This window comes from Platalea leucorodia (assembly GCF_965183815.1).
Source record: "Platalea leucorodia genome assembly, chromosome: 10".
In the NCBI taxonomy this organism is placed as follows: Eukaryota; Metazoa; Chordata; class Aves; order Pelecaniformes; family Threskiornithidae; genus Platalea; species Platalea leucorodia.
Genome location: NC_138832.1, coordinates 2309316 through 2380458, shown reverse-complemented (window position 1 = coordinate 2380458; position 71143 = coordinate 2309316). Strand labels below are relative to the sequence as shown.

The 71143-nt window shown below is 47.9% G+C and overlaps 3 protein-coding genes across 4 annotated transcripts in view; 1 reads left to right on the top strand and 2 right to left on the bottom strand.

The window, feature by feature from the left end:
* Positions 1 to 10784: 10784 nt before the first annotated feature.
* On the bottom strand, positions 10785 to 11772 carry LOC309595816 (TLR adapter interacting with SLC15A4 on the lysosome-like). The gene has a single exon (XM_082323179.1). It carries the CDS (start codon positions 11755 to 11757, stop codon positions 10834 to 10836), a length of 924 nt encoding a protein of 307 aa, XP_082179305.1. The 5' UTR covers positions 11758 to 11772; the 3' UTR covers positions 10785 to 10833.
* Positions 11773 to 18773: 7001 nt separating this feature from the next.
* SH3BGRL (SH3 domain binding glutamate rich protein like) lies at positions 18774 to 56576 on the bottom strand. The gene is made up of 4 exons (XM_082323404.1): positions 56411 to 56576; positions 29943 to 30128; positions 26631 to 26711; positions 18774 to 22437 (listed from the first exon to the last, which is right to left on the bottom strand). Exons 1-4 carry the CDS (start codon positions 56453 to 56455, stop codon positions 22405 to 22407), a joined length of 345 nt encoding a protein of 114 aa, XP_082179530.1. The 5' UTR covers positions 56456 to 56576; the 3' UTR covers positions 18774 to 22404.
* A 12815-nt stretch (positions 56577 to 69391) lies between these two features.
* HMGN5 (high mobility group nucleosome binding domain 5) overlaps positions 69392 to 71143 on the top strand; it is a 13694-nt gene continuing 11942 nt past the window's right edge. The window contains exons 1-2 of one of the 2 annotated variants that reach the window (XM_082323176.1): positions 69392 to 69615; positions 70755 to 70784. In XM_082323176.1, coding sequence (XP_082179302.1) covers positions 69601 to 69615; positions 70755 to 70784 — 45 coding nt within the window. In that variant the 5' untranslated portion in view covers positions 69392 to 69600. The remainder of the gene's footprint in view (positions 69616 to 70754; positions 70785 to 71143) is intronic. The other variant, XM_082323175.1, reaches the window with a different exon arrangement.

The following is a 71143-nucleotide window of genomic DNA, read 5'->3' as shown; positions in this document are numbered from 1 at the left end:
TGCAGCCGCCGCAGGAGCTCAGCAGGCACCGCGAATGCTCTCCGCATTCCTCCTGGCCACGCGCCCCTCACCCAACCCCAGGCACCACCGCTCACCCCGCGGCCACCAAGCCCCGGCAGCGCGGCAGGGACGCTCTCCCCTGCACTAGCAGTCCTTCCAACGTAAACTGCCCTTCCACCCCTTCTTTCCAAAAGTTATTTTGGCTCTGTGCTACCACTCCTGGTAGACCTGGGACAAGTCTAGTTCTGTCAATCCCCCACTCTTCAAAAGCCATGAGTAGGTCCTAATCCCTTACCTACCCTACGCCCGCTTCCACGACTTTTTGACTGTGATGCTATGGGCGTGATACAGCAATCAATTTTTCACCTCACATAGTTCTCAGGAGACAAATGATTTCTGGCACTTACCGTCTGACCGCAGGCGGCCCCAGGAGCAACGCGCTGGATTAGCCCCGTGGGAGCCCTTGGCTTCCTCCGGGGCAACCCGTCGGTCTGCCACGCTGAATTCCATGAACTTTGTTTAGGGATCACCCAGATGATGTTTGGGATCACCCAGATGATGTCTTAGTGTTATCACCCCCACCCCCCCTTTTTGAAGTGAACCTTTTTTCCAGCTTACCCTAAAAACCTCCCTTTTTGCACAAAGCAGCCAACAGATTTCATTAAAAGCATTCTGCTCCGCAAGCAAATTAATATCCAGGAGCCTCTCCAAAAGAGCTAAACCAGGGTGGCAGTTTGGTTCCTTCTCCACCACCCACCCCAAGCAAAAATTCTGATATCCATCCTCATTTGAGCTGGTTCTGCGCTGTAACCAACACAGCTCTGCGAGAAAAGCTGGGGGGGACATCTAGAAAAGCTCCAAAAGGTCACCCATACACTCCATCTAATCAGCTTGTTGTGAAAAGATAAAATGTAAGTGTTAATGATATCTACATTTGGTACGTAAATATGATTTTTCCCACTAAGAGCAGAAGAACAGCCACCTGTTTACATGCGTTGTCTAAAATTTGAAGGAGAAAGCCGTTCTCATTTATGAACGTGCAAAATCTCTTTTTCCCCCACCAGAACGGAAACTGCTCATATTTTCACATATAATCACCTTATTTTTCAGCTTCTCCTCCTCATTGCCTGCATTTTCTGTTACATTTTAATATGCACAGTGAAGACTGCACATAAAATACCGATTTTCTTTCTGAAGAGGCCGGGACAGAAGAGTACATATTTCCATCCATATGCAAGCCTGCGAGCAAACACAGAACACATGCAAAGCAGCCAAGCAGTTTAGCAAGAAGATTTAATCGGAACTGAAATTAAGACCGAGGCCCTCGTCACACTTCCCTTGCTGGGAGGCATCGCGCTTGCAGCTTTTCTGGACAGCAGGAATGGAAAACCCCTTAAAATTCAAAGCCATAGCATGGGTTTTTCTCAGTGTATCATAGGCCGTGCATATATTGAGAAACTTTGCGTTGCAGCGAGCTGGATGAACTGATGTGCTGCTTAACTCATGCGCACCCCACAGAGCCCAGGCAAGAAGGCATTTTTGATTTAACATCAGGGACTTCATTCAAAAATCTGGTTTCAACAAGAATTCGAACGAAATTACAGCGAGGAAATTCAGGATTCATCAGAAACGAGTAAAGAAGAATAAATCAAAAGACGACAACATTCTCCGTACCCACGCTCGCTCTCATCATCAGGAAGCTGCGGAAAACGTATACAACGCTAGATGCAAATTCTGTGGTTTATTGCTTAACATTTCGCCAACTTGAAAAATCACAGATTTATCACTGATACCTTGCCTAAATGGAGAGAGTTCAACAAATCAGTAGTAGGAAGACCCAAAAGATCCATATTCTTGCCTTGCACCCACTCTTTTTCCATACGGTCTCCACACTGCCCTCACTGCAGGCACTGCGACCCGGTTACGCTCCCCGCCAGCAGCACGCGGGCAGCAGACTTGCAAACCGACTGCATTACAGCTTTACATTTAATAACTGCCCAATTAGCACGGCCTTAAAGAATGGCTACAGGGCAATCGCAGGCTGAGTACCACCTTAACCATTTTGGCACTGACTTCTGTTTGGATTCTGCTTTTGTCAAGAACAGCTCGAGCGCTTTGCTTAAACGACTCGTAAACTAAATGGCCCTTAATATTTTTCTTCATCATTATAATCAGAGAAGCCCATAACTGTGGCCTCGATAAAACAACTAATACTTGTCCTTTTTGGTAATCTAAAAACTATTTTTCTAATTTAAAGTCCAAACTTCTAATTCCCAGAGACACATCCAGAACTCACACAATTGCAAAGCAGATTCATATTCAAGTGGTGGCATGAGATTTTTTCCCACTAAATAACACTTTTAGTACTCGTTACTTTTTAGATGATCAAATTAGAGTGAAGTCCTTAAATCTGGGCAGCGAACGGCCAGCTGACGGTGCTGCACAGTGGGTCGGTCTAAGACGCGGAGGCTGAGTCCAACCAGAGGAAGCACAGTCCCCTCGAATCAACCACGACATGGGAGTTGTTTCTCATTAATTAGGAGCCCAGCCCAACAGGACTTCCGAGGATCCTTCAAACCCTCCCGAGGAGGGGACAGCCAAAGATTTTTCCTGCTCTGGCCTCGAGCATTACACATAACAAGCCTGGAAGGTATTCCAATGTGCGAGGAACAAACTCCTGCAGGAACCGGTAGGATGAGCATGGGTCGTGCCCATGGGTCACATCAACATTTTTGCAGAGCTCCATCCTTTCTTCAGCTGCAGTCTGGCTGCTGGCAAGGGCGAGGGATCTCAGCTGCTTCCTCTCCATTGCTGCTCTTGGTGCTTCCCCTCACGCTCGCACACAGCCTCAGCCGCAGGGGAGGATGGAAGAAATTCTTCTCATTCACCATTTTCTGCCAGTTTACTTAACTCTTCCTGTCCCCTGACCAAACTGCTCGCCACCCACTGGGAAAATACACAAGCCTGGACAAACCCAACGCTGAATATTACTGTCGTCATGGTGCCTGGTCATGACAGCTCTGTAATCCCACAATAAAGCAAGAGCCAGAGAGGAAAACGAACCCTGGGCATCAGCATAAGCGACTGCGGCAGGCAAACTGCAGTGCCATCTGCATGAAACTTCTGACTGTAAACGTCTTGTAATAAAGTTGTAGTGGATCCAATATCCACGCACACAGTATTTCTTCACCTCAGACAGGGGTGCGAGCACACCCTGCCTCCTGAAGATCGTATATTCACTAGTGATATCATGGCTACTTTAATTCAGGGACTTCGGCTCAGTGTGGAGCTCAGTGCCCCTCCGTTGGCTTCCCGAGCCCCGCGCCGCTCTGGCCGGACACACGGCGACGCGCCCCAGGGCAGGCTGGCGACTTCTGCTGAAGGCCTTTATCTGCTGAATGCAGCCTTTGGTTTCTTTTTGTGGAATAAACATAAGCAGGTGGCTACTGCCTAGGATGTATTTGTTATATAAAAATAGTCAATAAATCTGTCCGACAGCCATCGCAATGCAGCGGCACTGCCTGTGATCAGTGACCTATGCTTCACGTTTAACAGCTGGTCAGGAATGCTCAGCAAAGGGAAACGGAGTTGTGTCGGCTTCTTTCTCAGCAGCCACCACCAGAGCAAATATCCAGGCATATTATTTTACAGTTCAACTTGCAGAAGTTTTGCATATGCGACGTTAAAATTTTCATTTTCTGTTCCAGAAAAGGTTTTCTTGTAATTCAACTCCCAGGAAGGAGGAATAAGAACGAACAAAATCTGTTAATTTAAAACTTCAAGCCAAGATTTTTTGGAAGTTAGTTTGCAGTTATGTTCCATTAAGTTCACAAATGTTATTCATTTGCAATAATAGCAATAATATAGTTTTGCAATGTCATTTGCAATAAAAGCAATAATATAGTTTATGTACACAAAGAGAGCGAGAGCGGGCGTGAGTCTGGGCTTTCTCTCACTCTGTTAACTTTGTCACGTCTCAGAGTAGTAATCAATTATTGAATCACCAACTCTACAGGGTTGAGCAATGGACAGAGCAAGTAGATAAATGGTCAGTGTGTTTTACAAATTTGGCACTGGAAAGCAGAAGTGCGTAGTTGCTACAGACGGGGAATGAGAACAAAAAATAGCAACACGGCATATTAAGAAATGGTATTATTGCACAAAACAAGAATTTTTGGGAGGACCATCGAGGACTCCTGAACCGTAAGTCAGAGCCCACACGTCAGCAACGTTCGGTGGGTGCGTTTCTCCCACAGGGAACTCTGAGCTTGTGCTGTGCTTGGAACCCGGGAAACCTCCGCGGGCTGCCGACAGCTGGGTACGGCAGGACCTGAGAGTTTGCAGAAAAGCCTAATACAAAAGCATGAGAAGCGAGTTAGAGCCATGCCACGTGTTTAACGTAAAGCGAAGACCTTCAGCTTCGATGAATAAAACTCCACATTCACAGCAAAGCCAGGGTTTCCAGTCCCAGGCAAACAGCAGAGAGAAATTAAAGCTAACAGCCCTCTCTGGGGTTAATTCAGCTGCAGAGGTGCTACCAAAATAAACACGCAAGCCAGCCCCGGCTCACTTGCCAGCACTGCTGACGGACGGAGCAAACCGAGGTTCAGAGCCACACGTTTCAATTTGACATAACTGGCGCTATATTTAGGAAAGATGCTGTTTCCACTTACCCTCAAGGAGAAGCAGCATTAATGAGACGTGGAAAACGCCTGCGAGTGCTTCTTCTGTGGTTGCTTTTAAAGACACGGCTCTTCTGGTCGGCGGCAGTTGCCGTTCACCAGGTGAAGTTCCTCTGCCCCTTGCTCACCTGTCTTTCAGCCCTTAAACAAACATCAATAAATCAAGCCCCAGAAAAAGCGACAAGAGGGCAGGCTGTTTCCAAGAAACGGCAATTTAGCAAGATCGTAACAGCAGTGCCGTATTTTCTCCCTGAAAAAGAGCCCCAACCAAGCATCCCAAGCCAAATAAAGTCCTGATAGCCACAGTCCCCGAAAGAGCCCCAGCACATTTTGGGCAGGATTCGGGAGTTTGGCTCCGGACAGCCCCGCTGCTGCTTGAGGCACAAATCCCCCCGGCTGGCTCCCCTGCACCAGGTATCCCTCCGGCCCTCTCGCCTGCCCCGGCACGGCCCTCCGGCGACGGGGGAATAGCTGCGGTCCCTGCCTGGGACAGGACGGAAGAGGAAGGAACATCTTCGGCCTCTTGGGGTTCGCAGGTCAATACTAAACGCCTTGTTTCCACTCAGAAACCCGCAGGCAGGCCGTGGTGTGCGGCAGTCTGTCAGCGGCTGGGCACTCATTTGCCCAGCGGCTGCTGCCCCGCACAGGTGATTTGCGTTCCCAATAGATTGATGGGGTTCTCACAAATTAACTCAAAGGAGATGCAGGCAGGAATTAAGTGGTGAGGCTCTTCTGGTAAAGAAAAAGAAAATTAGGTTAATTAAAATCAAATAGCAAAATTTTTGGAAACCTGTATGTAAAACAGAAGCAAAACAGAAAAAAAAATCAGAATTGCAATTTCATATATAAACTAGTGGAGAGATTTTTCCATCTTTCTAGATTTTAACCTGCGGAATATAATATATAAATAAATAATATATAACATATAATATATAACATATAATATATAACATATAATATATAACATATAATATATAACATATAATATATAACATATAATATATAACATATAATATATAACATATAATATATAACATATAATATATAACATATAATATATAACATATAATATATAACATATAATATATAACATCAGTTGGCGGGAGCTGTTATTCTGCACACCTGGGCATCTTTTTTGTGGGAAATAATCCTCCCTCCAAAGAGAGGTGGACTTTGAGATTTATTTGCAAAACAGTTTTAAGCCCCTGGAAATCCTGAACTAGAAGGTACTAAAGGAAACCACCACTAGATACCATCATCTGACTATTTAATAGATAGAAAGAAAAAATTAATGTTGATCTGGCATGTAAAAATCCCTATCACACACCCAGGAAGACTAGGTCACCTTCCATAGGGGTTTATATCCACAAGAGAGAACAGGCTGGGGAGTGACATCCTAGCTATAGGTCTCGGTTAATTGGGTAGATTTAACTTAAGAGCCCAGCTTACACCAGGGTCCTGGTCCCAGTACCCGATGAACATTTCCCTGTGGGAACGTGGAATGAGAACTGGAAATGAAAGCAAAAATTCCCTGCCAGTATTTCTCCTTCGATTTCAGATTTTCTGGCATGCGGATAAACCTAATCGCCAGCCAGAATCTGGCCTCGTGTGCCTGACCTGTAAAGTACGGCACTGCTTTCATTTGCAATAAAACACATCTGCTGTCCTTCCGCAGTCTGGAAAAGCACACCTTTTAAGTGATTTTCCCTATGTAATTTGAGTTCACTGAGCCATTTTTCCTGCTAGTGAAAATGGGCACGGCTCCAGGGCAGCTGACGGAGTTTCGCTCACTTAAATTCAGAATGGGACTCGGTATCTTTCAAACATAAATAAAGCCAAAGCACGTCATGGATCGAAACGTCAATTAAAATAAAATTGAACTAAAAATAGTATCTGAGTGAATAATAAACGTATTTGTCTCATCTTTCCTGAAATTACCAGATTTTGCTCCTAAAATGTATTCTGCAGCAACACTGTAGATATCTTTCCTCCTACAAAGAGAAGTGAATTTTGAGAAGGTATTTAAATTTTGGATTAAACCAGAGTAACAAATGCTGGGTGGAAAAAGTACATAGACAATACTTTACCATGGGCAAAACTGCAGAGCATCAGTAACAAAATATACTCTGTGCTACACTACCTTAACAATGTGCATTTATCTGCATCTTCATTTGCACTGCTAAAGCATGCATTATTGGGCTAAGCAGCCACATAAATTAGCTGAAAATTCATTTTCCCTTTCCCTCCTCCAAACCGTTCAGTTATTAAAATTCTAAAAACTAAGTCATCGTATGTTTTCCTATTAGAAAAACAAACCCCAAAAGCATGCCTGCAATAAAGTCATGTATTATCCTCGCAGGTGCCAGGCGCATCCTTGCTCCATCTGCATCCGTAATACGGCTGGTTTCAGTATAGCTGCTACCGCGAACCATGCCACAGGCTCCTCGCCTCCATCAGGTTGTAATACAGGCTGCAATTAGAGCAAAGGCTACGGATAACAAGCTTTTCTCATCACACTCCTTGTTGTGTTGCATTTTCATTCTGACATTTACATTATAGCTAGAATTGTCCACAGATTTGATAAAACTCACTCAAAAATGGGCTCTGAAACCAGTCCTGAAAAGGTATGGGATGGACACGGCTCCACAGCAACCTCAGGTGCCGCCAAATACAGAGTATTCCTTTCCGTATTCTCTTCTGCCGCTCCAGGTCTTTAACGGCGATGGGAGAAGCAGGTCCACCAGAGTTTCTCCCGCTGCAGCAGCTGACGACGCTCAGCAGCTTCTGCTGCTTAACATCAGTGTTGAAACCGCAGCTGACTTTAATGTCTGGGGCTAGGATCCTGAGGTTAGCAGGAGAGAGGAACAAGCCTCCTCTAACATATTTCTCAGGGCTGGGAAGGACAGAAAAACGACCACAGTCTGGACCTCAGCTTTAAACTCTGACTTCTGCATTTCCTGAGGAAGAACCTGGTGCAATTAACTTCTTTCAGGACTTTGGTTTGGACTATAAATACATCCCGGGGAAATCAAAGGCAGCACAAATGCCACAGAGCACTTTTTTCTACGGTTAATTGCAAACCCTTTGGTTACCGATGCCCTTCGGAATATTTTTCCTCTCGCCCTCAGTGAACTTATTCTCTGCACCTCTACCGAGGACGACTTTAGAGCGCTGCCCGCTCCGGACTCCTCCAGAATTTAATGAAGTCATTTGGCCTCTTCCAAAGGACTCCCGACTTGGTTCTGAATGCTGAGAAGGGGATTAATGAGCCACACGTGGAATTAGGGCAACGCGTAGTTAAAGCAAAGCATCCTTTCCTGTCATCCTCTTAGAATAAAACAGGGACCAGTTTCAGCATTACTTCTACTCCTTGCACCACTAAGGTCAATGGAATTTTTGATCAGGCAAGGAATGGTCACTTATGTCTTGGACGTGTATGAGTCCGATTTTATTTAATTATTTGCTACGTACTGGGCAGGACTTGTCTTTGCCTGTCATTTTAATCGGGAGAGAGAGGTTCTTCCTTTGGCCACCCAGGTCCCTTTTCCCGCAGGAGCGGATTCTTCTCAATCCTGCCAGTCACCTACCTACAGCGATCTCTCTTTTCTTTCATCTCTCTGGAAACACCCATCCTACCGCAACGCTGTCATGGAAAAGTCTACCTCAGACTGAAGACTGCCTGCAAAAATAACATAAAGGATTGAAAGTTGGGTATTGAAGATGAGAAACAAAGAGCAGGAATGGGATTTTCAAAGGCAGCTGAGGGACGTGAATGCCAGCTTTCAAGGCAATTCCGGAGAAGCAGAGTGCCCATCTTCCTGCAACTCTAAAATCAAAGTATATAAAAAGCTGGGAAACACCTCAAACCCAGGGGGATTCGCTCTGCTCAAACACTGAATTGGCTCGATGCTTAGAGAGGCTCTTTCGGACCATCTATCAGACTGAGTAGCCTTGTCGGCCAATTATAATTTTTTTTTTGCTGTATTTTGGAGCTTTGATCTCAAATTTGAATCTACCCACCCCACTAAACCCCACATGCTTGCATTCCAATGTGTCTCAGACATCATGTGCATAATAAATTCATTGAGCCACGCACTTCGGTTAAGGAGCACCGATCCCAACAGACATTGCAAGGCATCAGACAAGGTTAAAAAGCCTAAGATCCACGAAGGTTTTGTAGTTCCCTTTCCGTTACACCCGCTGCTATATTTAGCGCTGTCTGACACCACGCACGATGACGCAGACAGCGGCAGTTCCATCCTCCTCCTCCTCCAAAAGAAGCCCCGTGCCCCGAAGGAGCAGTCTTTACACAGGCACAGCTTCCTAAGGGCCCAGCACGCTTGTTTTTGCTAATTTCCTTCTCTGTATAGGCCAAAACAGGTACGATTTTAACTCTAAGCCCCATCGTACAGTTTTTATTACAGTAAATGCAACTAATTAATAAGCTAAATTACTTGAATTAAGAGCTTCAAGGTGAATCCCTTGTGAATTCAGATCTTCTCGATGTTCTGCGGCCTTCTTTCAAGCCTACTGATATTTTCCATTATAAATGCCAGCTCAGAGATGATTTAAAAAAAAGCCCAACAACTAAAAGATGCTGGATTAAAAAAACCAACCCAACAAGCAGCTTTGATCTCTTCAAAGGACGGATCAGACATCAAGGGCCTTGATTTACAAACACAAATATGTTTGCATTTGGCATATTATTACCTAGAGATCACAAGATCCTTCATATTCTCTTAGAGGGTTGACAAAGATTTCAAAAAATGCATATTATGCATCAGAGTTTAAGAGACTGGGACAAAGAAGGTTTTGGTTCACATCAGTTGTTTCATAGCAAGTCTCACGGAGCAGCTCTGCTTTATAACTCATCCCACCCCTACGCGTTGAGTGGCACCAGGAACGGGACGAAATGATTTAACTAGCACACCAGCGCGCACGACAAAGCTTACCATCGTATAAATACAGCTTGTTGCTAGATTTTGGATTTGGATTTCACGATTGCGAACCCCGAACTGCAGGCGTGTCAACCCGTACGCAGTCACAGCGCAAGCAAAGAGGGGTCCTTACCAGAAGAAAACTTGCGCAGACCAGGCAACGGTCTAATTTATCATTTTACAATGGTGACCGTGACTAATTTCCAGTTGAAACACTTACCGAGAAGTAACAGAAAAGGAAGAAAATGGGTTTGAAAGCTAAGCAACGAAATTTCCGTATCAAAATCTGCATTTAAATTTCCAAAGGAAGATGAAGGCGGCTTGCACTACCTTTTCAGGAACGCTGCGGTCGTCCTAGCTTGCTGAGGTTGCAGGTGCTTCACTTCCAAGGAAATAAAGGCTGAGCCCATTTACTAAAAACGCAAACGGAACACAAAATAACAACCTACGGACAGAAAGCTGAGTGGATTTCATCAAAGAAGTAAGGATTTATTGAAGGGGAAATCATGTTTTAGAGAAAATGAAATACTTTTACAACCTTAATCAGCTATTTCACCTAGATTTTCATTGTAACATACTCCGTCCATGCAGCACAAACGCACACATGCAACAACATCAGCGTCCTCACTCATGTCGACACGTTTCCTATGCATGATAATATAGACAAAATAATCCAGAGTCCTGAACGTCTCCATCTGCTGACAAGGTTTGCAAACCAAAGAAATGTTTTCTCAGCCACCGCGACCAAGCTTTTCAGGAGCAAAATTTGAACCTGAATGTCCAAAACTTGGGGTTCAACTACATAGCCCAGCCCAAAGTCCAGCAAAGGCAACGCGATTCTTACTCGCTGGCTGGTGGCTCAGTCTCTCAGATCAAAGTTTTACCAGCACACGTCTTGATTGATTTTTCTTGCAGGAGTAAACCCGATGGTACGTGAGTACAGTTACCCATACAGCCAGAGCCTTAGGACAAGGACATACACATTATAAAAATATGGTTGACTAGCATTTTAGAGAGAAATTAATTTCAAATTCTGTATTAGAAAAAAAGAAAACAGTGACCCTTACTTCCACTGCTAACAAAGTAGGCTTTAAGTGTTAAAATATTTATTTGAAGAAGTTTGTAGTGTGTAAATGTTTTCATTTCCCAACCTAATCCTTGGAATGAAATATTCGTATCCAAATCGTATTCATCTCTTCAGCTAAGTGGATCAGTCATGATGTAAACTGCACCCTCCAGCTCTTTTTCACACATGCTGGGTTTGAGATTTGTAAGTTTGGAGTACTAAATTCGGAGCTATTTCTGTTGGTAGTGTTGCGCAAACTAAACAAAGCTAAAGAGTGCAAGAGCACTTCTCTGGCTTTTGACGTTTCTATGTTCTGCTCCTGGGATACCTGAAAGCTTATCTGATTCAGGTTATTCCTGATCCAACTGCAAGTGAGGAGGTTTGTTACAGAACCACACCGGGTCAAGTTCTCTTCGAAAAACTGTTTATAGAGCTCTGCCACTTTTGTTTCCATGTACTTGTTGAGCACGGAGTTTGAAAGAGGCTCCTCACAGAGCACGATACTCCTTGCTCCAGCTTCATCTCCAGACAGGGACTTGATACTCGGCTTTTCGGGATGCTCACGTAGAGGGGACTGACCTAGAGGAATGTCTACGGACAGTAACACTGGCCCGTCGGGAAGCTCCTCACACATACGGTCCAAAACACAACCCGAATCACACGTATGGTCCCCCACGCGGTCTCCCCCGATGTGTAAATCAGGGTAGTGTTGATAAATGCTGTTGCAGGACCAGGATCTATACAAATCCATCTGTTCCGTAGCTTGTTCTCGCTTGGGGATGTGTAAAGCTGCCGATACGGTTCCTCTAACAAGTGTTTTCTGATCTTTGGCAGGTACCTCTTGTATGGATCTCCACTGAGGACCACTCCTGTGTTCCATTTTGCTGCTTTTAGCACAGATCTCATCCTGCTTCTCATGCCCATCAGCAAAGCCTTTAATTTTTGGGTTGTCTACAAGTTTCTGTCTCCAGATTTCCTCTTCATCCTTTCTGGATGCATGAGATTTGTGAGGCTTATCTTGATGACAGCTTTCCTTATATACGAGGCTAGTTAAGATGCCTTCTGCCAACATGATGACAAGTGTGAGTAACAGCCTAATCACCAGCGTCCCATGTAGGCCTGCGAGTGAAAGAAAGACAGGCAGAATACCTCAAACTCATTTGGAAAAAGAGGAAAAATAACCAAAAATGAACAATGAACTCTTTATAAAGACTGTCTGTGATTTTTCTCTCTCTCTAGAATATTTTATTTTAGTAAACAGTAAACTGCATGCTTTTCTACAGCTTTCACCTCTATACCGTGTCAACAAAAATCATTCTGAAGATATAGGAAGGGCATTAACCAGGTTCTTCATCTGTAATACCACTTCTGTTCCTCGGTCTCTCTTCTGCATTGTGGCTACTTGAGATAGATCACACCTATGAGCTGTAAAAATCAGCAAAGTTATTTTACTTCTCTGTATCACTACCATCAGTTGCAAATCAACTTTCTCCATTGAAAGACAACAGTTTCTAAGAACTAAAGGGTGACACAGGAAGGAAATCAAGATCAAATTCAGACTTGGAGGTTGATTCTGAATTGGCCTGAGCGCTCCTGGGAGATGCCAAGGAGCTTCAAACGATGCCGACAGTTCTTCAAGTATAATAAAACTGCATCCAAAATGCAGTTCACACATACAAATGTTTTCAGAGTCCCTCTTAATGATGATTTTAAAAGATATAAATAGTTAATTTGTCTTCCCCAATAGTGGTGATGAGCAGTATGTCTGTGTATCTATAGGCTCCAGAGTTTTACTAAATGCACATGAATAATTAAAAGCCAGGCAATGTGTCTCAAAATAATCTACTACGTTTAATTATTCCTTATCATTCCTTTTCAATTCACCTACTGCTAAAGTCAAAGGGAATCTTTCCATTTAGAGCCAAGTCTGACCTAAACTCAGTAAGGAAAAGATCATCACCACTCCTCTTACGGAGGAATGGGAAAGATGAACAAACAAAAACCCCTCTGTTCTTCAAAAGGCTTTTTAATCTCCACATATTTCAAGTACCTTCACACACCTCTACCGTGCTCACGGTCTGAAACAGTGGGGAGAGGCAAGGGATGAGGCAGTTGTACTGAAGAGTACACAGCACTCTCCCAAAGAGCACGACGTACACCAACACTCCACTTCTATCGTGAACAATTCAGGCTCGATACTTTTCACAGTGCTGGCAATTTAGAGCTGCAGTAATGCCATGCAAGTCACTAGAGAGCTCTCCACGCAAACGAAACCTCTGCAAATTTAACATGATATTCGATATACAGCCAGAGAGATCCTCCTCACTCTACTCATTTGCTTCTAACTACCAGCAACCAAACCGTACGCTCTGGCTTACTTGTTCTGCAATGAAACTTGATACACTGGGTCACCTCTTTTTTAATCCCTGTACTCCTTCCGGAAAGCTATTCTAAAACTCCAGTTACTTGAGAGACAGAAATTTTCGACTTCCGTCCTAAATATACACGTTGCCGCAGTACAACCATTTGCTTTTTTCTTTTCCGGGGTTCTTTTTTAGCTTAAATCACACTGTTCCCTCCCCGCAGCTGAAGGTAACGCTGGAATTGCGATACGCCTGCAAGTGAGAGCGAAGCAGACGAGAAAGACAGTACACCATGCCTTCTCCTGGCTACAGTGGCCTAACTGTTCATCTACAGAATCATTTACACATGCAAAAAGCAGGACAACATTTTCTTAAGCATGTAAGGGACTTAGGAAACCCAGCGCCATTTTCGAAAGAGACAAGAGTACCTGGCAGTCTAAATCTTGCTGAACGTCAAGGCAATCTGGAATGCTGCATGCCTCATCTGCTTCTGAAAAACAGGACACAGGTACCCAGATCGTTACATGCTGAAACATTTTGCTCTATTGCTTTGAGAGCGCTCATAGTGCAAATGTAAGAGCTAAAATATGGCAATCTTAGCAAAATTGCTCTCTTTTCAATAAAGTAAATGGTGCCCACGTTCTAGAACAAAGCATAAGGAAAAAAAAGCACAAAAAGCCCAGACTTACCAACCGTAGTAGGGTAAGAGAGGCGGACAATCACATAGCCCAGAACTCTCCTACTACAGCTGCTGTAAGAGAAGAGATTCTTACATACACTTCTTCACGGCTGTCTGCGTGGAAAAAAAACCTGACGTACACATGATTTAGTTCCCCACTTTTTTCTTTTAAAACAGAAGTGATCCCATTGGTAAAGTGCGCGGGTTTTGAGTACAAAGTGACAGCAAATCTAAAAGAGGATGTTAAAAAAAAAAAAAAATGAATTGCGACGTTTCTGACTGTGGTGCAAGGCTGATGAGTTGCTAACTCCTCATTTAAAACCAACAAAGACTACTACAGGATCAGGTGCCCGTGCTGCACCAGGCTGTTCAAAATCGAAACTGAATTCCAAACACTTCCATCTACAGAAGTTCAGTTTTGTACTGTCACCCGCCTGACCTACAGAGGCGATGCTATCTACACCATTTCCCCTTTTGAAACAAACAGCTAAATTTATATATAGTCTTGTGACCTTCTTCTGGAGGGGAAGGAGCTGACAACTTCATTGCAATGGGATTTGGATGAAACACCATTGGTCTATGAAACGCAAATCCGAGAAGCTGCCTCTTTGGAAGCAGTAGCCCTCACGCAGCTGTGGACGGTCTTGCTCGTCACTGATCAAAGGCACTTTCTCTAGGCTCAAAAATTGCCTCCGTCTCAAGGGCACGTCAGAGGTGCCCCCGCGGTGGTTCTGCCTCCTCACCCAGCCTGGAAGCGAGCTCGTGCACTGCGCCGCGCCACTCCCCCAGCACTGGATCCAGGCCACAGACAGCCTGAAGAGCTTCCTGCTGATGCCTTTTCTACGTTTCCTTTTTCTCAGAAGATTTAAAAAAAAAAAAATCAGAAGCTGAATCTCATCCAAGTACCAGACAAAAGCTCTTAAATAGACACTGTTTAGTGTAATGATAGGAGCGAGACACAAACGTAAAATAAAACTAGAGTGTAAAGATAACATTACAGCAACATATTGATTACAACCCGGCATTCAGCACGTTTTGGCAGTAAAATAATGTTGTGCCTTAGAAATGAATTAATGTAAGGTTTGAAGTAACTATGACCATATAGGTCCAAGAGTGTCTTTAAGATTATTCCCCTTCCCGCCTCACCAGCTATATCTCACAAAAGACTTCAGTTCTTACGCAGACAGAATGAAAGCTATTTTTATTCCCACTGAATTTATGTAAAACTCATTTCATATTTACAGGCTGTTCAAAATTACTGTTTTTAACCATCTTACATGACTAGCTCCTGCACAGTAGACGTGGCTGTGACTTCAACAGAGTGCTCCGGCCCTCGGTCTTGGAGGGGACCACAGCTCCCAGCAAAGAGAGGGGTTCAAATGCCATGTAGCTGTAAACCTTGCCTCCTTCACCGAGCTTACAATCGGCGCCAGCTGCAGCCGTGGGTTTTGTGCAGCGGTTTCAACAAAACACAAAAGTAACAGAGAGGGAGGAGGAAGAAATCAAGTTAGGCAATTAGTCTTGAGTGATTAAAAACAAGTGACCTTTCATTTCAGTTATACTCAGGTGTCAAATGCATCAATATTCAAGGAAATTAATAACTTTTGATCAATAAGATCTTACCAAAAAACCCCTTATATTTACAAAAATAAAATCAGAACAAGACAAAACCAAAGTTATTTCAGAAGCTGAACACAGACTGCAGTTAGAATAAACAGCCAGCAAGACAAGTAGGTCTTAATCCCGAGGGTAACCTTACAGCAGAATGTATAAGGAAAAATAAATGTGACTATCATTCATTAAATAACTGTATCATTCATATATGGAAAAAATAAATAATACCGCATTTATCACATTACGTTAACCATAGCAGCACGTAAACAAAAGTCCCTTATTTCAGCCCCGTGCATGTATTTTATGCGCCTGTAAGCGCGAAATGGCAGCCGGCTGCGGGAACCGGGTTTTTTCCACGCACAGCTGTTGCAAGCCTTTCGTTTTCCATTTCAGCCAGCAGCACCGCTCCGGCAGCCCCAGCTTCTCGGGGTTTTCAGGCTCCTTCTCGCACGACAGCCCCGCGTTATCCCGAGGGCGGGGACGCCCCTCCCGCCGCCCCAGGGCCGGGCCCGGGCCCGCGTCCCTCGGCTGCCACCGCCCGGGCGCTGCGGGCCTGCGGCGGCCGCGGCCCTCACGCCCCTGCCGTGCTGAAGGATGGCCTTAAAGATGAAGAAGCCGAGTTTCGCTACACAGCGGCGGACGGGAGGGGTGGGGGGGGCACAGGGGAGCAAAGCAAGCCGTGAGGCGGGATCAGAGGAGAGCTCGCCCGCAGCCCACGACGGACGCCCGGAGCGGACCCCCAGGCCGGGTGCGGCCGTTACAGCAGGGATGAACCCCAGCGCTGAGGGGGCCCTGGGCTCGGAGGAGGCTGCGGAGGGGACGCGGAGGGGACGCGGAGGGCTCCGCTTGCCGGTGCCATGGGCCCCCCCAGAAGGGGAGCCCCGCTGCCCGCGCACCGGCCGCCCCGCCGCCGCGCCCCTCAGCCGGCGGGGACCAAGGAGCGGGGGGGCGGGCCTTCGCGCTGACTGACAAGAGGAACGGCCAATAGGAAAGGCGGGACAGGCTCGCCTCCGTCGCCGAGTGGTGGTTGGTTGCCGCAGCAACGGCACGAGGCGGCGGCCGGCGAGGGGAGGCGGGCGCCATGCGGCGCTGCCGCAGCGGCGCGGGGGGCGGGCGGGGCCGCGGGGCCTCCCGCTGGGGCGCTGCCGGGCCGCGGGAGCCGTCACTCGGCGGCCGGGCGGCGAGGGCCGGGGAAGGCGGGCGGCTGTGGGGCCGGCGGAGGAAGGGCAGAGCCGCCGGCCTGGGCCCGTCCCGCCCCCGCCGCGTCCTTGCCGCGGGCCCCGCTGAGGGGAAGGGGGCTGGCCCGCGCTCGGGGCCGCTGCCCGCCGCCGGTGGCGTGTCCAGCCGTGGCCTGGCTGAGGGCTTCAGGAGAGGCAGCTGGGATTTAATGCCGCCGTCGTGGTTACGAGCCGTGTATCTGATCGCTTTCCGTTTGCATAAGCAAAAAATGCCTTGCCCTACGTGCTGGGGAAGGACTCAAAAAGGAGCTGAAGGCAGATGGGAATTACACCGCAGCTGGCTATATTAACGATGTCACTCGTTCCCTTTTTTTTTTTTTTTTAAGGATTTTGAGATGTTCTACCAAGCAACTCAAAACAAAGAAGCGTCCAAGTTCCTGAAGATGTCTTCAATAGACAAACCTGTGAGAGAAGGAATTACCGCAAATAGCACCGATTTTGCTACTTCATGAACGCAACATACTATTTTGCATACTCGGACCACTCAGAGTACCCGGTGCTTACCATGCCGCACTGCTCCCCTCCCGTAGTAAGACAGCAATTTCTCCTTCATCACCTTAAGCTGACTTTTAGAATCCTTTTCCATTTCCCAAAGTTCTCCCAAAAGTTTACCAATACAGTTCAAAACTGTTAACAATAAACTTTTAAAAATTGTTAATAATGAACTTTTCGATCTAAAACATTTTCCCAAGATCACATAATGTGGACAAATCACAGAATACTTCTGCAGGGAACTCGCTAAAAGATAATCTTTGGCAATTGTTTACTATAATCACTTGGTAATTATTTATTTGTGGGATTATTTTGGGTGGGTAGTGCCGCCTGATCTATTCAGCTGGGCTTCACCAGTCAGCTTTTTCCTGTGCCAAGTGTAATCCATTTCCAGAACGAGCGCGGACGCTGTCATGATCTCTGTGAGAAGGGGGGGAAGGAACGCGGAAGAAAGGCAGTGCCAGTACTCGGAGCTGGAACGGGCTGCACGGCCAATGAGCAAGACGGGAATCCCTTCGTCTTCCCCTTCCACCTTGCATCAGCTCGGGGGCGGAGGTGGGGAAACGTGATCACAGAATGCCCCTCTCTCGGCAGCGCCAGCCGCGCTTCCCCACTCTTGTATTTGCATCACCAAAAACCCCCAAAAGCAAGACTGGCAAAAGAGGAAAACACTAAGTCAGGAAACCTTAATGGCTCGCTCCCAGGTAATAAGTTGTCTCAGTTTCCTTTTAAATTGGCTATTAAAATTCTCTTACCATAATGGGGATAACGCAGGAGAGACGAGGTCTGATGAAGTTCTTAACACGGGTTACTGATCAGTCGGAATCTATTAGGTTAATGGACTTAAATTAGTCCTTCGAAAAAAAACTTCATTACGTTGCTCTCGCTAAGTCTTGCATTTCTCAAGTTGCGGGCCTGAGTGCGCAGGACGAGTTGATATCTTTTTCTCATGTTTTAAAAAAAAAAAAAGAAAACCAAGGCACAGAACAGATCTTCTATGCAGTGTGTGTGTGTATACATATATATACACGCTATATGTATACATATACAGTGTGTGTGCACATATATACAGTCTCGGCAGTAACTGAGCTGCTCAGGAGCCGCTCGTGTACTCACCTACTTCTGCTGCCTGCAACTGTACCTCGGGTTAACCCCTCCTGGGCTTTGTCTTTGTGAAGTTAACCCGAACTGGCTCTGGCTGAAGTCCCTTCGGTAAGGGACTGGCAGGCACCTGGCTCCACTACGCACACCTCGAAGTCGTACTGCGAGCCATTTCTGGTATTTGAAATGTGTGCAACACGAGCGGAAGGATATAATCAGACTTTACAAAATTTTCCGTGACGCACAGATTAAGAACATTAAAGGAGAAATGAATAAAATCCCACATTAACTGGTAGAAAAGTTTATTATGACAGTGCACGCCACTGTAACCTGAAACAGCAAGGAAAGTAAACGTTATATGCAGACACGCGGTTTGGCTTTTAAGCAGATTTTTGAAAACTATTTCTATTGAGCTTTACATTAATGAATAACAACTTGGTCTTTTAAGACTTTTTATAAACAAACAAGAAAACCAGAGCTTTTTCTGGGTTGTACAAGTGAGGGGTATATACAGGGAAAGTACACGGGATTCATTATAATTAGAAATGGCATCGGAAGCCCTCTTCTCTCCCATTATGGACCATTTTTTAAGACGCTAAAGGGTAAGGAAGTGCAAGGGACAAGCAACAAACACCATGAAAAGACACCAGTGTGACGGAGGGCTCTTGGCTGTGCTTCAGTCGTTCGGACAGGAACGAGCTGATCCTGTAAACGGCAAGCAGCAGCCTTCTCGCGACCACTCGTTACAGAATTACGTTACTGGTTTCCTTCGGGGGATGCGAACCGAAGTCTGGGATTTGGGCAAACCCCAGTGCAGTTTCGGGGCTGCGAACGCCATCTTCTGCAGAAGATCTTCTTGTGGTGCAAAACTTCAGCACCTCAAGCTTAAAAGAATGCACTGGCTGGCTCTACCAGGCAAATCAGGTAAAAATGAATAGTTTTAGTTTAAAAATGTATCCTACGCCGCCCTCTGGCAACAGAAATATTAAATAACATAGTTCCCCTGCTGTGAGCAGAATAATGCGAATTAATTCCACGTTGCAAAAAAAGCAGCTGAGACTGCTTGGCAAGCGCTGGAGGCGTGGGGCGGAGCGGAGTTGCCCTGTCCGCTTTCACTCCGTAACCGCCGTGGGGAAGGAGCGGGAAAGCGGGTTAATTAGGAGCGGAGTCAGGGCTCTCCTCAACCCCCAAACCTCCAAAGCCTGTTTTGTGTAGGTGTAGCCGGAGTCATTAACACCCGTAGGCTGCAACAGGCGAGCGCTGCAACCCAAGCGAGCGGAGGTGCGGCAGCAGCGGATGCGTTCTGCTCGCTGTGTTGTACGGATCCTGTACTTTTAAAATAAAGCAGTATTTTCACCTGAAAACGCCGCTTCTTTCAACTTACGGGACCGCTCCACGCCGTGAACAAACCATGCAAACAAGTCCATCGTGTGAGAAAGCATTCTAAAACAGTTTTATTGGAATGATACAGGAACGGTTAATACACAGGTTAAATCCTCAATGCCTGCCGTCTACATAGGGAAAAAAAAAGAAACGAACCAGTTCAGTTCTTGCGCCCGTCGTTAACCTCACGCAGGTAGGGGGGACGGAAAAATGGCATCGAGGCAACGCATTCCTAGCGCTCCTAGATCCACGCAAGACAGCTGCGTCGAAATGAATGCAAGTTTTACACGCAGCCCCCCAACAAAGATATTTTCGGTATTTTTCAGTTTGTGTTGGTGCCTTGTTCCCCGGACAAAGAAATAATTCAGCCTGTCTCAACAGAGCTTTCTGAGGAATGCTGATACAGTTTGAACGCTACCATATGGCAAAGGGGGGACCAGACGAGGGGAGGGACTCTGTTTCTTAAACTTGGCAATTTTCTTGACCGTCAGAAACAGAGATTGACCTCGTTTCAGAATGTTTTGGGTGGCTGAACGGACAGAATTTGGCAGCGACTTTCAATTCTCCAAAATAATGCCTCTAATTCACAAAACTTGCACCATACTTTTTCCTTACGCAGGAAACGCAGCAAGTTGGCGTGGGTATAGCGACTCGTGTGTCCAAGTCCACTTTCTTCACAAGACTTCACTTAGTATTCGTACACACTTCTTTCTCCAAAACTTCACCACCAGTTTAGACCCAGAGAAAGATTATGCCATATTACAGAAGATAAATCACCTCGGTTCAGAAAGATGAAACCATGGTGGACAATAAAAATCGGACACTGGATTTAAAACGTAGCCTAACTTCCATCCCTAAAAGATCTTAAAAATAAATTTCCCAAAATTTCAGTCATTACTGGCAAAGCTTGCTAATGAAAAAGCACAAGCGCGTGTGTTAATCTTGCAGGGAAGGCAACGTTAATCTAGCCCTACGCCTTTTGACACTGTGCTTGCTTTTGTAAGGACGGGCTTCAGGCTGACTCCCAGGCTCCCAAATCAGAAAAGATAAAACAGGAATTAAATATCGCTTTAACTCACGTGGCTCCCTGCTAGATCCTGCTCAGGCGGACGCCTGGGGAAGCTTCACCGTGAGCTCTCCAGAAGCAGGGCTCCTCTCCGACCGCAGCGTTTCTTTTAACAGATGTTGACAAAACCGTCGGTTGTAGCGAACGGAACGAAAGCCCCAAAGAAACGTTGGGGAGGGAAGTATTTAAATTACTGCACTTTAGAACATCTTTGTAAACGTAAGTTTTTACTTTTATCCTGTTCCTAATTTCAGACTTCAGAACTATGACCTGTAGGCCGCTTCGGAAAGTGTTTAAAAAGCACCGCACGCATTTGACAGCCTCGGTGTCAAATACCCGCAGGGCGGTGAGACGCTGCAGCCTCCTGCTGATCTGTACCACCCGCTCCTCTGCCTTCAGAGAGCAAAGCAAACCAAAATGTGGGTGTGCAGGGCTGTTAGAACGATCCTCTAACTACAGCAAGGACTAATTATCCTTCTCACTGTCTTTTGATGCTTTTGGGGAGTAAGTACATGATGTGGCGCAAACCGCATTTTAAATTACCCACGCGCTTTTTAAACCTGTTTCTTATCCTTCAGGGCACTCGTAATTATTTGTGTTTTTGCAGAATATGGCCAAGAAATACAGTCTATCTCATGAGCGCTGGGAGGACAGACAGCTTAATATTGCACACGGTAAATTCACCGATACAAGACACTTTTATAGATTCGCAATTCCTGCAATACCTTCCTGATACGGCAGTAACAATGGAAAAAAAGTTTTTAAGCCTTAAAAAAAAAAAAAAGTCTTGCTTAATTACAATAGTTCTTGCTATTGAAACATTTATTTCCTCGTTTGAAAAAATACTATATGCATCTAACGACTACTTGAACATGCAATAAGATGCCTAATACTATAAGCAGTGTGAACTGGTATTTTTGTAGAGAAATACATTAAAGGCTTTCACCCTTACACAGGTAAGGAAATGCCATTTCTGGCCGTTTTGGCTTATTTGCACCCTTGCCTGGGAATTAGCGCCTACTTCACGGAGGTGCGCTGCATCTTGCCCACAGACGTGTCACGGGGTCGTGCTTAGGCAGCTGCGTGATGAACTGGCCAGCGAAAGGCCGTCCATTGCCCAAATCCCTTTTTCGTTGTCGGAAGAGCCCACACACGGATCACTTACATGAGAAATACATGGCAGTATTTTTTTTTTTTTATCATCTGTACAGCGTGTTACAATACAAATCTTAAATATCCATTCTACAAAAGAACAAACACAACTTTCAAAAGTGACTACAATGGCTATACTACACGATACCACCTACCATTTCATCTGAAACCAGAAAAGACACTGAAAAATTACCGTGTAATTCAGTAACATTTTTGAGGCAACTCAGGCACTACAGTTAGTATCTGACAAGGTTTTAGATGCTGTTGCTTGTTTTCCATATTTTAAATAGTTGGATCTCTAGGTATAACCCCATCTGTATTATTAGTACTAAAATAGTTTCTTGAAGTTTACACAAAACGGGCGAATTGCCGAGAGAGTTTAAACTACGTGAAAATCTTTCATGTCCAATTGCTTCAGTTTCCTACGCTTCCAACTTTGTAATAACACACTCCGTGCTCTCTATCTTCACATTTTCATCTCGTGTTCGAATTTGTATTATGTACGGTGAATGCTGCAAGCACCAATCAAATGTTAGAAATCACATCTACATTTCTTGAAGCAGAGACAATTGTACTATTTTATAAAAAGCTGTGGAAATTCCCTTTACAGAACATTTAAGGCAGTTGAAGTTCACGCTTGCTGCTTTGCCAGTGCTTCAGCTTCCTGAAACGGCAGAAGAGAAGCACACACGTTAGTACTTTATGAAAGGCGACAACTTAAACACACCTGTGTCAGGCACCGACCTATGATGCAACAAAAATTGCAGCAATCCACGATCAAGAATTGAGCAGCACTGAACCCAGCTCAAGAAGAGTCCCCGCTGCCTACGATGACGTTATAAAACAAGTCCCGTACGGTGCTGGCTTTGACTCCAGTTCTAAGCTAGCTCAAGTGGGACCTGCAGGAATATTCCAACCTGTGGCCAAGACCAGTTTTGACCATAAAAGCTTAAAACAAAAAATCAGATGTAATGAGTTATCCCTGATTTCATGCTAGGACACAAGAGCTATTGAGAGATCAAAGATTATTTGAAGCAACTGTGGTTAAATGTCAAAGGAATTCTTAATTAATAAAAGTCACCACATCAAAAAAAACAGGAAGAAGAAAAAAAAAAAAGAGGTGTTAGCAGAGATGTAATTTACTTTCTGAACTAAACCCTACCGAACGGCCAAAAGCCAGCATTTAGCTTTTGCCTTCCGGAAGGGTGATGAGAGCCGCCTGACAGCCCTCAGCCCGACACGGCTCGGAGCCGCTCCAGCAGAAGGCCCAGCCATCCCTCAGCTCCGTCCCGCGGCTGGCAGCAGGTCCGTCCTGGCACCGGCACTGCTGAGTAATCCCAGCTCCCGCGGCGGGGGGAAGCGAGCCAGCGGGGACGTGCTCCTTGGGAACCGCTCCTGCCTGCCCCCTGCTCTCCGGGCCCAGGGCTCCCAGCCCGCACCTCTTCGGGGGACCTGGCGTAGATCCGGTGGCCCCTGGCTACGTGAAGACATTCCCACGAAGCTTCTGAGGTGAAGGAACAGCTGAAGCAGCGTAGCAGACATACCGGCTAACCTCCGACAATTCTCAGTACGTTTCAGAAGGAACACTAAAAACCAATAGCCTGCGTTTTTCAGTCGTCTTCCAGCCTTCGTAAGGTGGTCACAAATGGGAACAGAAGGACAACAGAAGAAATGCAAAAGGAATTTTTTTCTGAAGGTGGTTTCTACAAGTGTACTTTTGACTGAAGATTAATTTAATTACCTGTTAGCTGCTGCAACATGGCCTACAAAAAGATGAACAGTCACAGGGCTCTCCCTGCAGCACTTCAGGGTGGACAGCGTGGTTTACTTTAAAGTAAGAAGTTTGACATCTGCTAAACTCCACCTTTATGTAATGGAGTTGTTTGCTTTGGTGACTGTGTAGAAATACTGAAGATAACAGTCCCAACAGTATCATTGTTAACAGGAGCCAGTAAGCTGAACAAATAAAAACCGAGAGGAGGAAGGACTAAGAAGGGAATTTCCAAGACGCCTGTAAGACTTGTAAGAGAGGGGACACAGTGGGTGACCCCGCAGGGCAGAGGTACCACGCATAGCCCCCTTATCTTAGACGTGGTGGGTCGCTCCGGTTTTCCTGGCTGTCTGCCCCAGCGCATCGCATCGCGCCGCCTTTTAACTCGGGGGCGTGGGAACAGCCTGGCTCGGACCGAGGGCTCGGGTCGGCCGCGCTCCCGGGCCGCGCTCTGCTCCTCTGGCCGCACGTCGCGGGTCAAAGAGCGCAGCTGGGACGTCACCGCGCAGACACGCCGCGCGTGCGAGGGCATCCTCTCAGTTCACGGCAGAAAAGGCAGGTGAAGAATGAAGGAAGGGTTAAAAAGGCCTACAAAGCCTGGGGAAAAAAAAGGATGTTTGATGTTCTCTAAAAGACAAGTGATTCTTTGAATGGTAACAAAAAGGAGATGGTTCCCTTCGCTTTGTAACAACTCCATTAACCAGCTGTGGGCACTACAGAAGTGACATCTAGCTCTTTTTTTTTGCCAGAAAACGGAGGACAAAGTACTTCTCTTCAAAACAGGCAGTGGTAAGCTGGAGGGGATTCCTGGTATTTCCCTCATCCCCAGGAAAGGGGTCACAAGTAACGCAGAGAACATGCTAACCTATTTGTCTTGAAGGCCAAACTCCATTTCCTTGGGCGTGGTCCTGCAAGTCACCTGGGAAAGGCTCAGCTTTTCAGATCCGACAGGATCCCTCTTTCACACTTCGCCTTATTTCTCCCTCGAGGCCCCTCACTGAGCATGCTCTCAGTCCTTAAATAGTTCATCACAGCCTTTAACTCACCAAATCCTCTCCCTTTTAAACCCATGTTGCTTGAAGTGGCGATACTTAAGATAAACTGAATGCCGACCTTTCGCAGGGTTTGCAGGTCCACAAACCAAAGCACCAGGGCTCAGTAAAGAGTTACTTGCGTTTCCCGTGCTCACTTCTGAGTCCTTCTTGCTTAGCATTCAGATTGGAACTTTGTGCTCGGAGTCAAACAACTTTCCCAGTCTCTCATCATGACATTTAATGGAGGTTTGCTGTCAAGCTCCTCTCTTGCAATAGCACACAGGTCGATCCCGGACTCCTTCCATTTTATGCAGCAACATATGCAGACGCAATGTCATTAACTACAAGATCATAGCCAAGCTGCAGGCAGCTATGCTGTAAATGCCAATTTCAGCATCTACAGATCAGTTTCTCCTCCTCAGCAGCAGGCAACCAGCTCGATCTGACATCACGTAATTGTGGGACGGCCACCAAAAGTCAGCCCAACAGCAGAATGCACCGGGTACAAGGTCACTTAGGCGAAGGTTATCTTCATCGGCTCAAACGCACCTCCCCGTGCTGGAGCAAGCAATACGAAAATTCAGTGGAGTACAAATGCGTTCTGTCTCTCCCTTTTAAAACTCACCGTTTCCTTAAAAAACACCCCTTAGGACAGAATCGGAGCAACTAAGAGCCATGCAGACTGCTTCTGCAATCTGGCAGGGTAAGTAAACAGCCATGCTCATAAATGTTATAGAGACAGACGACCTGGTTCATTACGGCAGCAACCGCCCTCCAGTACCACTGCGCTTCCCAGATCTCGGCCGTGAGGGGAAACACAGGGGCTTTCCTGCGGCCCGTGGTCTCAGGGCTGCTCTCTCCCTCCTGGGCTCCATCCTGCATACTCTTTTGTGCAGCGCTGGGCAGACGTTCCAAGAAACTTAAATAAGATTTACATGACATCACACCGTGTGCGGCTGGCCTCCTGACGCCGGTGACGCATGACGCTGGGGCACGCGTCGCAGGTCGTGCTCTCTGCAGTTCCCTGTACAAGGCCGAGTTTTTCCTCGCTACACCATTCACGTTAGCGGAGCTACCGCTAGAAATTAGTTTGGCTCCCAAAACTGTTTCAATCTGACCCACAACTTGTAATGCTTAACACTGACGGATCATCATCCACCTTTAAAATCGGGTCTCTTTGTGATGTGCACGGCATGACCTTCAACTCTTACAGGAATAAAGTTGAAAGGAAACGGCATGTTTATTCACTGGAACAAGAAAGCTGGAAGTGACCTGGAGGATCCTGCTGCTGTCAAGCGAAACGTATAAAGCAGGCTTGTCCTATCCTATCAAAATCAAAAGGAGAAGTCCAGCCCATTGCATCTGCAAAGCAGCAACCCAGTTTGTAATTGGCAACAGAAAACAAGGCTTCAGATAACAAGCTGGAGGAAAAAATTCCTCTGAAGCAAGACCACATTATTTCAAAAACAGTGACTCTGGTTTCAAGGTATTTTCTGGTACAAAAATCTCATCAAAACTTCACACGAATTAAGTTTTTTCACTGAACTGAAACAATCCTTTGGTTTTGTGACAATTTTTCATCTAGATTTCTTGTGCGTGCTTCAGTGCAAGTATTAACTACTTCTCACTTGTTCCCAGAGCGTACAATAAAAAAAAAATCCAATGGTAAGAGACAAGTATTACTAGTGAAGAACTTGACCCAGCTCTTCTTCCCAAAGCAACAAAAGCTTTTCCACTAACTTAAAAAAGAGCAGGGTGGCTCTGCGGTGAGGCTACCGAAAGAGCATCTGTACCGAACACTGAGTTTTTCTGGTAGGAGAGGGAGGAAGCTGCCTCCAGGGAACACAGCATCCTCCCAATAAACCAGCACATAACACCGGCGTGTGGCTCTACTGTTGAAGCCTGAAAGTTAGTCTCTGGAGACCGAACATCAGACCAGCAGGTAGATTGACTGGGGCAACCACAGAACACGTAAAAGATCCTACTATGAGCAGAAAAGAACAAGGTGCAAAACGCAGGTTGTGGTTTACTGCGAGAAATGTACACACCTACCTTTGAGCCAGGTGGCGCAGTCAAGCCTAAAAACGCATATACTGCGTTGTTCTCTCGAGCTTCAAAGAAAGCTTCGTAGTCCTTCACCATGCAGCCAGGGAGGGGGAAGGAAACAAAAGACAGAAGCGTGAATCGTCAGAAATAACCGCAGCTCAGTTTGGTGTGTTACCCAACCCGCACCGAGCAAACCGCTTCCTGTGGCCGAATGCAAAATTCAGAGCATCACCTCAGGTATTTACCATTAGCACTGACTCCACAGAAATTGTACTGTCTGAAAAGCGCCAAGCGGGGAATTTCAGCGTCTGTAGCAACAAGACGCTGCCGTGAGGTGCTTCCACCCTTCCCAGAGGGACAGCCTCCACAGCGAGGTAGTTGTCACTGGTCTGGCGTGGATGTCCCTCCCGCAGGAGCGGGCTGAGCCCCTGCCTTCTCATCAGAAACACTGGTGTCCACAGGTGCCATTGCTCATTACTGGTTAGTAATGTCAACTGTGCAACCATGGACATTAACTCTTAAACCTGTTAAAAGTTAAATTTAAACCTATGAACCAAGAGTACATCCTTTCCCATCATGTTTCCCATTAATGATTAGTCTACGCAAACGAAGGAAATCAGGTGGGGCTGTTCATTGCACTCATAGTGCGCTACAGTCACTCTGAATATGCACACACAGCCACTTCCCAGGAATATTATGGTAAAAACAATGAAATAATAAAAGAAATACCAATGCTTCCTTCTCTGCCCTTTTTTATATTTGAGGCAGAATGCAGTGCTGTACAAACAACACAGCTTAGTTGTCTGCTACGTTAGGGAAGAGCAAGCAAAAAGCCCACGGTGTGGCTCAGCAGCAGCAGCTGCCAAACACCGACCAAACGAGCCCAGAAGGCTTGGGCCCGTCCACTGTCGTCCGAGTTACCACATACTTCCCTCGCTCCGATTTCCAAACTCAGCACATATCTGTCCTATGACTTTCCTTCTCTCCCTTTTTAACTGAAGCAACAGTACCAGCTTTCTCCAGCTTTACTGGGGAAGGTTTTGATGCAGGAGTCCTGGCTGAGAAACCCAAGGCACGGCAGCAGCTCGGAGCAGGCTCAGTCCCGGGCTGAAGTCAGGGAGAGAGCTGCCATTGAGGGCACGCTGCTTCGCATGTTTGTCTGTCTGGTAGGCAAAAGCCTAAGAAATAGCAAATGCTGTTTGAAAACAGCAGCGTGTTCAGAGCAGGGGCAGCTCTGAGAAGAGGCTGTTGCAGCTGGAGCAGAAGGAAGTACAGGGAGCAGAGGACTCCAGAGATCAGGGATGTCAAATTATTGTTCCATTTGTACACGTAGCATTCGGGTGCTAGTTTGATAAAAATGTGTATGATTATGTTAAATCCTCCCTGAAGCCCATCTGTTGACAGTACTGGGGCTGCTTGATAACAAAGGGGTTGTTTATCTTGCTGGTGCATAGTCCGGCAGTCTGCTTCGTAGCATCTACCAGGAAAGGAATGCCTGTGACTAAGGAGCAGGGTCCGTGCCAGCTTGCACGGCGCCTACAGTTACAGCCTTTCTGCTGTGTGCAGGCCAATAAAAGTCGGTTTGCTCATTCCTCTGCCAGTTATGCTGCATCAGATGAAACAAACAGGGAAGTTCATGCCTGAGATGGAGCAGATAAAGACATAAAGAGGTTCAAGCGGGTGGGCACAGAATTACCTTTTACCTTCCTGAAAGCTAAACTGTAGCAACTTGAATCCAGCTACACAGATTGACCGAACTTCAGAAGATCGAAGTGACATCAACCAAAATTTTGGGGATGAAATAAATGCATAGCAAGAACTGGTCTGAAGCATCTATACCAAAATTACTGTATAGTCATGGGTTGCGGTGGGGGATACATTAGAAGCATCTCTGATGAGCAGGCATCCAGATCTCGGTGCGTACGGCTTTTCCTCTTCCCGTCCCACACCACTGCAGAGCGAAGCCCTGTTCTGCTGCACAGCTACAGCAATGCAGCAGAAATCTGGCCACATTTCACCGATGACGGACAACTGCAGGGTGATCTGCTTGCATCCCTAAAGCTCTGCTATGCCAAGGGAGAAAGCTGATACTGTTGCAGCTGGACTTCCTACTGGTATGGAAATATTTGCCTCTTTTGTTTGTTTGTTTGTTTTTAAGGAGAGATAACTGAACAGAAATTGTCAACGCTTTTCGACTAGCCCCTCCTCAGCTTTCAGCTGCAGACAACTATTGATCATTTGTCGCTCCAAACCAACCTTTTATCAGTCGATACAATTTTGAGAGCCAAGTGGTACATTAGCTCACTGTGGACATTGTTTCAAGTTCTGCTTTTATTACAAGCAAGAAAAAAATCCTGGCACATTGAGGATGGTTTCTTTCAGGAGCCACAGAATCGCCTCACACAGGTCCAGAACTGGCAGGTTCCGACTTACGGACTTTGCAGGTCAGGACCAGACTGCAGAACGACTTAGAAACCAACACATGGCACCAGAGGAATGCACACTGTGAGCTCTTTTCAGAAGATACTAAGTTTTAAAAATAAAACAAACCATTAATCTAATAATCAGTCAAGCACGGCCTGCTGAGTAGGAGTACTGCAGGGCAACTTACTTTTGATCAAGCATTAAAATAATTACAAGTAGGAATTGTATTTGCAATACGAGTTTTAATCTGTTCGAGGCATTGGAGTAAGTGGACCGCAACAGCCTTCATTTTGCAAGCAGTACACAAAAACCGATCCCAAGAAGGATCAGAAAACCGACTGATGGTCATGGCAGACATCACTGCGTATGAGCACTTATTTTGGACGATGAACAGACTACAGAGCGATCTGGGATCCACACATATTGGCAAACCCCGTGTGGACAGAACAGGTCTCTGAACTTGCTACAGAACATAAGGCTGATGCAACAGTGCCAGATTTCTGTGAGGTGTTAGTTCACAATCATGGTGAACATGGGAATTAAAAAAAACCTGTAAACTTTCAGAGCCATAAGAGGGGAAAAAAATCCACAGGGAAAAAAAATATATGTATACTGCAAGGTGGTGGTAGGCTCACTCCAGTAAGTAGCGCAATGATCTGAGAATCAGGAGGTCCAAAATTTAATCTCTCCTCTATGGCGAAACCGGAATATTCAAGAATGAATTATTATTAAAAGCCCAAGAGGAGGGGTAAATGTCTAACACCTTCCAGGCCCCTCACGGTTTGCACACTTGAACGAGTCCTTTCTTGCTGATCACAACAGCAAAGCACAGACTACGGCAGCGAGTAAGAGGACTGGGATGAGGAGAGATGGAGACCTGGAGCCGTGCCTTACCCCGAGGTACCGGCTGTCGTTGAAGAGCCGGGGCGGCAAGGGGTTCCCGCTTGCTGGCCGGCTGTCTTCAGGGACGTTCTCGCGCATCCATTTCCGATTCTCCTCGTTGGCGGCGATATCCTTTTCCTCAAATTCAATTTTGTTGGCTTCCAAGAAACCTAACACATCTTGTTGCTGCTTTTTAATCTGTGACAAAAGAGGGAGGGGGGGAGAGAAAGCAAACAAAATCAGTCAAACCATTTCTTCTGCTGCCAATTATGCAATTCCAGGGTTCAATGAAGAAACAAGTGGGTGCAAAACGGGTTGAAAATGGAAGCAGTAAGAAAATTCTGAGAATAAAACGGTATCTTCCAAAGAGTCAGATCTGAGCCCTGACTGGGCTCCTATATAATTGAACAGGCTGAAGTCTAAAGACACCATCCCTATACACACGTGAGTGTTGTGAACCTTAAAAGGTCTCCAACCAAAAGTAAAGGTGCAAGCAGTCCCCTTGCAGAGGCTGTGCTGTCCAGGCCTTAAAAGCAACTTGGGGGAACGTTGTTTTTTCAGGTGCAGCGAAGTTTGCTGGAGGGACATCTGAGGTACAACCTGCTTCCTTCGTGCCCCTGTAAGCACAGGCTGAACCCACCCTTCCCAGAGTCCAGGGTTTTGTCCTCCTCATGCAGGCTACGCACCTCGCTGCGGGCACTTCCCGATAGAGATCTCATACAGTCATCATTAACAGTAAGATCACAAAGCAATTTTGGCTCGTGTTTCTTTGGACAAAAAAAACCCTCTTCTGCTCTGCTCCGGGTTTCAGCGGCGGCAGGAATGGTCTCTGGAGAGCTGCGACCCTGCATCCCCCGTCCTTGCTCGTCTCAAGGAGAAGTCTCGGGGGGCTGACTGCACAGGCTGGACGAGATCCCACACTGACGCAGCCCGTCCCCTGCGCACTCACGCAGCACCCCAGTGAAAAGCAGGACCTGCGCAGTAAAGACTGTGCTGGGTTTTTACAGGAAAGGTGGTTTTTATTCCTGTCGTATGTGAATTATTGACTTCCTGATACAGGGATCTTCTGCTTATGATCTGTTCTTCTTCTGCATGACTTTACCACCATAAAGGAAATTATAACCATGCGCATCCTAGCAAACAATACAAAATGGGATTTATTGGGAAATTTGTTCTCTTCAAATTATTCCCTTCATTACAAAACCAGTCCAAGGCCTGGCTTTAACCTAATTAGCTCAGTGCAACAAAAGCAGCGCTTCATACAGATGTTGCACTGCTTCTAATTCAGGTCAGCCGCCAGCTTCCCCGAGCAGCCTCTCCATATACGGCGAAGGGAAACCAGGCAGCTCCCGGCGAGCAGCGCCGGGGTCAGGCCGCAGCCAGCCGAGAGCCAAATATGGTGCCGGCAGCCCCGGCTCGCACAGCCCCGCACCCCGGGGCGCGCGGCTGGACCGGGAGCTGGAGGGAGGGCGCGAGGCTTCAGCGTAGGAAAAGCGCTGCCCTGGAAGGGTGCGGTTTGGGAGAGCGGAGCCCGGCGGCTCCGAAGAGGAGACTGCCACGCCTCGGCAGTCTTTAAGCATCCATCGACTCCTTCTTTAGCAGCTCCTTTGGAGCATCACTGCTGGCTGCGCCACAATCCATGAGAGGGAACCGGTCCAGGCTAAACTAGATCTTGGGGGGAGTGGTTTGGTTTGTTTTTAAAAAACCTGGATAGATGGATCTCGCTCTGCAGCTAGCTCAGTGTAGGGCAAAGGGACCAACCCTGCTCTCCCGACGGAGGAAAAACGTGCTCCCGGCTTCAGCGGGGAAGCTGCCTGCCCAGGGCTGCAGGAGCCAACATGATTGCTCCTAACATGCCAGCAGAGGAGCCGCTGAACTCGATTAGCGAGTACCCTTGTACCCTTAAACAGAAGAATATTGCCGGGCATCAGCTAATTTTCATCATGTCTAAAAATAAATAAAAAGGGACAAGTTAATACCACCCTGAGGAAATAATTCATGTTGCAGGCTGTATAGAAAAACATTTCTCAGCAGACTCGAATCTACTGGTAAGAGATTTCTTCGCTTGCCTTTAATAACAGGGGTCACAGCAGGAGGGAGCCGTCAGGGGAAGTTTTTCTCCATCGTGCCATACAGCTCAGAGGGAAAAAAAAAGCGAGCACTTCCTTCATGAACTGTTCTGTAGGACTCAAACGAGGGAAAGGTCTTTGTAACTGTAAACTCCTCTGCCAGCGGTCAGTATCGCAGGCAACACACCGACCTGGGAATAAGTGGAATTTCCCCCCCCCCCGAACTAGTGACATTTTAATTAACCATTTCCCACCATTTGTAAATTACAGATCCAGCTAGTTTTGACGAGTCTCAGGTCCTTAACTTGTCCAAAATCTGCTGCTTACTGAGGACACACTTTGAGATGTCCCAGAATTTTTAAGAAAAAAAAGCAAACCAAGTTTTTACCCAATCTACTATTAAACTCTGCCATGTAAAACAAGAGCTCTAAGTTTGACAGTAATTAGCATTTTGATCTCCTGAGAAGCCTCTTTATTTTTTAAATCATTTTTATGATCAGATTGCCGCCCAGCCGTACACCCCGCCTCTCATTCCTCAGCTCCGTCTCGCACCGCAGCCCCTGCGCAGGCAGGCCCCGCACAGCCGCTCCTTCCACGCAGCACCCGCTCCGACAGGGCTGGACCATCTCAACCATCACGATGCTTCTTCAACATGAAGACAATGCCTCTGGCTGCCCTACGCTGCCATTATTTCACGTGATGAACTTGAAGAGAGTTTTCCTCTTAGACATATGTATGCAAAACATCTCTCTGTACACTGCCACATTGCCTGTTTTGCTCTATTTTCGCTCATTCTCCCAGCTTCACGGCGCGAGGACAGTCTCTGGGTTGTTTTTTCCGCTACAGGTAGCACAACCAGATCCCAAGCTCACGACCTCAGCTCCGAAGGGCTCTCACAGCAGATAACCCCCTCTGCTTGTTTATGAAGAGCTAGCAAAGCTGGAAATGTATTTTTTCTGCTAGAAAAGGCACCGTGTGGAAGGCAAGCACAGCAGTTTGGTCTCCGTGCCGCTCTCAGTCCATCTGTGCTCAAAGGAGGTAATTCTCTAAAGAACTGTAAAGAAAAGCAAGGAGCTGGTGTTGATGCATGAGTAATATTAGTTTGAAACCCTAGTTTTCTGGCCAAAGAAAAAAAAACAAGTTGGAAGATTAAGAGGCAATGCATTCCTCCCAGCTCCTCAGACAAGTCTTCCGACCATGGTGACAAGCACTTACACAAGGGCATTAAATGCTCCAGAGAAACATGGCACCAACTGCTGGGCAGAACAGACACCGAGCTGCCAGGTCGCATTATTTTATGGGATTTTATTTAGAAAACTTCTATTAATCTCAGGCACTGGAACATCACTGGGAGGGAAGTGCCTAAAATAGAGCAAGAGACGCCTGCCGCTGCTTCAGGGTATTTTGTTGTACTTACTCGAAAGGGCATATGCTCTCCTCAGGACAAGAGCCTGGAAGATGGTTCCTTCTGCCCATGTTTGGGAAGGAGCAAGGAGCCTTTCTTCAGGATGCGCCTGTCAACACGCAGCACTCGCTTCCCAAAAAAACCTCTCCCAGTTCCCTAACCGGGCATGGACACCGGCCAGCGGCTTTCCAGATACCGCACCTCGTCCTACGCAAACAACTGTCATGTCTAAAGCTGTTTTGGCCTGTTAGCTGCAGCTAACCGCAGTTTGCAGACACAAAAATCTTTGTTTATACTGAGTGCTCCCGACACATTTTGCAGGGCAGAGAGTGCCAGCGGAGAGCCGGGAACGTGCACGCAGCCAGCGCAGGAGCCGGGGAGCTGAGAGCAACGCCGCTGCGGCAGGGTCCTGAGGCTGGGGGACCAGCGCTGGAGAGGCAGAAGGACTCGTGGATAGACACAAAAGCACAAGAACAACGCAGAAATCACGGAGAGGGATGGGCAGACAACTGCAAGGAAGGACAGAGGCGGGGAAGGAGCTGATGGCACAGGGTAAAACGGATGGATAGAGACAGGGCAAAATCCCAGGGGTGGAGGTGGGATGGAGGCAGAGGGACGGAAAGGAGAGGGGCTGGGGTGGGGAGCAGCAGAAGTCATACTGCCGAGAGGAAGGGCCGCATCCTGCTGGAGCTCAGCGCTGCCCTGCTTGGGGAAACAAGAACGCCCTGGGGAAAGGCAGTCTTGCCCACAGATGGCTTTGCCCCCCACCCCCAGGAACACACAGCTGGTTTCTCAGCCTGAACACACTGCCTCACGCTTCGCGGGGCACTCTTGGGGGAAAAACAGCTAAAATTACTCAGGTGAGTGGAAACGTTATACTTTTTGCTGACGTTCCTAAGGTAATGTTGAAAGGAAACATTTAACCAAATGAATCTATTTTCACTTGGGTTTGGCTCTCGCTGTCTGTTCCAAAGGCAGAAATAGCTTTATGGCAAGTGCTTGGAGGTTAAGCAAAGCCTCACCACCAACCTATAATCTCCTGCATACAAAATCTGCACAAGCAGCAGTAGAAGTTCATGCTTCCAGCAAGCTGCCCTTTTTTTTTTTTTTAAGATACCCTTGTGTATCAAGATTCTCTTCCTTTCCAGTTACAAGCCAGTCACGAAACATTAAGCTTTCAACAGAGCATGTGCACAGAGTAACATTATGAAAACGAGTAGTTTAGGATTATTGTCCCTCCCTTGAATACACATCAGAAGTTAAATTTACTGTTCTAAGATCTAATTCGCATCAGTGGATGACGCTGGAAATGCAGGAGAAACCACGCCGAAGCTGCCAAGAGCAGAGGCGGGCGATATTCTCCAACAAATCGCAGTCCATCAAAAACGGAGCCTTAACCCCAAGGGGGCAGAAAACTTTCCAGAAAATGCTGCAACATTTTAGAGTCAATATTTTTTTTCTCCTCCAAATCTTTACTCATTGCAAGGAAAAAACAAAACCAAACCTCAACTAAAAGTTATAAACAGAAAGGAGGCAGGGGCGATGCTGCAGAGAAGCAGGCAATACTCCATCCCCAGCTCCGGCCAGGACTGCAAACTGGCTGTCAACAGCCAGCCTCTCTCAGCACTGCCCCGCTGCAAGGAAACACTTGTTTTAAATGCTTTAGTGAAATGAACTTCAAAGAAACGTCTGTCTTATTTGGTATACACAGGCATACACATACAAAAGAATAGCCTGGTTTATACTGCTGGCCAAGAGGGGGTTTGGGGTTTTTTTTAAAGTCTTGTTATTTTTTCAGTTTATAAATAAATTCCTTGTTGGACAATAGACATGTTTTGGAAATCTATTTATGGACCACTGGAACCCAAAGTAAGTTTACAGTTTTGAGTGCTGCCGTTTTGATCACACAAGCTTTCCCAGGCCGATAACGCGGCTGCGGCTCTGCTGTTCTGGCACTCGGCACGGGGCATTCTCCGCCGTTTCCGTGGGTCCTGTGTCCTGACTTCCACGCAGGGACAAACCCCACAGATTCCCCCGCCCAAAGATGCGATTAAATGGCTCGTACGTTGTGGTGAGGATTTAAAAGAACTTTAAAGAGATTTCCTATGAAGTTCCTGGCCTTGGCTATATCATCGCTTCTAGCACCCGGCTCCTGCTGAACACGTGGCCTGAGCTGCCTCTCCCAACCTCGCAGCCGAGAGCCGGCACCAGGACCACAGAGGAGCAACACCTGACGGCGGATCCAGATCGTACACACTTCTCAATTTAGTTTAAAGACAAAACCAGCTTTGAAAGGTTTTTTACCTTTTCCAATTCCAGCCTTCTGGGTACTAGATAAGGAAAAGCAACTACGTCTGTAAAGCAGTTGCATTTTAAGCCACTCATGATTTTAAACAAGCTGGTTCATCGTTAGGGGGGCAATTCTTTAAATCACAGGGGATATCTGCTTTGTGCAGAATAGTGAAAAAGTTCAAATCCCCAGACGATGCTACCGTTTGTAGCCAGAATTGTAACCATCGGTTCTTCAAACGGTGCAGTACCATTTGAAGATTGATAAGCTCTAAATTTAAACAGCGAATGGGAAAAGCACAGCGTTAAGAAATCTCCAGCAAACTCCAGTGGCAGCGGGCAGCGCTGTCCTTTCGCTCACTGCAGCCGAGGTGAAAACACCCAGAACGTGGTTTTCTGCGGCGGGCGCGGGGCAGCACGAGGAATGCTGCGCCGCTGCCAAGACAAATGAACTCGCTGCAGGGCGTCGCGCAGGCTGAGCTGCCCACCGTGCCCCAGCCCACTCCCACTCGCCTCCCCAGCCCCTGCAAGAAAGCAAACCGGCCGCTAAAAACACCCCCGGGCACCCGTCCTGCCTCTGGGGCTTGTGCAGGGGCACTGCTAGGCAGCCCGAGAAGTCAGCTGGGGAGGCAAAGAGAAATAAAGCCAAATCCGTCCATTAGCAGCAGTGTTTATTCTCTATGTTCTGGTGTCGGTGACTTCAGGACTTGACCACCTCTGCTGCTGTGCCTGGCGTTAGCTAAGGCTATTCACAGCCACTTTTGGGAATTAAAAAAAAAAAGTTGGATGTTGGGGTTTTTTTTTTACATTTCTCATCTAATTTCTGAAACAATAATGCCTTCTTCATGTGAGTTGCTAATGCAGAAGCTAATACTTGCAAATTAGCTGCAAAACGCTTGTAATTTTAACTCCTACAAATGATGATGTACTGGGAGGTAAACAGCACTGCAGCTCAGCCATGCATTTAAACGTCGCCGATTCCCGACGGCCCCCCAGGCTTGCTCTCCACCTCCAGGACTCCCTTCAGAGACAGAACACCCCGGAGCAGGCTTGGCCCTGGCCTCCATCAAGAGTTTTCTCTGTTTTTACTGTAATATTCAAGGAGCCACTTTTTTGTATAAAATATTTGTGTTGTTTTTATTCATATGAACAAGCCAGATTCCCCACCACCACCCATATTAGCTTAAAATTCAGAGGTGCAAGTTCTGGTGGTGCCGGTGGCCACCATCCGCTGTAAAGGGCGGTCAAAGGGTGGGAACCTTGCAGGCACCTACAGCAAGGACCTGCTCGCTCAGAGCTTTGCAGGCTGTCTCTGAGGTGTCTCCCAGCGATTCGTGTCTCACTCTTACTTCTTTCTGCCTGGTAGAACACCTACCTATTTTTAGGTCTGGGCAATTATCATTACAGAACTCAAACCACTTCTTTGTTCCGGCTATTTTAAGCCGAGCATTACACGGAGTAACGTCATCATTCTCTCTCCCCAAGCTTGGTTTCTGGTCTGTAAGGAATGAGATTGAGGATAAATACAGCAAAACCACCATGAACTTATGTGACCTAAATGAAACACAGAAGGCTAGAAAAGCTCATGCTGTACTTGCGCTGCTTTTTTTCTTTTTTTTTGTAGAAATTAGGCAGTGTCCAGATGGGCTCCATATGTACTTACTGTCTCCCTCCAGGGCCCTCTGGGAAAGCCCATGGCATATCAACATGTACCCTGCTACAGCAGCCCTCTCTTGATGTGGTTTGCCCCCAACAGCTTAAAAGTTGTTTATTTGGACATGGTTCTCACCACCGGGCACCCACCGGCCCCGGGCTGCATCAGCACCACGCGCCAGCCTGAGACACAGGGCAGGAGGGAACGGGCTCCATCTCACATCTTGCAAGAGCAGCAACCTGATTCCCATTCCTCGTGTGTGGTTCTGGAAGACACTTTTTAAAAGCAGGAAAAAAGTCCTGGAGTGAAAGGACGCAAAAGGACCACCACTCAAGAGAGCAAGGTTGGGAGAAAAACCCAGGCTACTGAAAGGTTTTTGCAACCTGACCTGAAGGTTGCATCGGGTCTGGAAGCACGTGGTCTGCCTGCCGTGGGGCATTATCCAGGCCTAAGGTACCACACCGCGGATCAGATTTTGCAGCACAAGCCAAGAATATAGCTAGAACAAAGGACGAAGTCTGTACTTCCCAAAACAAGACCACAACTTGCTTCAGAAACCGTAGAAAGTTACATAAATGGAAAAGCTGATTCATGAGAATAAAAATAAAAGCTTTTCTTATGGATTACAATGCCACTGTAAGTGCACTCATTCAATAACCCGAGGCCTAAAAAATTTGTTAAATCCCACACCAGCAAAACCCAAGTCAAAAGATCCTAGTGCATTCAACAAGTTTCTTCCTACTGGAAGAACCAAACACGACAGTTAATGTCACCTCCAGGTACTGAAGCCCTGGGGATCAGCATTCTCAACGGTGCCCAGGGCCCTTATGGACCCAGCTCCCACTCACCCTTATTTACTCTTTGACACAGACTGCAACGAGACTAAAATCCCCAGTGGGAGTTTGGCTGTCAGTCCCCTTAGCCTGCTTGGGAAGGTTGAGCCAGTAACGCAGGCCTGGCTCCTGTTCGGTACAGCCCAGTGAAGCAGCCTGCTGAGCAGGTTCCTAATTGCTGTGTCGCTGACTTGCTGTCGGAGGTCGAGGAATTAGTTAAGAAAAAATAAGAAACCTCTTCTCTGTTGCTCCAAAGCAAAGAATAAAGTAATACAATCATCATTTGGAAGATACTAATTTAGAAAACTAATCTCAGCCTAATTCTGTCCAGAAGCACAGGAGAACACTAAATACAGGATCTCACGCATTCGCTCATGCTGTGGAACAGCATCGAGAACTGAAGTAACCCAGGCAGGCTCGCTGTTTCTGAAAGGCTGCTGAGCTGCCTGCTCCGTCCTCGTCTTGGCCCGTGCTCAGCACCCGGCTGGATGGTGCCTCTGCACCACGTATGCGTGTACACGTACCGCGCACCCGCGCGTGTGCCTGAACGGTGGGACAGCACACGCTGCGCGTGCTCAAGGCAAGGACTTCTGTGCCACGTGAAGCATGATACTCATTTAGGAAAGGTAATGGTGTAAATACCACGAATGCCTGGTTTCCATCACCCTTGGGTGGCCGCAGGACAGCGTTACTTCCCAAGAGGGCTTTCTTACCCCGGGGAGATCCAGGTGAGTACTCAGTGTCACACCGCTTCAGGCGGAGGCCTAAGTACAGCGCTGCGAACAGCGTGCAACGCACGCTGAACGGTCGTGGAAAGCAACTGCTCAGAAACAGGATTCCAAAGGCTCTTTACAGTTAGACTACATGGCAATTTGGGCTATTTGTCACTTGGTACCTACAAAAGTAGACATCTGCTAGCAAAACCTGAGACTGGAGTACATTAAGCAACCCCTTAATCATGTTGTGGGCATAATCACATGAGCAGTTGACAGGAGCAAATCTGTAAGATCAACGGTCAAAAATATTCAGACTCAAATGGCATCGTTCTTTCATTTAAATGTACGCAGGATTCGAGTTTAATGTTGCAGCAGGATTTTTGAATGTCGCTAGTTTTGTGTCAGAGATGCAATACGGCCAATTCTACTGAAGCTCTATTACAGTCAAATTCTAATAAGATACTACAAGGCCATAAATAGGTCAGAACTGACTTGCTGCATCGCATCGGACGTCTGCTTAGCTACTTTCCTCCAGCAGTGGCCAAAAGCAGATTCCTTTACCCATTAGTCAAGTATGAGGACAAGCAACATTTCCTTATTTATATCTTCTCAGCTTCTGGCAAACAGCAGTAGCAGCACTGCCTAATGAAGGCTTGATTACTTTTTAATGTGTTTTAAGTTTACTTTCTATGAAGGCACCTTAAGGATCAACGTATTATCGCAGCTTAAGTCAAATTCTGCTCTTAACAAATAATATCCAAGCGCTGGGGGAGTGGGACGGGTGAATCCATTCATCCTTTTATACCTGCTTGTCAAGGACTATTGTGGTGCTACCAGGTTTCTAACACAGAACATCTTATCCTTGGCAACACCTGAAGACAACGTGTAAAAGTACCATTTAATAAACTTCAGACTGTGTTCCAGTACATGAAAATGGTTCCGTGGCAGCTGAAAACCCACCTCTTTTCCTACTGAAGCCACCAAATTCAGAGGCAAATCTTTCTCTCTTTCGCTGCAAGGAAAAGGAGGGTGACATTGTGCATTCTCCTTTAACTCTTCTCCTTACTGGCCACTCCCCAGTATTTTTCAGTCACCCATTTGGCATTTCCTAGCCTGCCGAGGCTCACGTCCCACACTGGCAGCATCCTACTTGTTTTGCCCAAGAGTCCAGCTCGGCCACAAGCTTACTAGCCAGACGCACAAAACTCACAAGAGCGTTCTGGATGGCTGTGCAGATCAGATGCAACACGACTTTAGTCAGGATATCTGTTTCCTGAGCAAAACAAATATTAGACGTCCCTCTATTGTTTGCTTTAGATGCCCTTATTAATTCTGTAAAGTGCTTAAAAAGAGTCACTATTGCCAAATCACAGTTACGCAGAAGTCAGGATGCCAAAGCTCTTCTCCATAGCAGCCACTGCCTGTTAAAAGACTAGAAGCACACAAGTAATACAAAACATTAAGGTTTTATCAGAAATATGGATTAACTCATTGTGCTACAATAAATATGCATTCCTCTCATGTGTTTTGCTTTACTTAAGGAGAGGTTTTCCCTAAAAACCTGTGGATCCTCAGCTGGAAACACATTCAGAGTTCATCCTGGAGGAAGGAGCTACATGGTTAAACCTGAGAACTCCAATACAAAGGAGTTAATTTACTGTTGTGCCCTGGTTCAAATAACCAAAGATACTCACTCCATGTATCCTCATCTTTGCTTATAAGCACTGTGCCCAACACACTGACTTGTACTGACAATCAGCTTATTAATTCTTTTGGGAAAAAGAACCACTGCACATTACATGACTCAGAAGTGATCTGTTTCTAAATCCAAGGGGAAAAAATAAGGATCTCTGTGTAGTCCACATCACGGTCTTTGGTAGCCTGGATTTACTAAACCCTGTGCTACGCTACTTTTCAATTGGCAGGTAAGCGGTACTCCTACAGAAAGCTGTACATCTGGCCAGCAACTGCAACTAGTGACTGAAGTGCAACACCTAAAAAACCTTGCCTGAGCCAGATGTCTGAACAACTCCCCCCCCGCCCCACCATGCGATTCAGACAAAGACGGACAGTTACCATATATTATCTGCATTTTTCAACTGTGATGCTCTTGGCGTGCCAATACCCCTGAGCATATTACTGCACTGGCTGATGTACGGCGCCTGTGGGGACCATCAGTCACCTCTCCAAACACACATCTCTCCCTACATCAAGAGATGAGCTTTCTGTTTGTTTGGGTTTTTCCCTTGTTTCTTTTTTTTTTTTTTTTTTTTTAAAGTTATGTGAAAAGTGAGAGCAATGCTCAATGGGATTATTTGTCTGGATTTCAAAAACAAACAATCCCCACCCAGCCAAAACTTTCATTTTCAGGGATTTTAATGCAAGATTTTAACACTTAGAATCTCCTTCCATCATCAGCCAGAAAATAGAGACGTTTGCTCATGGGATGGCAGCAAGCCTTTTTACACTGTTTCCACACACATGAAACACCAGATCCCCAGCAGTCGGGCAAGGGAGGAGTTAAAACCCAAGAAGTCGCAAGAAGGGGCTGCCAGCACCAGAGCTGTTACTAGAAGAGGCACCAAACCCCGCGAAGCGCATGCTTTTTGTAGACAACCTAACAGCCTGAACACAGAAAAACAGTGAATGCAAATGAACCTTCCAACTGCTGAACACCGGGCGAAGCGTTTCAGATCTGGAGAGGTGTCAGACTTACACTTGCCCTCCCTCAAAAGGAAGGATCTGCGCTTGATTTGAAAGAGGGGGGATGCCTGACTACTGCTTAACTCTCTGCTGACGCTGGGCTTCAGGCCCCTGCGGCCCCGGCAGTGAGGAGCAGCACAATTCTCCCCTCCCTTCACGTGATTTCTGCAAACAGCCCCGCCAGCAGCCCTCTTTGATTAGGGATGAACTTTGCACTTGAAGCAGCCTGGTGTGTCTGAGCACTGGCTGGCAGCAGCTCGAAACTCAAGACGCCCAGACCTCTCCAGCATCAAAAGCCTGCCCGTCCTCCCGCAGGGGCTCTGCCCAGGCTGCTCCCAAACCTCACCGCCTCCAGCGCCGGGTCTGGGGATGGTTATCCAGGAGGGACTGGCGGGGAAGCACAGCTCGTCGCTGGGACCGTATATATTCAACCTGCATAAATCTGGGTTATGGAAAGAGACCGTCTCCTCGAACTCCAAAGGCTTGTCTCTGAGCACGTACTCGCCCCTTCTCGCACCAGCGTACGCCTTGGCGCGGCTACCTGGTGGTCTGAGACGGAGAAACTCTTCCAGCCGCCCAGCGGGATTGTTTTGTGGGCCCTCAACCCAGCTCCCCGTGCCGACATGCGGACGCTTGTGCCACCACAAGGAGAGGCACAGGGCAGGGAAGGAGGGCAGCCAGGGGCTGCGGGACTGCCTCTCCCAGCAGCAATACCCACAGAAAGCCTGTATCAAACCACGGCCTCAGGCCGTTCCTATCACAGGCCTTTGCTTCATTCAGCAACAGCAAGGATTTGCAAGTGCAAATATTCACATATCAGGATTTTTTCCTAGTTTCTTTTGTGACTGGACTACTGAAGTTAGCCAAAATAAATCTATCTTGCAAAATCAAGCTTCCTGACCTAAGCCTGCCCTTATCTTGCTTTAGATGAGAATGTAAAGAAACGTTGATGTATTGCAAAGCCATAGCTTTAACCATGTGCACTGACATCGCCCACGAACCACCGCAGCCCCCGGAATTGTCATAATCCAAAGAAAAACACCACCATTACAGTACAAAATAAATTGACCCTTGGCGATTTTCTAAGTCGGTTTCGTGGCATTTGACTTTCATAAGCCTGAAAAACTGCTCGTCTGGTCCAAAACCAACAGAGAGACAGCTTCCTACTGCGGGAATACAGGCACCATTATCTCGCTTATCCGTTAACAAAGCATAAGCAGCAGCAGAATATGAACTCCTCATTTATTACGCACAGTTGTTTTCTGCAGCAGACTTGGAGCTTGGCAGGCTGCATTTCCCTGCGTGTCTATCGTGCGCCTAGTCACAGCATCCAAACTCTGCGCAGGGTTAAATAAAAACAAACATATCTGCTCCTCCCAAAAAACAGTAGAAAGGTAACCTAACTCCTGAACATCACGAACATGAGAGCGGCAGGAGAAGCAGACAAAGGAACCACGCGCACGTTGCGTTATCCTGCAGCGATCACCAGGCTTCCAAGACTACGCAGGAGAAGGACGGGCAAACCCCAGCGTCTGCTTAACAAAAACTGCCCCAGGGCCTGGAATGAACTCGTGGTGTATCGGCCAGAGAATCTCCAGCAACGCCGCTCATCTGGGCAAGGTTTAGGGTTAGCGGGAAAGCAGAAATCTATCAACAAACCTGCTGTCACAGCTTCTGAATTTTCCGTCATTAATCATTACTGGCGTTCGCAGAGTTAGTTGTCTGGCACAACTCGGGCAGAACAGCAGAGAACTGCAAGCTTCAAGAAACCTCGTGTAATGTTCCCACTGGTACGGCAACAAAGCCGTTCGGGTTCGTGCCAGTACTAAGTCCTGCGCTTGGTCCATCCCCGCAGGGAGGAGATGCCGTCCCGCCACCGCTGCACCTGGGAGCAGCCCCACAGCCACCCATCAGCCAGCACACGGCCTCTCCATCACTGCTTCACGTCCCCTTTTCCAGGCAGCACCAGCCGGACTAGCCATGACGGAAGGTGAAGTTACTGGTGCTGAGCCCCTCCTTCGGCCCTGGGATGCTCAATGGGCAACTCAGAGAGGACCTGAGCAGCGGGCAGCCTCCAGAAACAGCCTCCTCCTGGCACAGCCGCTCAGTGTATTGCCGGTGTCTCCACAGCCTCAGCATCTCGCCTTAGTCTCTCCGCTGTACTCTCTTACCTGAGGCACAAAAACAGTCTTGGGAAACGGGAGCTTTTGCTATGTGGAAGAAAAAAAAGTTCTGAAGTCTAAGCTACCTCCGTCACAGACTCCTTGAACAACTCTGAATGCACCCTTCGCCGCTCAGAGCTTCCTTTCCTAAGCTGTTAGTTGGCAGGAATAATTATTTTTTCAAATCACTGCTTATTTACTTTGTTATTTGGGTTAGGGATCATTTCTGGCTGTTTCTACCAACAGTATCAAATACACCGCAGCCCAGCCTCACAGACAGGCTTTATGCGCTGACTGTAACGCAATTTAACACACAGAAGACTAGTCTCCAACAAGATAATCAGGCTCAGTACCACGTGAGATGCAGAAAACTCTCTAGAACATGACATACTCCTAGATATGCAAAAGTTCTCAACGTGGCTGAGAAAAACAGGGGGAAAGGCACTGAGGGTGCCACGGAAAACCTGAGTACTTGCTCTAGCAGCTTAAACAAGGGTTTTAGTCCTGGAAGTCTGGACCTCGCCACCGTTGTCAGGTTCCGAGTCTGTTTTTTTCAGCCAGTCTCTCTCTGAAAGCCAGAATTATTATTCCTCCTTTATCTTCATTTTCATAGAGGGTTTCAAGACAGGTCTTAGTAGTCCACGCAATGTTGGCAGCAATTACACCCTGTGCAAACTGCTGCCTGTCGTGTTGTGTCAGTTAAAACAGCACAGGTCCAACCTCGTTCCACCCCGAAACTCCAGTATCGACAGCATTTGCCTAATACTTACTGGGGAAGCAGCCTGAGAAGACAGCCTTAGATCAACACGCTCCGCAGACAGCAGAGGGCTACAGTTTGGGGTGTTTATTGAAACGGCTGCTAGTGTAATTATTTTTCAGAATCCGTGGATTTATGCTGGCGATGAGGAGCCCTGCATGGCAAAGAGACTAGAGAGGAAAAGCATTTTTTGTTTTGTTTGTCTGACGAGAGCTGAACTCTGGCTAGGAAAGGAGTTAAATGCACAGACAAGTATTGCACGAGGCTCCTGTGGTTTGCAATAAAAAAGACAGTTTATTTCCTCTATGGTTTAGCACACAGAGAGACTAAATTAACTGACAAGACTAAAATTTTACAGCATTAATTGCTGTTTCACTGCCTTTATACTGCCAGGCATTTATTATCTTTAAATAAAAAACTACTTTACGAAGAAATGTAATACGACCTCAGGGATCCTACGCTAAACCCAGGTGCTTCTGTTCTGTATTACTTTCTATCATTGAAGAACTCGTGTAACACAGACATTATTTAGCAAAAGAGTCTTTTTGACGACTGCTATTCTAAAACTAAACCAAATAGATTTTTCAAGAGAAGAAAGCTTTTTTTCCCTGAACTAAAATACCTAAATATCATAATACAAAGGAAGAGGGGATTAAGAGAAAAGCTATGGATTAAATACAAGTTTTCCTCCTCTTTCCAAGAAGAGTCAGGCCACATTGAGACAGAACCGCAGGTCGGTACAGCCACACCAGAGCATCCCAGGGACGGAAGGTTTAGCAGACAACAATCTGTATCGGCACCAGCTTTCTGACCCGTGAATTTGCCTGGGGAACATTTCAAGTGCGTAGCGTCCTGGGGGCCCCAGATCCCCTCTTAATTTTAGTGCAGACTTGGACAAAATATTGTAAGTTCAGAAACTGTGTCTTTAAGTGGGGGAGAGGGGAAGATAAACAAAGCTCACAAGAACTGGCCACACTGCAGTTTCTACTTCTTTCGGTAGCTGAAGCAATACAGAAGTTGGCCAACTTCTGCTTGCAATAGCCAGGGAGGCCCGCGCCTGGGGGTTTGCTCTCCAGAGGACCTCTCAGGAGACGTCCTGAAGTCACTCTTCACAGGAATAAAAAAAAGTGGAGCATTTTGCAACACAGTAAGATCCTTCCCAGCAACAAGCTATTCTCGCCTACTGCACCATTGCAGCCCAAAGTGCCGCCTTCCGCCCCGGACCAAGGGCGCTGATCCGGATGCTGCCCATGCCTCAGTGGTGGGCATGGCCACCGACAGAGCCACGACCTGGAGACCGCTTTGCAACCCCTCCACTGTCTTTTCTAAGTTTTTTAGATCATTCTTGTCACCATGGTATCTGCTTTTTTTTTTTTTTTTTTAAACCACAAGCTTCCTTCTGCCTCCGTGCAAGCTAGCATCTGCATACCACGATCAGGAACTAAGACAAATACACACTGCGTTTTAGTTTTTTAAAAGATTAAGTCCCCCAGCTGTTTATTTGCTGTAGGATGGAGTTCTCCAGGCCTGGGAGAGCAGCCAAAATAGCTTCATTCCCATGATGATCTTCAGTCTCAGCCCAATGCTCTATGGCTGACAGCGCGAGGTGATGGCTATCCTAACGCCTTCCAAGCTGCTAATCTTGGTCCCAAACTGTTATATGGAAGACATAGCTGTCTGTCCAGCTGCTCCTCAGCTTATACAGGTGTAAATTCCTGGAAGGAACATTCCCCGAGATAGCTTTATGGACCCACTTTGATCTTTTCACAGCATGCACAACTCAAACCTCAGTCCTCTGCGGGTGAAACGGAGGCTTTCACGGCTACCTGCTGGTACGTTTTAATGTGATTAAGGGAAAGAGAAATTTAGAGAAAGATTGCTCAAGTACAAAGGTTTCATGGTCTTGGCCACCAGAACCATGAGACTTGCTTATCTGCATAACAGGGTGGAAAGGAATTTCCAGTTCTTAATCAGGATTATCAGGTCACTAAGTTTGCAAACCTGCCCCTTTTTATCTTTTTATTTCTACTCACATATATTGTATTTCCTGCCTAGGGGAAAAAAAAAAATCCTACTTCTATTATCCGTAAATCATCTTCACTTGAACTTCATTTCTATCCATGTCCAGTGAGCATGTTTTGGGATATATTTTTAATTCCTTCACGGAGTTATTCTGCTCCTCTCCCGTTCTGCCAGTTGCTCTGCAGCTGCTGCTCTGGCCGACTACATTTGCAACACGTGCACAGGAATGATCTTGGATAAGCGGCATTAAGTATTTCCAAAGGAGTAAAATCTTGTCCTGCTGTAGTCCATGGCAAAAATCCCAGAGACATTAGCACAGCCAAAGGTTCATCCCATGAGGTGAATACAGATGTGCTGTTTAAACCTGCCTGGAAACCACTACTCTCATAAAAATGTGGTTTTATGTGAAAACTATTATTATTTTCCCCAGAGGCTGCCTGTTTTCTGTTTACAATGGGCTTTGCCAGTTTATTTTGACCTATGCCTAAGGCAGGAGGGGCTTCTGATACACCTACCTTATTGCCTAGGTCTAGACATGATGTATGCCAGCATCTGCTGTTCATGCTGCAAAATCATGTTGGTTTTGGAACCACCTGCTGTCCATACCACCAAATGCTGATGTTTCATATGTAAAAAAAGCTGAGATTGTGACCGGCGACGAGACGTGTTAAGAACAGACGTGTTCAGTCCTGCAAACTCTCATTCACATCTCCCGGTCCGCCCAAGAGCCCAGGAAAACAGAGTGACATTTCAGCTTTGATTAATGGAAACCCTTCCCCAGCCGCACCCGCGCACAACGCCCCGCGCAAACCCTGCACAGGGAGGCTGTGCATCACCGGGCAGAGCTTGCTTCGCGCTGGCTCCCCCGTTACTAACACCCCGATCCCAGTCGGGATCCCGCGGTGCGTTTCATTATACGTCAAACAGAAGATCTAATGGTGAGTCTTCCCTCTGCAAAGTCTTACTCAATGTCCGCACCTTGAGATTTCAAAGATTTTTATCTCTCAACAGAAACTTTTGAGCCTGCCAGCATCTATTGCATAGCAAATAGCTTCATACAACACTTCTTACAGCCTTGTCCTTGGCTCCTGAACTGAACTGCAGTTGTTCGGAAGGAAACCAAGAGAAGAATTATTATCAACTTCTGCTCCCCCCGCCCCGCTCTGGTTTCTAAGATACAGGGGACAAATATAGTTAAAAGTTCCTCTCATATTTACAGTCCCTCACAGCATCGCAGGGTTTGCAAAGCAGAGAGAGGTAAGATTTCAGTCACACTGGTATGTCTGAATATAAACCAGATACGGAATCTGTTTACATTTCAGAGGAAATTTCTAGTTACACCTAAATGTCCAGAGCCTTCTAATGCTTCTACAATTGCAGGCATTTGTAATAACTACCAAATTAAAAACAAACCAACACATCCCAAACACACACATCTATTCTTTATTCTTTTCCATCAAACATTTTTCCTGGACAACATGTTCTTTAATTTTCAAATGCGAACTGTTAACACAATTTGGGAGCAGAGCCAATGTCATCCCGGAACAGAAGAACAGCTTTATTGGGTTAGATCCAACACTTGTCTACCCCAATATCCTGCCTCCACCGGCCACAGATCCCGGGGAAGAGCATGCCAACAGACTCAGCGCAGAGGGCTACACCACATTATCCTTTCCCAGACTCCCATAATCCGCAGTTTTGAGTCAGAGGTGTAGTAATTATGTTTAATAGCCCTTAATAGACTTTCGCCCTTAATTTGTCTCGCTGCTTCCTGAGCCCATGCCATTTTTGCCGTACGCCACGTTCTCTGGCGATGAGTTTCTCCATTAAACTACATGTTGTCAAACAAAGTACTTCATTTATTCTGAACCTGCCACCTGCTAGTCTCGCTTGCTCTCCCCCAGTTGTTGCATTAGGAAAAGTTGTGAATAATCACCTCCTATTTGTTCTCCCATGCCCGACATGATTTTATCACTTTTCATACTTTTTCAGCTCTTTCTCAGCTGCAGAATTCTACCTTATTTGGTTATTCCTCGTACGGTGTTAACCTCACCTTACCCAGCACCTTTTCTAACTTTTTAATATCATTTCAAGACAACTGTTCCAGTCCATTATAGATACAGATGCACCATGGATTTATACAGTGGTATTGGGTTTTTCCCTTGCTCTCTCCCATCCTAAAAAATCCCAACATTTTGTTTGCTTTTTATGACCACTAATATGGTATTTTTGTAGAATTACCTCGTACAGCTCCAAGACCTCTCTGCTGAACACTATCGGTTGGTTTAAACCCCGCTTTTGCACAGGATGACGATTGTTTCGTCCTGCTTTCCCACCCGGGACGGGTACAGGAGGCTGCTCTCGCACTGTGCAACCTCACTTCACCAACAGCCTCGTCACCTCACTCTTTCTCCAGATTGCTTAGGGAACAGCACAGATCTCTGCAGGATCTCCATGTATCTTCTGCACATTGCAAAAGCTGCCTATATATTCCAAAGTCTTGATTGTTATCTCGTTTATATAACTGGTGTGTAATCAATTATATAAGCTGAAAAGGAAAAAAAAAAAAATATCCTTTCCTCTTATCCCACAGCAGCTTAGTTTCTTCAAAAAAAAAAAGATTTTTAACCTGGCCAAAGCTTATCCAAAACTTTCTGGAAGTCGAGGGATTCAATATTCAGGGATCACCCTTATTCGTATGCTCAGTGGCTGCTCCAGGTAACTCAGCTGTGAGGCACGGCTTTCTTCTCCGACAGCCTAGGGATTCTGCCCCCCGTTCTGTCTCTGTCCATGCGTCTGCTGGGAAAGAGTCTAACAAAGAATAACATCAATTTGCCCTGCACAGGAAGATAGCTTGCAGCTTCCAGATTTCCCCGAGATCCTTTTTATAACCACTGCTGCCTTTGGCTCCTTTCTTCACTCTGACACCGCAGCAGTTCAAACAATAGATCCCTCGACAGGTAATAGTTAAAATTTTACGCTCGAGCGCCTTTAGAATTTAAAGCGAGGCAGTATTCACATTATGGAAAAACAGCCCCAATAAAACTAAACTTCAGATATAGCTAATTAAAGAAATTGAATCACCACATCCTCCTCACAGGGGAAACTAAGCCCAACAGGAAGAAGCTGTAAGTCAGGATGCGAAGACCACTTCGGCTGGAGCCAGACAGCATTAACTTTAGTCAGCCCGCAGTTTGACGTTAACCCTTCGCATTTTCTTCTGGTGGCTTAAACCTCGCTCTCACTTTACTACCTTCCAAATTTCAGAAAACAGGCCTTAACAGTCAGCTGGAGGTGCTGTCCTGGAAAGGACATGCTCCTGGATAGAGGCTTTTTTCTGGGACAAGTAATAATAGATAAGCGTTACAATTAAAACTCTTTCAGGCTTGATTAAATATCTGACCAACAAAAGTACTTTAAATTTAATCATAAACTGAAGGTCTCCCCTGAATACGGTTGGGGTTAAACACATGTTGTTAACACGGTATCTTCATGTTTGAGTAGAAAGGTTCTTGAATAGCATAATATTGATACAAGTTGTGGATTTGGTTCAGGTCTCCAGATGGCTGATTAGTGCCAGGAGCGCAGATCAGCGGTTCCAGGGCAGCAGCTCAAGGGCTGGGGAGCACGAAGAACAGCTACCTAAGGCAGAGCTCACCTATCTCCGGCTATGCCAACGACGCATCCTTAGCATTTCTTTTTATCATATAGGGGAATATTTTAGTTCTGTTTTGAGCTTGAACAGATGAAATCTATCAATGTTTGTTTACTTCCATTTGTCTCCTCCCTCCTCAATTCCTCCTCTTCTGGGAGGAACAGGAATAACCTTTCAGAGACTCTTGTTTTTGGCACCCTCCGCTCGTTACAGGCATGCCAATTCACTGACTTCTATAGGCATTTTCTGAGTGTAACTTTCATGCCTCAGGACAAGAAAAGTTACTTGCTCAACTCTACAAATATTTATTAAAAAAGCACAAGTGCTTAGCACTGACATGACACTGTACGGACCGTATCTCGACAAGCGCTGAGGTTGATGGTTCAAGCAAAGCCAGGGCAAGCTGAGGGCATTCAGCTTCTTCCCAAACTCAGCCTTTTCTCCCCAAGCACTGCATGAGAAAGACATAATCCTGAGGCACTATTTCAAAATAAACAGTCATACCTGCGTATACCATCTACAGATATTCTCAGCAAAAAGCCCTTCCCAGCCTTAACTGTGGAGTATAATCTCCCATCTTCCTCATGCCGTCAGAAAACCGTTTTTATTTAAGCACAGTAGAATGTTTTTTATTTTGAGATATTAAAACTATTGCAACAACTGCGGCCGATTTAATCTCTGGCTCTATTAAAAATTTTAATGTAATATTTTAAGAAAAATATTTGACTTATCTAGAGTTTGGAACAATGACTTTAAAAAAAACAACCCACGAGGCAGATGGAACGCATCCTCGCTAACTGCCTCGCTACATTCGCGTTACATATTTTGTCTTCCACCCCGAGAGCTCTAATTCAGAACAATTCATACCATTTTATTGAGAGAGATTAAGTTTGGTTAACACTGGGTATCCAAAAACGTATTTCGTGCATGTTATGTTTACACAAGAGACGCGTTTAAAAGTCAATACCAAACCTACCAACAAGTCAGTTCTCACCCACAGTATATAAACTGCATGAGCCAAGTATCACAAAAACATATATGTACGCTTGTGAGATTGTTTTTAAAACTACAGATGCAGCTTATTTTCCCCACAATATGTGGTTTTACCTAAACTTGCACCATATTACGAGACTATTTATAAAAGATTCATATCGTTATTTTCTTCTCGTATTAGCCGCGCTGATACGCAGCACCACGGGGACCCATGGAAGTCCATTAGCAGCCCCAGAACGTCTGCTGCCACGGCTCGGGGCTTCGGGGATGGCAAACGTGACCACAGGCATCCGGGCTGCGACAACACATTTGCAACCTTGAACGCGGCTGCAGAACGAAGCACACTTATTATACGCACCGATAAAAACGCTGGGTGCAAAGAACCACCCTGCTGCAGCTGCATTTGCCCTCCGCAAGGCTCGGCACAGAGCCACCTCCGGCTACGGCCCTGCACCGCTGGGGTGTTCAGGCAGCAAAGCGCCAGCCGCTCAGAAACCTCGAAGCGGCCAAGCAACACAGAAACAGAAAGCACGCAGGCTTTACTCATCCTATCTTAGGATGGCAGTATTTGCATTTATTGCGATAAGCAGAGGGAAAAGGCCCTAGAGGGATTTAAATACAAAACATAGATTTTTTTTTTTTGTACAGTCTCCATCTCTCTATGTATTACTTCACTGGGATTGCCTCAGAAGGATGAAGCGGCTTCACCAGCTTTCCCAAAGCCCCGAGTTGTTGAACAGGGTGGCTATGCACAACTCTGCTCGTTTCCAGTCGCCGTTCTCCCTCAGCTGCAGTCCGTAATGCTCTAGAAAGCGCTTGCCACTGGCTATACATCCCCAGCCGCACCAGAAAGCGCTCCTGTGCCTTACTGGGTTATGTGGGGGAAAAGAAAAGAGTAATTGCAAGCAAATGTTTGCTCTCCAGACCACAGGCCGCTTTCGTCTTCGTTTCCTGGTAGGTGGGGAGAAGACCTAGATCCTTTCCCAAGCAAGAAAACAATACAAGAAAAACATGAAACCCCCCACATCCCTAACTTTGTGAATGAAAAAATAAACTAAAATTTCCTTTCCTCTCTAAAACCATCCCTAAACAGCGGCGAGTCTGATGTGTAACATGGGACTCTGACACCAATTCTGCAGATCATCTCTTCTTTTTGCCATGTCTGGAGTCGCAGTAGGAGGCGAGGAAGGAAAACCACCCACGCAGCCATCAAAACAAGCGAGGGGGGAGAGCTCAGAGAGATGGAAGCATGGGCTGTAGACCACAGACATGAAGTTCCTGGCTCAGAGGAGCAGTCTGGACACCAGGGATTCGATGCAGCAGTTTCCATGGCCCGCAGCGCTGGCAGCGGCACACGGGAGAGCTCAGCCCGCCATCTCCAGCGCTGGCACTTCGCTTCCACAGCCACGGCCTCCGGGTTTCACCCATACTCCTGGAGCTTGCAAGGGGACGTCAGATGAGCAAACACCATTCTCTCGGGCAAAGTCCGTAGTCAAGACCGGTGCAGTTGTTGGCAACAAATGCACGCTCGTAAGACTGAGAAGAATTTAAACAGCTGGCTCCTTTCAACACGAGATCAATAAAACTGGTAATCCAACTGCCGTCAGGAAGACGCACACAAGTGCTTCTGGTGCTGCAGGAAAGCTGGGGCAATCTCTTACCCAAAAAACAACAAAATACCTAAAGGCTAATGGAGAAAATCACTGACCGGACTCGTGCAATTCAGCTTCTTCCCTCCTTGTATCCTTTTTCTTCCAGGAGCAAGAGTCTAATTACTCTTTGGCCTCTCCTCCTTTCGTCTCTTGAAGGATTTGAATAGAAGTCTACAGTCAAATCACTCTCACAGCCTGCACAGTCCCTGCTCGAGTCAACGCTTGGGTGCTTCTGAATGCGGCATTTGCGTCTGTCATTTTACAGTCGTAGCCTCCAACACTGTCTCATACTAAATAACACTGTTCGCTTCAACCGTATGTCACGCAGAAAGACTCCTGGACAGAAGCTACACATGCATATTCCCACATTTGGTGTCTACAGCTCATCTTCATAATTACAGTCCCCCATGCGTCCTTGCCCCAGCCCACGACTCACCAGTACAACACTGAGAAAGATTAAAGAGAAAGGGCAGTTTTCCGTACGAGACTTCCAAATACAGCAGGAAACTGGTGCTGTAACTATTACATTATGACTTCTGGGGTTAAATTCAAATAGGAGGCCAGACCAAGGCTGCAATCATCATATTTTAGCCAAGGCCTCAATTATGAACCTCCAGTATATTCAGTTATCTCTGCTTATGAGCACCATGGCAATAAACCTCCCCAAAGCAAAGTCACCTTTACCTTTACCGTACAGAGCATAAAGCAAACCCCATGACCGAGTACAAACACAGGACTTTGCAACCAGTGAAACGCACCAAAGATAACACTGAGCACTAACTCCTCGTGCCGCAAAACCCGTCGAGGAGCAGCTTGGCAGTCACACTTTCCGCTGTAACGCCCAGGCCCAGACTCTGAATGACACACGTACACGGGAATTAAAGTGAACTTCACCAGAAATCCCTTGAAACATAGTTGTAAAATGCCCCTGTTTAGACATGAGCTTCATACAGTATTTTTTCCTCACAGATACATACTACTGAACAGTAACTTTATGGAGAACAGTGCCTTGGGGAAACATTTTATACACTATAATGTGGCAAATTATACTGCATAACAAAGCATGACTTTGCCAATAAGCGACCACAAAATTTGGGCACCCTCCAAGACGTACACCCCCAGGCTGTGAGGTGTGAAGCAATCTCAAACCCTTCTCCCTTCAGTGGGAGACGATGCTTGCCGGGGTCTCACGAAAGCTTCACCAACTTACAGAAACGGGGCAGCTGTTTTCTAGGAAGGAGGAGATTTTATACTTATTTCTGTTTTGCTTCTACTCAGGCAAATTAGCCTTTTAAAAACCAAAATAACACAGTGCCAGGCATCACTGACAGTATAAAGCCGACTTAGCAGGAGTGAGAGCCCTTACAGGGCTGATGTTAGCCAGTTCAGTTACTTTGCTGGGAACAGCTTTGACTCTGTTCCATCTCTCTGTAGCAACCTCCTCTGATGTGGATTTTCCATTCCTGGAGTGGGTGATTTCAAATTCAGCACCCAGAAAGGCTCCTCTGGTCTTCCAAGCAAAGCCCGTCTCACCGATGGCTGAAGACCCACGAAAACGACTCATTCCCATCGAGCACATTTCCCTCCGGATAGGTGCCTCTCTGTCTTACTTTAGGTTGAAACATTGATTAAAATTCTTATGCTAGAAAGAAAACAGCCACCCGGTGAGGTACTCGGCTGATCCCGGCCAACAGAAACACCCTTGGTGTACTCAGTAAACTGAGAATGTGCAAGTCCTGCTCATTACCGCAAGATGACTTGAGCTGCACTAGCTTTAGACACAGGCATGAGTGTATATATATATATATACACGTACACACACACACGTCATAAAACTGGCAATTATGTGCATGTTACGCTCAAATTCCACAAGAACAGACTACGCCAACGCTATATTCAAATTCCACAACCAGGGTTGCACAAAGGAGCCTAAAAGGCAGCAGTAAGTCAGAATCGAGCCTTGTAACGTGTACAATCCACACAAGGACAAGACAGCATCGCAGGAAACACTAAGCTAATAATTAAAAACCTAATTTAAAAACAGGAAAACATAGTGAGGATTGAGATCAGCGGTTGCACCCCTGGAGCTTAGTATCACCACACAGACCGAAATCAATAACTGCCATTAAGAGGTCACTGATGGAAATCTATAGCAACTGAATCAGTCAACTCGAAACCTATTAACAGCTGTATTAGATAGAAAGAATTACTTTTTCAATTTGCTAATGACCGCTTCTTTCCTTCCAGATGATCACTTTGTATAAACCCGGCAGAAATCCCTTCAGACCCCCCCTTATGAATGAACTACTCAGGATCTCAAGACACTCTCCAGATCAGCATCAGATAATCGTCTGCTGTTCACAATCAGCACCAGCACGTCGATGTCAGCATCGACATCAAGATTAACGAAAACGACACGGGAAGAGAGCGGCAGCAGGGACACCCAAGGCACACACTCCCGTGCCATCTGCGCTCCGTCACCGCGGGGCTCAGCCTCTGTCATCAGAGCTAAACGAGGGGTTACAGCATCACAGCCATCAGCGGCAAAGCTTACCAACGTGGTATTTTATCTGCTGAAGATCGTAGATCAGTGAATGCACTCAACCGGAGAAGGAGAATTCAGTGAGGGGTTTTTTTATCTTCTGTACATCACCGTCCTCTGAAAGTTTGGGAACCTGCACCTGAAGTACACAGCCTAACAGTGGCATGAAAGGTCATCACAGAGCCACGGCTCAGTCTCTTTATCGACTTGCGGTAAAAGTCACTGATCATTAACTGCAATAGCTGGCATTTCTCAGTCTCTGACATTTTGTAGTTCTCCAGCACATTCATACCAAGTGTGAGAAAATCCCCTGGATTTTAGACTCAGAGCATCTTTACACAGATCAAACAGAAATCCGACGATCTTGAGGACGCTGCCACTCTTCGCTACATCTGAACCTAGGCACCAACCCCCAGTATTTTTGTTTTTTGTTTCTTTCCCTTTTGAAAAATACAGTCTTCTGACCGAGCTGTGCCTACAACGCGCTGGGGCCACAAGAAGCGAAACCCGTTATTCCCAGAAGGCAAGAAACGGCAGCGACTCGGGCAGCGGCCACACATGCCCACCACCATTAATGATACCATGGAAGCGGAATAAACTCATCCAAACCGAATACTGACATGATGGGTGGCACAATTTAGAAATAAACTTCAAGAACAACAGGGGAAAAAAAAGCAAAACCGAACGAACGCTGCTGGCTTTGCCTTCCCAGCGCAGGAGGAGGGGTGCCCGCCGCTCGGACCCCCCGAGCCCGGCACACACAGCTCGGGAGGAGCCGCGGAACCACGAAGGAAATGTGGTTTTATTTAATCCTGGACGGCCGGCTGCACCGCACACCTCTCCCCGCAAGCGCTGGATGCTCCTCTCGGCCCGCCCGCCCCAGCCTCCCCTCAGGCTGCCCGGCCGCCGGGCGCCGCTCCCGGGCGAGGGGAGCCGGGGGGAGCCCGCAGCCGGCCCGGCCCCCCGCGCCCCCCAGCCCCGCGCCGCCGCCCTCCCGCCCGGTACAACTTTCCCGGGCGGCCCCTTACCGCCGTGGAGCCGGAGGAGGAGGCGATGTAGACCTTGATGACCATGCTGGGAGACGAGGAGGCGGCGGCGGGACGCGGAGCCGGGCGGGTGTGAGGGGGGTGTGTGTGTGTGTGCGGGGGCACGGCGAGGCGCGGCGCGGGCTGGGGCTGAGGAGGCAGCGGCGGGAGGGCGGGAGGGAGGCGGCGGGAGGCCTCGCCCCGCCTCGCCGCGCTCACTGGGCTGCCGGCCCAGCAGTCACCGCCGCCCAGCCCGGAAGAGGGGAAAAATGGTTAAAAAAAAAAAAAAAAAAAAAAAAGGAAAAAAAAAAGAAGAAGAAAGAAAGGGGCGAGGCGAGTTCTCGACGAACCACGCGAGACGTGCGGAGGAGGGGGCGCCCGCGCCATGGCGGCGGGGAGCCCCGCTGAGGCGAGGCGGGGGCCCGGGCCCAGGCGGGGCCGCCGCCTCAGGGCAGGGGGTGAGGAGCGGCGGGGCGGCCCCTCCATCCCTGCGGGGAGCCCGCGGCTGCCTCCCCTCCCGGCCTCCCCTCCCGACCCGTCCCCGGGCTCCGCCGTCCCCGCTCCCCGCCCTTCGGCGGCTCCCCTCGGCCCTGGAAACACGGCGTCTCCCTCGCTGGGCCGGGGGCGCCGCCTCCTCGCCTTGCCCGCGGTGTGAGGGCGGCGGGCGGCTGCCCCTGCCCCAGCGAGGCCGGAGCCGGCCCGCGGCCTCCCGCCCGCCGGCTCCCATCGCCTGGGCCCGGCGCTCGGAGGGCTGACAGCAGTTTGGGGTGGGTGGATGTTAGCGCGCAATGATACGTAAAATTAAGAATTTCCTTTTAAAACTTAGTCCAGCGTGAAAGTTACTGCCCCAGCGATGTGTCAGCCCATGCCAGAAGACAGACTGGGCATCCAGTAGAGTTCTTCGCCTTCCTGCAGTTATTATAGAGCATCTTCCACGCAAATAAAGCATCACAGAAGCACGTATCGATGCTGCTGCCGTGGGTCTGCCCGCTCCCGAGCTGCCCCCTCGGCGTCCCTTCCCTCGCCCGCCCTTGGCTGTGCCGTGGCCGGGGACCCGGCGCTCTCCTCGGTTAAGGCAGGGCACCGGGGCGTGCAAAAGCCCTGCCAGCCATCGTGCACCGCCATCGCACCGCGCGCTACTTCATCATCTGTATTAATTAGGGCCGCCGGATGAGACCTCGAAGAATTCTTAATTGTTATAGTCACGGTGACACATTATTTAGGGAAATTTATATTCAGCACCTGTCTTCCACTTGCCTCTGGTACTCCAAGTATTACCTTACATATATTTTATTATACATTCTGATAATAACTTCACAGAAAATGGAAAATACGGCGATAACCATAGCAAGCTGAATTTTTACCACCTACAAACTAAGATGAAAGAAAGACGTTTGTTCTGCTGTTGGCAAAAAGTGGGGAAGGTATTTCTGAAATGCCTTTTCCAAACAAAATAAGCCTTCCTGTTTCAAATTATCAGGTGTTTTTCAAACCACACACGTGATTTTTATAAAAGCCTGTTGAATTAAAAAGTCTATTGAATTAAGTCACCAATATTTGTTTCATTAATTTGCCAATAGTAAGGGGAAAAAGAACTGTTTTGAAGATGACATGCCTAATTTTGATATTATTTATGATGCTTATCTGAATCTTTGAGACTGTCGTGAGATTTATGTGTGTTTTGGAAATGCAATAAGCGAAAATATATTTAGGATGATGGCACACAATAAAAATTCCCTGGTTCGGGGAATTTCAAAATTTAATAAAAATAAAGTGTACTTTTCAATCTCTTGAAAACAAACGGAGTTAAGTCCAGGAGATTAAAATTCTTCAAGGCATGTTTCTTCAGATGTGTTTGTGCAGCCCCCTTCACGGCTGCTTGCGAAATGCCCTGCTAATTCCCGTTTCCTCCGGAGCGCCAGGCGACGTGCCAGTCCGTAATCCCATTCACGGCAAGGAAGGCCAGGGGTAGAAACCGCAGCTTACCAGAGAGACTGAAACAAACGCAGGTGGAGAAGGGGGTAGATAGGTTTATTGGAACTTTGGGCTCGCTCGTCAGTCTGCTGGCGGGCCGCCTGCTCGCCGGCCGGCTCTCCTCTCCTCCTCCGAACGCGCCGCAGCTCCTCGGAGCTGAAATTCTTCTGGAGCGAGCTGCACCTTGTCTTTCTGCCTACTAAAAAAACCTGGTGTAATCATTGCTCTCAAAAGTGCACTTTGGAAGGCATTTTATCTTCATGAAAGAAGATTTATTAAGTTAAGAGCAACACATGAATTGGGTATTATTGAAACGACTAGGTTTTCTCGACTCATAATAATAAATTTTCGACTTTATTGGCAGAAAAGCGCAATGTTTTCTATTCCCAGGCTGCTCACGTAAAATCCGTGGTATTATTTTTGTTTTCACTATTACACAGTTGAGGTGTTTAATTATCCTTCTCAAGGTAGACCAAAACCTCAAACAAAATGAACAAACTGACACTATGCCTCTAAGAGGAAAAGCTCCCGTTCCCGTGCAGCCAACAAAACAGTACGTGTCGAATATTCAGCGACTGTTGTCTCCTCGATTCCTTTGCGCCCTTGCTGTAGCCTGTGTTTGTACAAGGCCGTCCTGTCAGGCTGCATCTTTTATGACCGTCTCTTTCGCTAGAAGGAAAACGGAAGGGTTGAATTTTGGTTTATATTGTGTTATATATTAGGGAGCAGCAATGCTGAGTAAGTGGCAGCACCGGCACTGACCTCCGTGGCAGCAGGAGCGTAAGTGCTCCCCGGTGGGGAGCCCGATGGTTTGCCCACCCCGGAGTCACCCAGGGATTTCAGATAAAAACGCTGCCAGTAAAGGCAAAGATCTGCTCGCTTTTTTCTTAAACTGCAGACAAGGATGGGGGCTTCTGAGTACTGGCAAATTAAGCTATTTTAAAAAAAGAAATGCGGTAGAATCTCGCAATGAAAGATATTGCAGTAATCAACTGCAAAATCCCTCTTGTACAAAAGGTCGGGAAGCACATGCGCTCCAAATGCTCCACAGCTTCTTCGTAACCACGGAGGGAAATGGATCCAGAATTCGACTGCAAATATTTGGCACGTAACGTGAGAATGTGCCAGGTTTCCTTCTCCGATTGTGCCTGCGCTGTTGCTAGAGAAGATGATCTGGATCTGCCTGAACTCCCGAAATGAAGGAACGTGTGATCGGTGAGAAATGTCAGCTCAGCGCTCTCAATAGGAAATACGAAATCTATTCTTCATTTCCAACCCCAGCCTACCAAGCTTGCCAGTAATCGGAGCCAGAAGGCAAACTGTGCCTCCGAGCACGTCTTGACTTCGCCCGTGCTCTGCGAGAGCCGTGTCCTGCTACACGCAGCCTCTGCCAGCGCACTGCTGATTTATGGTGGGTGGAAACGCCGCTCCCCTGCCGCGACACGCTTGTGGGAAGGGTGGGGAAGTCCAGGAGCCCTGCTTCTCCTCCTCCTCCTCCTTTGGGCACAGAGCGAGGCCGCGTTTCCTTGTTGTCCTACAGCATTGTGCAAGACACATGGCGGCTAGTTGCACGAGGAAGTTAACCACGCTGCGAAGAACATGGCGCTGGGCGTTACTGCTTTTTGCCTCTGTGACCTCTGTGATGGAGCTAACAGAGTTCTGCTAAATCCCTCCTGACCCGCAGGTGTGACATAAACCCCAACACGACCAGCACCTACTCCTGGCTTAACGCCGGCGCGGGATTGTGTGGGGCGTTCGCCCTACCAAATGCATCCCTCGGAACCGTCACCAGGACTCGGAAAGGCAAGAGGAGGCTGAGCACGGCCGAACACCGCGTCCCCGGCGCGGCTCTGCGGCGGCCGAGCTCCGCGGCCGGGCCCCGCCGCCTCCCGGGCAGCGGCGGCCTCCCCGCCCGCCGCCTGCCCCAGCGCGCCCCCTGCTGGCGCACGGCGCCGCCGCGGCCCGCGCCCTCGGTGCTGGGCGGAGGAGGGCGAAGGGCCGCGCTGGGCCCGGGGCCGGGGCCGGGCACCCTGCGCTGGGCCGGGGGCTCCGGCAGCACCCGACCGGTCCCCCTGTCCCCCCCCCCGCCTCTGCCCGACCCCTTTGGGGAGCCTGGATTGTGCCTGGGGCGAAGGAGCAGCGCTCATGCTGCAGGAGCGGCCTGCCTGCCGGGGATGCAGACCTTCAGTTCGATTCTCGGCTTCCAAATAAAGGGGGAATGGGTGATTTTAATGTTTTTAATAACGCGATATTGTTCCCAGAGTTCAGTATTTATAAAGCCAAAGCTTCCTGAAGTAACCTGGGGTGCATCCGCCCTTGTGCTTTGGTTGGGATCAGCAGCGCGCTTTCCAAGAGCATCTCCCAGCAGCAGGTACCCGGCCGTGCCGTGCTGCCGGCGTGGAGCAGCCTTGCGGCAGGCTCGTTTGGTGGCATTTGGATGGAACCAAGCTGGAGGAGGACTCCAGATACACACACGCTGCACCGCAGCAGCTGCAAAATGTCACGTCGGTCATCTGCACCGGCTGTGTCGCTTTATAGGTTTGCTCCTATTGCACCCAGCTACCTGCTAAGGCAGACATAGCCAGAACTGGCCTGGGCAGGTGTGCCAAGACAAAGGCCAAACAGCCCTTTCAAATATTTTTGCATTAAAAAAAAACCCTAAACTGAAGCCAGAGCTGCCAACTAGTCCAAGGGCCGGAGGTCCTGCGTTTCTGCTCCAGCAATACGCTTGCACTGTCAGGGAAGACCGCAGCAGAGGCTACGCTCTTGCCAGGGCCACCCGGCTCGGCCAGCGCTGCGCACCAGCAGCCAGAGCCCAGATCCTGCGCCAGCTCCTTGCACGGCCGGCCAGGCTGCAACACAATTACCGACGGCAGCGTCACAGGACCCGGCTGCAGCCGCCGGCACGGGGATCGTCACCGTTCCCTGCCCCGACACCTTCCCCTCCCTCTGCTGACTTCTGTGCAGAAAGGGGCTGGCGACGCACAACTCCCTGCTCCGGGTTTCATCCCTCCTTTTCCTTGTGCTCCGGGCGGCCGTCCATCCCACCGGCTCCGAGCCACCAGCCAGCCCTGGCTCTGACAAGCCCTGCGCGTGCTCCTGAAGTGCACTTTGTTACCCTGAAGTACCTGAGGGAAGTACATGGAAGGGAATACCACAAATACCAGGATTTCAGCCAGAATAGTCCCTCTTTTAATGCCGTTTTAGGCCAGTTTGTTCAACTGGGCATTCTCAGAGGGCTGCTGCCCTGAAAGTCAACAACCAGAAGTCTGCCAACACCCTTGCCTGGTCCCCGGCTCCCGCTGACTCAGGACCCGGACTGCACAGAGCACATTTTTGCGCTCTAAGCACTAAATCCTGCCTTCCCTGAGCCCGTCCAGCGAGAAACCCGCAGCTCCTGCTTGCTGTGAGCTCAGGGCAAGCTGAAAGAGGGGGAAGTGGAGCTGCACATCAGTACGTGATGCCTGCCATTCTCTTCTTCGAAGAGAAGTTTTTATAGACTTGGAGATGATCGGTACTTCCACAGTTGAAGAGGGCTTGGGGTTTCCTAGGACCAAGACAGTTTTGGTCAAAGGGTCCGCTCACAGGCTCGCTCTCCCCCTTCCCTCTCCTTGTGTTCTGAGCATCCCCAAATGGCTGTCGGAAAGACTTGTTTAAAAAAAGCGCTAAAGGTAGCATGGCTTTGTAAAACTTCCCTGCGCTTTCTTGGTCACAGCCCCCTCAGGTGCTGAGGTCTCCCCAGGAATGGATTTTAAAACCTGGTGGCATCGGCCCTCTCCTGAGGCTCGGTGTGGAAGCAGTTTTAAAGGCAGGCTGACACACTGCTGCGGGTGCGGCGAGGACCATCTGGCAATGGTTAGTTGGGTATTATTCGCTTTGTCGATTTATTCTAGCCCGTACCGACGCTTCAGCGCGAGTCAGATCCTCAGGCGAGCTTGTGAGTTCCCGTCTGGGAACCTCCCCAGCCTCCTCCACAATAAACGCAGATGCAAAAAACTCGTTTGGGTTTTCTGCTCCAGTGTTGTCTTTTCTACAGATTCCTTTTATAGCTCAATAGTTGATTCGTTCTAGAAAATGTCTTTCAGGCTTCCTGCTCCTGATGAGACTGAAAAATGACTTGCTATGCTTTTTAAGTCTTTTTGGTAGTTGTACGTCAAACTGTTTTTTACACAACCCTGTTTACATTTCACTTGTTCATAATCTTTTCCGTTTTCCTCATTAAAACACAAATCCAACCTTTTGAAGGATGCCTTCTCGTTTCTGATGGCCTCCCATGTCCCACTTTTTAGCCATGTTTATTTTTTAGCCATTTTTTTAGCCATGCTTGATCCTCCTACGTGTTTCTTGACAGGTGATACGCGTTTGGTCAGAGCTTCCACTGTGATACGTTTCAGGAGCCTCCATGCTACATAAAACCCTTTTATTCTTTTAGCTACCCCTTTCAGCTTTTTTCAAGAAGCCTTCTCACTGTTACAGAGTTCCCCTTTCCAAAATGAAGAACAATAGGGGATTTCTTTGGCTTTTGCTGCCCTGATCAGAGTGGCGACTCTGAAGTACGTAATGGTCACTGATTCCAAGACTGATTAATTAGGTCCTCTTCTCCGCCCTCAACCAAATCAAGAGTTGCTTCTCCTTTCTTGGCTTCCCTGACCAACTGCTCCATAAAAAGTCGTTAATAGCGTCTAACCATTTGCGCTCAGACGTAACACCTGCGCGCTCTGCATCGAGACACTGGACATTTCCCATCGCAGTTGTGTTTTCTGCCCTTGCCGCCTCCCTTGCTTTCATCTGTTAAGGTCGCCGATGGAGTTAATCCGATAAGGGTAGCAGACATTTCCACTTATTTCTATACTGAGAAATCACCAAACCTGTTAATAATCTCCCCTGTGTTAGGTGAGGAAATATATTTTCTGGTTTATAATGCCAGGTTGCACATCTGTCCTAGAATGGCGTGCACCAGGCCCCGGAGGCACCTGCGTTTCTCTGCCGGCTACAGAGGGAGTCCAGACAACCGACTCCAACGTAAGCATCTGCTTTTGGATAGATGAATCCTGCCTGTAGCTCCCTGGAAGTTGTTCTTGTTTGGCAGTTTATGTTATTTACGCATCCCAGTACGGCATTTGCATTTTTTGCCGCCGCGCGACCTTGCAATAAAGGCGTATCCCCGTTTTGGGGACAGGACTCCATGCAGGGCTTCGTGCAAGGCCTGAACAGCAACACTTCGCCCACGCGCCTGACTCCTGCCGCTCTTCAAACTTGCTTTTCTCTTCTCGTGTGCACTACCCTAACTTTGTATTTTTGAAGACAGAGAGTCGTTGCTGCAATGTTATCACGTGTTTGAGACGGGTACAGCAGCGCACGCCATGCGAGAATTGTGGAGGAAAAGGCAAATAAAAGACAGTGTTGGCAACTGATCAGCTGATGAGACTACTTATTTTTCTTTTGTGCTTTTTCTGGCTTCCTTTTAGTAGTAGTCTTAGTTTTGACTGCTTTTCCAAATTACATCTTCTTTTAAAGAACCAAAACTGGAAGAAATAACTAAAAGACAAACTTGCTGCTGACAGTCTGCCTGTCTGACTGCAACAGATTGAAATTTCTTCTGATCTGTATTTTGTGGTTAATAAAAGTCCGTGTTTACGTTCGTGCTTGCAGTCATCCCCTTTACTGCTGGGGACTAGGTAGGAAGCTGTAGCTAAGCCAAAGGGTTTACTGAAATAAAGATGAACAGATAGACCCAATGCGAATCCTGAACCGACCAAAAGAGTTACACCCTCCCGTTCCCAAATTAATAAGCACTAAATGTTTCATCGCAATCAATACTGAATTTGACACACAAATCAATTTTTACCCAGGACAAACCACAGAACTACCCAGGATAAACCATAAAATTAACCAAGCACAAATGTCTTCTATAGATGGATAATCCACGCATCCCAAAAGTTATATAAAACAAGCCCAACGGATACTTTAAAAGCCGGGTACATAACATGAAAACATGCTTTGTGATATTTTGCCATGAAACAATGGATGTATTAAAATTACTCGTCATATGCGCCACGACTATGAGCACACACAGAATCCTAATTTGCCTTGCCTCTGAGCTCGTGATTACGGGGCGGTTTCATAAGTAGATGAAGCAGGCTGAGAGCTGAACGTGTCCAAAGCCCGCGCCATGCTTGCTTCTGGTTTAACAGAAGTCGTCGCGGCAGAGGCCAGCGAGGCAGGCAGGGCAGCCGCGCCGTGCCATCGGCCACGCTGCCCGCACCTGCCGATGCGTCTCCTCCACCCTTCTGATTCCCGAGATAGTGGGGTTGAAGAACGGCATAATCGCTGTACCTTCAGCAAGACCAAGTCTTTACACATTAGAGACAAATGAATCAGGGAATAAAATGCCTCGGGTCTGAAAGCCTGACCGTGAGAGCTGCAAGACTGCTGAGATCCCATGGTGGAAAGGAATCTCCTGATGTTCAAAACTCACGTGAATTTTAGCACAAAGGAATGAGAAAACAACATACCTCTAACCGCCTGCTTGGGGAAGGCTAGAAGTCAATCAGCAAGAGTGACTCTGGTGTATTTTGCCTTTATTTGGGAATATCTTGATCTGCTTCTGTTCAAGAAGGCGAGCTAGGAAAACACTCATCGAGTACTACAGGTCGTCTCTGACGTCAGGAACAGGCTCTCCTCCTCTGCAGGACAGTCCTGCCTTGGGCAGCCGCAGGAATACCTACATGAGATACTGCGAACCAGCAAACACCTTGAAAACCATCCAGCATTCGGGATGCGGTTAACAGCACCTTGGAGGCTGCTGGAGAGACGCAGATCCCCGAGACGACTGGTGACGAGACAGGAGTCAGCCCACTGGGGCACCAAAATCGAGTTGACTGAGTCTTCCCCTATTTTGCAAAGATTGGGGGGCAAAACCTAAACGGAGTTGTGAGAGTTTCAGCCTGAAAGTATTTTCTTGCACTTTGGTTGTCTGCAATTTCCCCATTTTCTAAAAATTTCTCAACAGTTGAGCATTGCTCTGTAAGTTCAGTGTGGGCCATTCAGCCTGACTATTCAGCGCGCTGGCTGTGCTGGGCAGTTTTGGTTTGACAGGGTTTGACATGTTTCTGTTTGTAGGCTGGATGTTTTTACCTCAGGAGTCAATAACCTGGTTCGAATACCTATGCTTATAGAAGCAGAATTCAAATTTTAGCATGAAGTTTTCTCATGGAAACAGTAGCACAAAAAAAGATTAAATTTCTGGCTTGTTGCTTTGATTTACTCTTGACATAGCCCGGTGATATGATATCATAAATTCAGGTTTAGGTCTTTTTGTACTGAATAAAAAATGCCAGTTTTGGCAAAAAGGCCGAAAAAGGTCACACGGTAAAAACTAATGCTCCAGAATAAACTTATTCTCCTAGGCCTAATTTATCAAGAAGGTTTAAAACTGGTTCGTTTTGTATCGGCAGTCTGTGCGCCAGATTAGGCGTATCAGTCCGTGCCATTCCAACGTGTCATAAAATCCGTTTTTGTCTCTCCACGCCCAAGGTGAAGCTCCTGTACAGTCCTAAAGCCACCGTAAGCTCCATGCCGTGTGGGACGACTGATGTCGTCGCGAGCCTGCTCCCCGCCTGGATCCGCTTTGTGCTGCTGCGTGAACGACGGTGGAACCACGGCCTCCTTTGCTCCAGCACCGAGGGCGAGCAGCGAGGACGGAAGGTCTTCATCGCACGGCCACGCGCGTCAATGCTTCTTTTACCTGCTGCTTGCTTTTGGTCACAGATAAACGTACAGCTGCTTGTGTGATTTAGAAGAAAATTCAGCCAGGCCCCCTCCCCATTGAGTTGATGGGTGACTTCCTATTCTTTCCAGTTATTATTGCATAAAGGAATATTTAATCCCTCCTTCACTTGGCCCGAAGGAAGGGTGCTTACAGTATCCACAGGCTACAACCGGGTCTGTTATTCTCTCTAGGTCTGCATAGTCACAGCCATTGACCCTTTCAGCGTAACAGTATCTTGCGGCAGCTTATCCTATCTATTCAGAGGGAAGTGATCTTCCAACCAACGATTATTCAGGTCAGTTTGTGGTTTAATGAACGTTTTTAGAGAGGCCAAAATGTTTGAAGAAATACAGAGGTGAAAAAGAAGGCGTAGCAAATATAATGCAAAAATTAGCAACTAATTTTAAATCTGTGCTTAATTTCCAGTGCGCATTTTGATCCAAGCTTTCAACCAAACTGCTTGTCACGCAAGTTGTTCAGGAGAAAACGTTCACAGACCCTGCAACAAATTCCTGTTCCTTTTCCACAAATGGACAAAGGCTTCTCAGAGAATACAGAAAGAATGAAACAATAACCGCAGGGCGACGGGCGAAACGTTTCAAGGCAACTGACAAAAGCAACCGAAGCACAAATCTTGTTGGGAACGGAGAACTCCTGCTATTGCGCACAGGCTCTTGAAAGAAGACCAAGAGCTCTTGAAACGTGTTTTAGACAATTTTTAGTTGAGAAGACGGAGAAAACTATTGGAAACACTGTTTAAAATCTTGATTAATACAGGAGAACTTGAAGGTGGCATGGTTAACAGGCAGTGAGAGAGAAAGACACCCATTGATAGAACAGAAAACCATCCTAATGTGGAAGAAAGATAGGAAGCGTATTAAAGACCAACATAAAGATGAACAAAAGTACAACGTAGCTGTAATGGCAGCTTTAAAAATGCACAGTCTTTCTAAATTGTGCAAAAAGTGGAAACAAGCAGACAGCTAAGAATTAGTAGCATGGAATAGAACGGGCACGTGGGAACAAAATGAGAGACAGAGGTCCAAAATTAGTCGCAGCGAGGAAGGAACGGAGAAGGATATAGGAACCCGTTCTACTTACACACATTGGAAGTAAGAGCAGAACAAAAGAAAATCTTATTACTGACAGAAAAGGAGAACAAATAAAGGAAGGAACAAGAAAAGCTCTGTCTTCTTTGCTTCGGTCTTCAAATAAAGTGAATCGCCACCAGTTACTAAGCCCCACCTTTTCGGGAAGATGACGGCACCAGGTAGCAGCAGGAAAGAAGAGACTAAATTGCATTTGGCCGTGCGGTTACACCGAGGCCGGCAGTGCCTGGAAAATGCACGCCCCAGAAGTTAGGAGGCCAGTCATAGGCATTTTTGAAGAATCGGTGTGTATCTATGAAAAAGTGACAGCACTTGCTGGTTCTACATTGACTGGAGGGAGGGGGAGATAGGTGGACCCGTAGATAGAAAACTGCTCGGCTTAGCTCCGAAGCCCAGGAAGGTGATAAACTACCGACACAGAAGCACTTTGAGAATGAGGTAACATAAAAAGTGAGAAATCAAAAAGTCACCATTAATTTGTCAAGAATAGGGGGAACAGCTGTTCAGATAGCAGCGCTGAAAGGGATCCGGGGATTACAGGGGATCAGAAAAAGAATCTGAACCAACCCGGCGATGCTATTGCAAAGGCGGCAAACGCCACGCTGAGATAGGTTACCTAATTAACCTGATTACTGGATATAGATGTAAGGAAGAATGCTAAGTTGAAAAGAGTCCAGAGCAGCCCAAGAATGAGAAAAGGTTTAGAAAATCCAGCCTATCATGAGATCTATGAGAATTTGTTTAGTCTAGAAAAATTAAGTTTACAGGAGAGCATACTATTATGTGAAATGATAGACTATCTAAAATGTTACTGTAAATTGATGTCAATTAACCGTTCTCTACATCTGCTAGAAGCTGGGCAAAGAAACTTTAATTCACAACCAAAGCACAGTTTAGATGCCAGGGAAAACTTTGTGGGTTTAAGGACAGCTGAGTGCTGAAATGGGCTATCTAGGAAGACTGCAGAATCTCCTTTATTGCAGGTTTTTAGAAAGCCATCGGAGCGGCTTTTGGCAGGAACAGCCACACCTCAGAGCAGCAGCTCCTGCTCTGAGTTGCAGAGTCCTTTGATTCTAAAGGTGTATTAATACACGCCTTGTGCTTTCCCCAAACAAATGTATGAAATAGATGTAGGAAACCCTGGCGAAAATTGCCGTTATGATGGAAACAAGCACAAGTTTTCCTTAATCCGTGCACAAGTCTGAGGCTTCACCTTACGGCCTACCTCAAACTCAGAGGCCCAGCTCCAGGAGGAGACCTCACACGCTTCAGCTGAGATCTAACAGACCAAAAGGCAACCTGAGAGCCAAAACGGGTACCGAAAATCCCCGCCCGGCTGCTGCCCGGCCCCGGAGGCCATCGCACCCCGCGCTCACCCCGGTTTTACCCCGCGGGGCCGGGGCGGACAAAGGCCGCGCCCCCCCCCCGCGGGCTGAGGTAACCCCGGGGCCGGCGGCCCTTTCCAACAGGTACCGCAAAGGCGGGAGGTGGCGGCCGCCGCCGGGCGGCCCCGCTCCCCCCCGGCTGCCCGGCCTCTGCCGCCCGGCGCCCTCGGCTGCCAGGCCGCGCCGCCCCGCGGCATGGCGGCTCCCCGCCGCCCCGCGCGGCGGGAGGGCCGGAGCCGCCGCCGAAGGCGGCCATGTTGTCGTCCTGCGGCCTGTGGTAACTTTCGGGGAAGTTTCTTTCCCGGCCTCTGGGGGGAACGCGGGGAAGGAGGCGGCGGGGCGGCGGCGGGGGGGGGGGGGGGGACGACGACGGATCTGCGGCCGCCGGGGCAGGACGCGGCGTGCGCGGCGGCGCTCGGAGGGGCGGCGGGCCGGGGGCTGCCCCCGCTCCGCCTCGGCTCGGCGCCCGCCGCGGGCCGCGCTGGGGCTGGCGGCGGCGCCCTCCCGGCGGCGGCGGCGGCGCCGTATTCAGCGCGCGCTTTAGGCCGCCGGGCTGCGCAGACGGCGTAGCGCCGCCGTCCCTCCGTCCGCGAGCGTCTCTCGCGCTACGGCCGCCGCCCCGCCCCCCGCCCGCGCCCCGCCTCCCGGGCCGCTGCCCGCGCTCCCATTGGCCGCCGCGGCCGTCACTCGGCGGCTGGGCCCATCTCGGGCTCCCCATTCATGCAGTTTGGTTGCGTGTTGGTGTATTTTACTGTTTGCAATAAAGAGGGGGGGATTTTTTTTTGTTCAGTTTCTGCTGCAATTAACTCTTGGTCCCTTGTACATCTTTCTTTTTTTTTTTTTTTTTTTTTTTGCAATTTTGCAGAACGGTTGAAACAGTTTTTTGGTGGTTACATTTATTTTTTATATATATCTATATCTATATATTTTGCAATCAACTATTAAGGTGCAACTATGCCCAAAAGAAAGGTAAGTACAAAAAAAAAAATAGGGGAGACAGATGGGGAACGAAGGGGAGAGGTTAAAGCAGCATTTGCGAAATTATCTGTACATTTTTGCGCGCGCGCGTGTGTGTCTATGTGGAGTTTTTGCATTTTTAATTTTTTCTCTGTGTCCTAAAGTGGAGCTGGGACTGGAGGGAGAGGGCTGGGGCGTGTGTTGGGGGCTGCTCGGCGCGGGCAGGGGAAGCCGTGAGTTCACTTTGGGCTGTTTTGTTTGCAAGGAGAAGGCTGAGCAGTGTCTCCATGCTGGATTACAAACAGCCATAGTGCTGCTGCTGCCCCTATGGAGAACACAGGCAGGCAGCGCAAGGCACCGAGGGCTCTGCCGCTCGCCCAGCGCCCAAAACCCCGGGGCCGAACGGCTCCAGCCCTCCCGGCCACCTCCCGGGGTATTTTTGGGCGGATCGGGCCATTCCCCGGGAGGATTTGGGTCTAAACGGTGCCTCTTTCTCCTGCGTTTGCCTTTGTTCTCTTTTTTTTTTTTTTTTTTTTTTTTTTTTTCTCCTCTCCCACTTCTTGTCATACCAGATGGTTGTGCAATGGTAATTTGGAGCCATTAGGCGGCGCAGAATTTGAAACTGTCCTTGAAGGAAAGCCGGGGAAGGGATTCACCACCATAATTAGTAACTTTGGTTCGGCGGGTACCATCCCGCCACCCCCCCCCCCCCCCTCCGCCTTCCCTCCCCCGACCCGCGGGCGGCGAGGCCGGGACCCCCGCGGCGAGGGACCCCCGCTCGCCCGCGGGGCTTCGGCCCCGGCCCCGACGCCCCCGGCCCCGCCACCGGCGGGGCCGGGGGCGTCGGGGCCGGAGCCGAAGCCCCACGGGCGAGGAACGATCGCGACGGGTGCCCCATATCGCCGGCATTGTCCTTGCGCGGGGCCGGCGACGACCTTGTTGTGGCAGGTAAATTGGCGGGAACTTTTTAAACGCGGGGACGCCTGTGCGCGGTGACGTCGCCGCGGCGGCCTCGCAGCCCGAGGCATTGTGGGAGTTGTAGTCCGCGAGGCGATCCCCGCCATCCGGCTCCCCTCGGGGCCGGCGGGAGGGGAGGCGGGAGCGGGGGATGGCGCCGCCTTCTCACCTCGGGTCTCTCGCTTTCCTTGCAGGCTCCAGCTGAAGGCGAGGCAAAGGAGGAGGTAGGAGCTGCTTCTTCGGTCCCCGTTCCTCCGGGAACGTCTGTGGTTCTCCACAGAAATGACGAGGCCCCCGGGGGCGGGTGCAGGCGCGGGGTGCCCGGGCCCCATCCCTTGGGCTGAGGCCAGAGGCCGTCGGTTCCAACGGGAACGTCTTCCCCTTAGCCTCACAGGCAACGGCTCGGTGGCAGAGCCTTCATGGCGCAACTCCTGGAAGTAACGAAACTTCATCACTTACCACCCCAGTGGGGTAAAAGGGTGGCCTCATAGAGTGAGAACCATTGAACGAAGCTGCGCTGTTGGGAAGTCATCGCCATAATGCTCCTAATTTCATAAATCCCAGAATTTGTGTGGAGCTTCGT

What these genes read in the sequence shown, in the direction of transcription:
- SH3BGRL (XM_082323404.1), bottom strand. Translation starts at nt 56,455, where the DNA reads ATGGTCATCAAGGTCTACATCGCCTCCTCCTCCGGCTCCACGGCG. An exon ending in CCTCCTCCGGCTCCACGGCG is followed by an intron (nt 30,129 to 56,410) that starts GTAAGGGGCCGC and finishes CTTTTGTCACAG; the next exon opens with ATTAAAAAGCAGCAACAAGA. An exon ending in CTGCGCCACCTGGCTCAAAG is followed by an intron (nt 22,438 to 26,630) that starts GTAGGTGTGTAC and finishes CTGCCGTTTCAG; the next exon opens with GAAGCTGAAGCACTGGCAAA.
- LOC309595816 (XM_082323179.1), bottom strand. Translation starts at nt 11,757, where the DNA reads ATGTTGGCAGAAGGCATCTTAACTAGCCTCGTATATAAGGAAAGCTGT.